The 72089-nt window shown below is 39.4% G+C and overlaps 1 protein-coding gene and 1 long non-coding RNA gene across 4 annotated transcripts; both read right to left on the reverse strand.

The window, feature by feature from the left end:
- Positions 1–17100: 17100 nt before the first annotated feature.
- Positions 17101–50561, reverse strand: LOC105060269 (methyl-CpG-binding domain-containing protein 9). The gene is made up of 10 exons (XM_019845715.3): positions 49832–50561; positions 45087–45798; positions 43550–44689; positions 42739–43410; positions 39817–40125; positions 38543–38875; positions 34613–34711; positions 32448–32879; positions 21254–23557; positions 17101–18043 (listed from the first exon to the last, which is right to left on the reverse strand). The coding sequence occupies exons 1-10, from the start codon at positions 50314–50316 to the stop codon at positions 17792–17794; spliced, it is 6738 nt and encodes a 2245-aa protein (XP_019701274.1). The 5' UTR covers positions 50317–50561; the 3' UTR covers positions 17101–17791.
- Positions 50562–63662: 13101 nt separating this feature from the next.
- Positions 63663–71052, reverse strand: LOC105060267 (uncharacterized). 3 transcript variants are annotated; one of them, XR_012136245.1, is made up of 4 exons: positions 70831–71052; positions 67564–68218; positions 67072–67194; positions 63663–64411 (listed from the first exon to the last, which is right to left on the reverse strand). It is a non-coding gene; the product is annotated as an uncharacterized lncRNA (long non-coding RNA). The 3 variants fall into 3 exon arrangements; XR_003798460.2 differs by lacking the exon at positions 67072–67194; XR_012136244.1 differs by having other exon boundaries at positions 67072–68218.
- Between the last annotated feature and the right edge of the window lie 1037 nt (positions 71053–72089).

A 72089-nucleotide genomic window follows, 5' to 3' on the forward strand; every position in this document is an offset into this window, starting at 1 on the left:
TCGGTATAGTAGTCTACATGATCGGCGAGCTAAAAAAATTTTTTTTTAATATCAAATATCGAGATCGGTAATGATCGAGCAACATGGAGAAGATCGTCACTTACCGGAAGTATGGAGTCATATGCATCATGCATATGGAATGCACCACCTTCAATGTTGAAAGCTTCGATGTCGATCGATAGGAGGATCAATTGGATCAAGGATCGGACAACTCAAAAATTATTTATGCCTATCCTGATATCCTAGGCCTCGATGCCTGAAGAAGCTCTCACTGGAGCAGAAGACCCGACCTGTACGTCGGTCGATCATGAAGACATCTTCACGAAAACTCAAGACCTGCCCGAACTCCTCTGTGATGAAGATGCAAAATGTCAGGGGGCAGGCTCCCCTGGAGCAACTGATTATAGCGGCACCACTGCCCTCGCTGGTGCCAATGACTCCCTCCTTGGAGTTTCGCTCAACCTCGAGGAGCCCCCAGCAACGAGCTGAGCAAGAACGGCCTCGATGTGGCTACGCTTTGGAGTTAGGGCCGCACTTGTCTTATTTCTCTTCATTGCCCGATGAAGAGCCTTGGCATCCTTGGGGTCCATTTCTGCATGACATATGAAGTCGGTAAAAAATGCAAAAAATGATGAGCTAAAAAAGATTATGAAAAGCAACTCACTCTTTGACTCGGCTAGACTTAACCTGATCCTGAACAAAGTGTTCTCGATAAGAAACTCAGCTAGCGAAGGGGGAGTCCGATTGAAGATCCATTTTAACACCTCCTCGATGTCAGACAAAACTGCAGCCCTAACCGCTAATCTATAGGGTCTACCCCATGACATGCAGAAGTCCCAGGGTTGCTCGGTCGAGATAAAAAAAAAATGCTCCTTTTAGTTATGAACTGAGGAAGGAGCACCTCAAAAGAGACGTCGTCCCCATCGAAGAGAAACATACCACCACCCGTTCTTTATGGGATGCTCTTTTAATGTGAAAGAGGCCCAAAGACAAAGGGAGGTTGGCTCGATCCAGAGGAGAAGGCAATGAGCGAAGAAGCCTATGATCTGGCACCATGAGTTCGATGCGATACTACAGAAACTTATTTTATATAATTTAAGAAATTTCACTACGAGATAGTGGAAGGGCAACCAAACTCCGACCTTCAGAGCTTTCTCGTATTGACCAACTCGATCTGGATGAGGAAGAGCCATTCTTTCATCCGAAACGGCCACCTCCAGCATATACTCAGAAAGAATTTGGTATTTTAATCTAAGGACTTCTAAATCCTCAGAGGTAAGGACAGAATATACTCTATATGGATTGAAGTCCGAAAGCTCAGATCTTCCTGAAGAATAAGCTATGTCAGATTCAGGGTCTATATTTCTAAGGTTATCCCACGAGCTTAACATCTCAGGGGTAACACTCCTAACGTCGTCGCCTGAGCTTGATGCCTCAGGGCCCGCACTCCTAAAAGCACGACAGAAAAATTAGAGTCACTCATGGCTGAAAGAAAGAGGGACAGACCTAAAAGTGAAATGGCCAAGCAAACGGGGGACGAGGAACAGAGGAAGACCAACTAGCTCGACTTTATCCGAGCAAGTTTGTAGAATCACCAAAGTGTCAGAGTTTTCCCTTTGAACAGTAGAAACAGTAACAAGAAAGTTACTGTGGCCCTATTTATAGAATCCTAGAACGGCTCCAATCTACTGACGATTTATCTCCCCCGATCGATGTTCGACAAGTGTCGCCTGATGATTGGTCAAAGCAGGGCTTTCGCAGATCCGAAAAATCGATGCTCCAGATTCAAAGACGGTTTGCCTTAGTCGTTCGATTCTTGACACATGTCCTCAGTGAACAGTGATCCTCTCAGCCTTAACCCCGGATTAAGTACTCTCTTCAGCCGACCTATTTGCAGCTTGATCTTCAGAGTAGGGGGTATCTGTTGTAGATCTGCACCTTGGCCTTAGCCTAAACAATCTCGTCACCACTGAGCAAGTTATAGCTAAGCTATAGGAGATGGCATTTGCTGGATTGGATAGATACAATGATCATCTAGTATAATTTATTGGATTAACAACAGGTTTTCTTCCTCATTTTGATCCCTTTTTATCTCGACGGACGACCTACTTCAAGCCGCTCAACTTCAGATAACAAGATCCTATGTTCCTCGACTTTGGTAACTTTCTAGGTCGGCTATTGCTGAGGAAGACCTACTAGATCGGTTGTTGCCTAGGAAGATCGACTAGGTCGGTCCTTATTAAACTATTACATCTATTTACAAATTTTTCTTCTCCAAATTTGAAAAGTCCAAATAAGGTAGAACTCCTCTGCGATCGAATCTCTCGTAAAAAGAAAACTCCTCCAAATCTATCCGTCTGACAAATCTGAAAATCACCAGGACTCCGAGTCGAATACGTCTCAAACTCCTCTCCTATAAATTAAAGACTCCAAGATCCTCCAAACGTATGCAATCGATCGACTCCGAATTCTCTCTTCTCATCATTCTCCATCTCCTGACTTGAGCGTTGGAAGGTCTACACCGGAGCCAACCCTTCAGTGTGGACTCGTTTTGTAGGTTTTTGAGTGAAGCTTCAGTAGCGGATCTACATCAGCCACGACTACTTCGGCGCCCGATCTTAGGTGGGGAGATTGGCAGCAACAGGATCTATTCAAACTTAGACTGGATGATGGAGATCACACATTGATGATCCAAACTACCGGATGTCATCTACTATCTCTAGATACTTACATACCAAAAATTATGTGATTGAGATATACCTATACTATACATCAAGTAGTCCAAAATAATAATGAAGTCTCCTATCATATAATTTTTGTATGTAAGTAGTTTAAGATTTGTAGATCACATCTAAAATTTGGATAATTGAAGTGGGACCTCCATTGTTTAATGTAGATATGATTGAATCTAAGTGAAGATCCCTAAGTATAACCAAGCCTGGCTCGCTCTCTCTCTCTCTCTCTCTCTCTCTCTCCTTATATATATATTTATATTTATATTTATATGCCCTTTGACAACGGATTCATTGTCCCTTTTCTTCTCGCGCTCTCCTTTCTTTCACTGGAACAATTTTATGACTTGTTTGTTCATCTACATAGTTGGACAAAAGATCGAGGGTTCGATTCCAATTAATATCTCGATAGTGAATTTCTTTAAGAGAGCGCGTTCGAGGAAGATCATGATCACTCAAAGTAAAACAATTCCCAAAATGAAGTCCAAAGTGCATTCTAGCATGTCTGATCGATGACAAAAGATTAGAACGTTTCTAAACACCAATTCACGACAAGGATTATTTCCGGGTGCATATATAATATGCAGGCGCAATGTTTGTGTATTGAAAAAGTGGTTTTCTTGTCTAAATGACTTCATGAGCATAGCTGTTTGCGACATTCCATTCTTAAATCCCAACCGTGCTTTGTCAACCATGGTTGCAATAGTTCGTGGCACAACTATAAAATGCAATATTCCTTGTAAGATTCGCATGCAGAAGTTTTGTATTTTATCACAATATTTCAGAATTAAATAAACTCTTTCGTATCATCATCAGATATTATCCAAGATGCACTTAGCTTGGTGGATTCACATTTTTTAAATTTTTATTATCATTTAAAAGTAGTTCACTTTTTTGCCGATTGCACATCTGTATTTCATAACAGACAAATGTGTGGCACATTCTAAATACAAGGTATGATTTTTGTTCTCTCTTCATTCTGTCACAGATCAATTTATAAGGCCAATTACTCTCTTGATAGAACCGAGGCAGCCAATTAACAAAGAGTTTTATATCATGACGGATATTTGCCATATCATGCATCACAAGGACGGACAGCTCTTCTTTACTTTCGAAGATGCCCACATGTTCTTTTGTGCGATAAACAATGCGCCATCGAAAGTTAAAGAGGAGGCTCTGATCTTCGAGATAGATGATATGGTTGCTATCCATAATAATATTATACTGTATGATGCAAAAGTTACACGATACACTATATATGGAGGGTATCAATTCCTTTAATTATAAAGTTATTAATGCATATATAGGTATGAATGTTCAGGTATGGATAATTATAAAGTTTTTAATACATAGGTATATATAATTTTAAAGTTATTAATGCATAGGTATAGATGTCCAGGATTTGAGTCGCTTAGTTTCTAAGAAACCATCCACGGTGCTCCGAATTTTAATCCAATCAAAAGAAATCTGAGAAATACGATCCTTAGCCACTAAGGAACCGACTACTTGTCCCAAGATTTCTATTTAATGGTCCAAAAAACCCCTGGGGCCTGCAGAGTCCTGCATCCACCATTTTTTTCCAATTAAGGTTGTGGCCGCAGTTCTCTCCTGTCTTTCTCCCTTGGAGGATCTCATCCTCTAGATCTCCTCCTATATATTTTAATACCCCGAGATAACAAATTTGATGATGGGGACCACAAAGGTGATGAACATGGTGTCGTCCTCCATGCCAATGATGGGTGAAGGAGGAGAGAGTCTTCCAGCTGAAAAGAAGGGAAAGGAAAAGAGGCGCGTACTTCCAGCCGACATGCAGAGAGAACTCCTGTCCAGAACCCCCGCAAGCTCTCTCGTGAGATTCCGACCGGCATGCAAGATGTGGTACGAACTTACGTACGATCCCGCCTTCATAGACCTGCACGTCGAGCGTGCACATCTTCGAAAAATTTTCCGGTGGTACCCCGCATCTCCTCTGCTTCTATCAACGGCCGGTGGATTGTTGCAGGCGTTTCTCCATCACTGTGCTGGACGAAACGATGACACCTATAGCTGACATACCAGCGGGAGCAAGAGATAAAAGATGTTACTTGCTATACTTCAGCAATAATTCAAGAGGATCGCCTTATAATTAATTCATACCCTATGACACCTCCTTGCAATGGCTGGGTCTGTGTTTACGCTTGGGCAGGTGATGCATCCCAATGACTCGCTCCATCTTAACCCGGAAAGCGAGCCTGTAGGAAGATATTATCGCTCCCACAAGTGCTTTCTCGGATATCAGCCGGTGACCGAGGAATACAAGGTACTCCGATCTCGGGTTTCACGAAGGGGCTCTACAGCGGAGGCGTTTTATGAGGTTGTCACATTCGGCGCCGGCATCTGGAGGCGGAGGCGGATTTACGATGGCGACAAAAACTTTTACTTCTAGCGATGGTGATGGCATCAGTGTAAATGGAGTCGTGTATATTCTGAATAAGACTGACCGAAAAATTGGATTGTTCGATCTGAAAGATGAGAAGTTCTTAACCCCAATTCCCCTCCATGATGCAATCAGTGTGCGTCAATGGCATCGACTCAAATTAGTAGAGGTCGAAGGGAACATCTGTTTGGTATCCATCCCTGAAAATGTACTGGATGTGCGGATGATCGATTCATTGGGTTACAGATCACACCCGTCTCGATCCATCAGGGTGAGCTTTTGGTAGTGGGTCAAGAGAATTTGTACTACCTTGGTCTTAGCAGCGACAAAGAAAGCTCAAGAAAAGTCACCAATTATGATCCTTTCCAGCATCGGCGTATTTTTCATGCTTACGAGGCAAGTCTGGTCTCTTTAATTAGGAGGTGAATCAATCATTCAACATCCAAATATATTTTGAACAATGCAGATACAGCTGGAAGGTACCATCACCATTGGAGCATGCCAAGCCTTATAGGAGTCAATTAAGTTGGCAGCCAAATAAGCCAGTGCATGTAATTTTCTAGAAGAGAGAGTATAAGTTTTCACCGTATTTTTGTTTTTCTTAGTTCAAAAGTACTAGCGTATTTCCTTTTATTTTTGGCCGAGTTTCCTATGTCTGATCAAATTTTGCAAGGATTATCTATATAAAGCCACCTAAAATTCTATCCATAATAGACTTACTCTCATTGATAATTAAATTTTCGTAGAGCATTTTTTTCTACTTTTCCTCTTAGTGTTCTTTATAGTTCGTTCGCAACGGCATGTGGATGCTACTTGCTTTATTATAATATTATTATAAGGTTGAAAACAAGTCCGATAAAATCCGTTTATATGTGTTTTCACGTCCGCCAAAAAAATTACCAAAATTAAATTGCAAATCCTTGAATTTGAACCATTGCGCTCAAGCTGGCCATTAACCCAGGATTCGAACCAGTGAGCTCTCACCTGAATGGCTGGCACCTAACTGCCAAGTGACTGCATGTATTTCTAGCTAGAATCTTCACATTAGTGGTGTTCCTATTGATCTAAAATATCGTGCCTGGATTAAACTTCAAGGTTTACCTTATCTGATGTGGAATTTATGGATACCAAGTGTTCACAACATAAAGATTATTATGGACATCAGTCGGTTATTTTGTGTGAAGAGTTATAAGGAGTTCTTAACTTTGTCTAGGTTATCTTTGGTGATTCTAAATTCATTATTTTGTGGTGACTGATCACTGAACGAAGAGTCCATTTGATTATATTGACGCCTAACAATGAGGTGAATATATAAAAGGAATAAATGCTCCAAAGGAGACAATTGCAAAATAGAGGAACATGATGGGAGAGAGATATTTTATATTGGTGATTTCTTGAACTTATTCAAATATATTCGAATCGCTAGAGAAGCATTTCAGATGTTGTGATATCTCTTTTTTTTAAACATTGAAATAGATCCTTTTCTCTTTGATAAAAATGAAAAAAGAAAATATTATTTATGAGTTTGTCAAAATTATATTGCTAACAATATTTAAAAATTTTAATAATTTCTATGTATTTCAAAAAATTTTTATAATTTTTTTTATCTCTAAAATTAAATAGCTCATGATTGCTTTTATTTATGACGTAACTAAAGAGCTTTTTTTAAAAAGGGAGGCTAAGCTGCCACCCATAACTTAATGATGTTTATAAAAAAATGATACGATTTACAAGGGAAAAAAATCAAGAGCACTTGACGGAGTAATGGTAGTATTTAATGCAAAAAACTTATTAATAATTTTATATTATGTGTCTATATTAAATACATTTAGTTTTAAATATTTTAACAATAGCCCAATCAAACTTGCGGCCTGGACCTTTAACCAAGTCAAGCTCTATGGGGGTTCAATAACTATGCATTAAATCTTTAGTTAACTGTCATGTGTGCAATTTGCAAAGCGAATAATATTTTCCTCTGTCATTATCTATTCTGCTAAAAATTTGATTTATATCAAAAAATATCTTATATATTCAAATTTAGAGAAAAAAATATGGATACATCTATGATTAGATTTGCATCCATATCCATCCAGGATAATGTTGATATGCTTATTATCTGATTTGTATCCATATAAAGTTAGAAGATATTATTTTAATATTCATTTAATATCTGTAACTATATTCATATTTGTTGAAAAAATATAGATACAGATATAGATATATTAGTATCTAATGCATATCTGATCTATTTTCAGGCTCAAAACATGTACCAGTAACCAAATGAGCAAGAACATCATATTTGAATTATGTGATATGCAAATTTTAAAAAGTAGAGTGTACCCTCTTAATCTTTTTCCTTGATATTGTCACCTGTTGATAGACTTATCAATAGTATAAAGCTTGATTTGCTTGGGGGGTGGACCATTTTATTCTACCGCAAACTATATTATGGAGGGAAAACAGTAATCTAAAGATGTCTGCTATTCCTGAAATTTGAATTCTTTAGATTCTTATAGTTCTTAGTTGTACTTGTTGATCTATCTCTTACTTTGTTTTTATGTATTACATTTAGTGAAACATCGATGGGATCCGCATATCCTTTTCTAATAAGAAAATAAGGAAACTTTAAGAACTCAGCATGCCCCAATATCATATATTTGGTTCTCTGTGCTAAACGAGATCTTACTGACTTAATTTTCAACTAGACAATTTTTTTCCTCTCAAACTATCACTCTCTTTCTTAGAAAAGATGTTCCTCTTATTGGGATCAAAGTTATGAAGGAGAAGATGATAACCAAAATGAAGAATATCCATATGCATGTAATTACTCAATTAGAACCTCATGTTTTAGATAACAATCAAAATCAAGACATGATCTTTTTTTTTTAGATAATCAAAATCCTCATGATTCTAAGATGAACTAGCCAGGAATATTATTAGTTACTACATTGTTTTCCTCTTCCTTTGAAAACAATAGTTTAATTATCGGCTTGTTCAAACAATTATCATATTTTCAACCTCTCTGGTTGCCTACTTGCTTTCATTGGGGTCCTTTGCTTCCCCCCTCTTTTTCCTAGAAATTGAACAGAGAAAACTTTAAATACTGTGAAATTTCACCTTTGTAAGAAAATAATGAAAGAAAGAAAGGAAAATTTTCAGCTTTTTTGATGTTTTAGAATTTATAGATGACAAATGTTCACGGTATAAAGATTATTATGAACATCAGCTGGTTATTTTGTGTGAAGATTTATAAAAAGTTCCTAACTTTGTCTTGGTTAACTTTGGTGATTCTAAATTCATTATTTTGTGGTGATTGATCAATGAACCAAGAGTGCATTTGATTCTATATTGAAGCCTAACAAGGAGGTGAATATATAAAAGGAATAAATGCTCCAAAGGAAATAATTGCAAAAGAGAGGATCATGGTGAGAGAGAGAGATACTTTATATTGGTGATTCGTTGAACTTATTGTGGTTCTAATAATATGGAGGGCACCAATAGTCCCATATCAGTTGTGAGTCAAGGAAGACTCGTGCTTATAAGGAGAAAAAAATCCTTCCCACGTGAGGCATCTTTTAAAAGGCAAAACAGTGAGACCTATGGGCCAGAGCAGACAATACCTCATGTGACGGACCGAGCCCTTGTCTGCAACAATGGCACGCCAGGAAGGGGCTGAGGTCCGCCTCGACTGACTGTGGGGCTCTTCGGACTGTACATCGGAGTCTTCCTTGACTGGGGGGCTCTTTTGTGGTTCTAACAATATGGAGGGCACCAATAGTCCTATATCGGTTATGAGTTAAGGGGGATTCGCACTTATAATGAGGAAAAAATTCTTCCCACGTGAGGTATTTTTTAAAGGGCAAAACCGTGAGGCCCATGGGCCAGAACAGACAATACCTCACGTGACGGACCGAGCTCTTATCTGCAATAGAACTTATTCAAATTATTCAAATCACTAAATAACCATTTCATATATTGTGATATTTCATACTTTAAATATTGAAACAGATCCCTTTTTCTTGGATAAAAATGAAAAATATATATTATTTATGATTTTTCAAAACTATATTGCTAATAATATCTGAAAATATCAATAATTTCTATGTATTCCAGTAGTTTTTATAATTTTTCTGACAGGCTCTCTAAAAATAAATAGCTCATCATTATTTTTATTTATGATATAATTAAAAAAACTTTTTTTTAAGGGAAAGGGAGGAGCTGCCACCTGCAATTTATTGAAATTTAAAAAAATATGATACAATTTACAAGGGGAAGAAATCAAGAGCACTTAATAGAGTAATGGTGGTATGTAATGCAAAATAATACTAATAATTGTATATTACATTTCTATGTTAAAGGTAAAAAAAGCACAATCGAACTTATGACCTAGAGCTTTAACCAAGTTAGGCTCTGTGGGGGCTTAATAACTATGCATCAAATCTTTAGTTACCTGTCATGTGTGCAATAGGCATAGCGAATTATATTTTCCTCTGTCATCATCAATTTTGCTAAAAATTTGATTTGTATCCAAATAAAATCTTATATATGTTCCTATTTGGACAAAAAGAAAAAAAAAAAAGGATATATCTACTATTAGATCTGCATCCATTTCCATTCAGGACAATATTGACGTGCTTATTATCAGATTTATATCTATAACTATTTAGAACACACTAAATTTGGTATTCATTTAATATCTGTATTTATATTCATATTCATTGAAAAAATATAGATACAAATATAGATATTCTTAGAATCTAATGTGTATACAATCCATTTTCACGCTCAGAATATTAGCAACTAAATTGAGCAAAAATATTATGTTTGAATTTTGTTATATACAAATTTTGAAAAGAAGAGTGTAATCTGTCTTTTTCTTTGATATTGTCACCCATTGAAAGACTTATTAATAGTATAAAGCTTGGTCTTCTTGCGAGGTGGACCATTCTATTCTATCAAAATCTATATTATGGTGGGAAAACAATAATCTAAACATGTCTGCTGTTCCTAAAATTTGAATTCTTTAGGTTCTTGTGTTTCTTAGTTGTACTTGTTGATCCATTTTTTTTTTTTTAATGTAGTTGAGTTAGCGAAAGCCCAACTCAAGTTGTATTAATTTATGTGTAAATTTACAATGTTGTGAATGATTTGAGGGGTAAGCTCATATGCGGGTTTCGTACAGGTAAGAATGGGTACCCTGATTAGCTTCGCTTACAGCATGGCAGGTCAACAAAATAGGTTTTCAGCAACAAAACAGGTTTTCAGAAGTACAGGTTTTCAGCAAATGGAACAGGTTTTCACCATTTTTCAGTAACCAGGATTTCAGCCTGCGGGGCATTCAATTTTCAGAGATCTATGCTCTTTTGCTGATATTGTTGGCAGCAAGATTACCAAATATCTTTTTTGGGGGTGTTTGGTTCGTAACCGAAATCAAAATGGAAATAAAAATCGGAATAGCTTGGAATCAGAATCGGAATGATCAAATCCTCCGAAACGTTTGGTTCATGTTCGAAATCGGAATTGGAATGAAAATTTGAATTCATAAAGGAAAGTGGAGATGGAGTTCTATATAGATTGAGCCATTTCTATTCCATCCTGGAATTCGAATCGGAATGGAACTCCTCCCAACCAAATGGTTGGAATGGGAGTCATCTATTCCGATTCCAATTCCAGACCCCCACTCCCCCCAACCAAATACCCCCTTAATGGATTGTGCTACTTTCGTTATGAATTCAACTTCGATATGTCGGTGGTGTTTTGTCCATGATAAAAATAGTTTTGCAGTTGCTGACCATCGGATGCAGGAGAAAAGCATGAAGTCAAAGCAACACTCATTTCTTCTCTTCCACATAGACCATAGTCCCGCTGCCAACAAAATATCCAAGTCTTTCTGTAATTTTTTTTTCCCGCAGTCTTGTAGCCCCCATGCGTTCCATAGCTCCCCTGAAGAATTTGGTAGATTGTCTGGATAAAAGTCTTCGAGGAGCACGTGCCGCATTGTCCTTGAACATGTGCATTGAATGAGTAAATGACCAGCTGCTTCATGGGTGTCACCGCATAAGAGGCATCTGTTTTTTCCTTGCCAACCTCGCTTGACAAGATTACTTTTGGTTAAAACTTTATCCTGATAAACAAAGTAAATGAAAATTTTGATCCTCTCAAGAAGCTTGATTTTCCAAGATACTGTGCTAATAAATGGTCTGACTCCTCCATTCCAGTAAAAATCTGTAGCAGGGTTCTAGTCGAGGATTTCTTCACTGAGAACCACTTCCATGCGAATGCTTAGGGAATTTCTTCATTGAGCTATCGATCGTTATCTTTGTTTCTATGCATTACATTTAGTGAAACATCGATGAAAGCCACACATCCTTTTTTAGTAAGAAAATAAAAAACTTTCAGGAACTCAGCACGCCCCAATATCACAGATTTGGTTCCCCATGCAAAATGAGATCTTCTTGACCTCATTTTCAACTAGACAAGTTTTTTTTTTTTTTAACCATCACTCTTTTACTTAAAAAAGATGTGCCTTTTATTGGGATCAAAGTTACGAAGGAGAAGATGATAGCCAAAATGAGGAACATCCATATACCGGTAATTTACTTAATTAGAACCTCAGGTTCTAGATAACAATCAAAATGAATACATGAACTTTTGATGAGATAATCAAAATCCTACCAACCTGTACCAACGTTTCTCATTCCTTTAGTTGTCCCTTATGCCCCTGACAGTGCCAGAGAGCTTCACGGGATGTCCTTGGTTCCTATAGCTGCAGCAGCCACAGCTGCTCTTCTGGTAGGAACATCATCCGCGGCTTGTCGATAATCCATCAGCTAAGCCCTTGGGCTTCCCAGAAGCTGCACCTCAACTTCACCAGCGAGCTCGAACGGCACCAATCTTCTAGCAGACACCAAGGTACAGTAGGCAAAGGGGTCAATTTACTAGCACTTATGGGCCATTTCCAGACCAGTGGAAATGAGAAGATAAGAGAACGTGAAAAAAATTTTAAAAAAAAAAAATCAAGCATTGTAGCAATAATAATAATTATAGCATTGTATCACTAAAGGTAATGATAGTATTGTTAAATTTTATTGCCTCGGTGTGTTAGGGTTTCAAAGCATGGCCACTCAGAACCATGCGACCACAAGAGTGGAACTAATTAACACTTTCCAACTCCAAAACCGATCATTTTGTTTTGGAGATCATAGACTATCTCCTTTTGAATTTGTTAATTGGCGCATAATATGACGTATGTCTTGGGAGTCTTCCTAATAAATGAAAGGTAGTAGTAGAGTTTTTTTTTTTTTTTTTTTTTGTCCTCCACTTTCGTCATTCTCCCAGCATCGATCATCCGTACAGCAACTCTTTCGAACTGTAGTTCGATGGTAAGAAAGGATGACTCGTTAACATCAGCTAGATCATAGCATGTGTCGAAATGATCTATAGAAAATACCTCATATTTTGACATTGCTGATCGATAGATGCAGGAAAAAGGCTCATTTACTTTTCTTGATTGCAGTCTGATTATGAGGGTGCCTTGGTCCATCATCATCTTTTTGGGCAGACTTATCTTCAGCTTCTGGCTTCCCACACCAATCTCGCTCAGATTAATTTGAAAATGGCCTTCATTATCAATCTTTGTGTGTGTGAACTTTATGTCCAATGACAAACTTCCTCGATCATCCAGTATGCGGTAGCCGCTGAATGATGGTGTCGTCCTAGCAATAATTTCTCATTCTACTATTGCCTGCCCATGCCATCGTCCCAGGGCTACCTCATATTGGATGATCGAGAAAGTTCGTCATCCGACATAAAGTTCACACACCTAAAGATTGATAATGAAGGTCATTTTCAAATTAGTCTGAACGAGATTAGTGTGGGAAGCCAGATGCTGAAGATAAGCCCTCCCGAAAAGATGATGATGGACTCAACCATCCTCGTAACCAAACTGCCGTCAAGAAAAGTATATGAACCCTTTGCCCGCATCTATCAATCAGCAATGTCGAAATATAAGATATTTTCTATAAATCGTTTCGACACATGCTATGATTCAACTGATGCTAACGAGTCGTCTTTTCCTACCATCGAACTACAATTCGAAGAAATTGTTGTACAGATGATCGATGCTGGGAGAATGATGAAAGTGGAGGATGAAAAAATAAAAAAGAACCCTACTACTGTCTCTCATTTATTAGGAAGACTCCCAAAGAATATGTCATATTACGTACTAACCAACAAATTCGAAAGGAGATAGTCTATGATCTCCAAAACAAAATGATCGATTTTGGAGGTGAAAAGTGTTAGTTCCACCCTTGTGGTCGCATGGTTCTGAGTGGCCGTGCTTTGAAACCCTAGTATACCGAAGCAATAAAATTTAACAATCCTATCATTACCATTAGTGCTACAAATAACCATTATTGCTGCAATGCTTTCCTTGATTTGTTTTTTTCACATTCTCTTATCTTCTCATTTCCACCGATGAAGGTCTGGAAATGGCCTATAAGTGCTAGTAAATTGACCCCTTTGCCCGCTGTACCTTGGTGTCTGCTAGAAGCTTGGTGCCGTTCGAGCTTGCTGGTGAAGTTGAGGTGCAGCTTCTGGGAAGCCCAAGGGCTTAGCCGATGGCTTATCGACGAGCCACGGATGACGTTCCTACCAGAAAAGCAGCTGTGGCTGCTCCAGCTGCAGGAACCGAGGATATCCCGTGAAGCTCCCTGGCACTGCCGGGGGCAAGGATGCGCTTTAATGTATAGAATAGATAAAGATAAAGATTTTTGTTGGTAATTAGCCGTGTGTTTTGCCAAGCTCTGGAATATAAACGCAACCAGAAACGCTGCGTTTGAGTGATATTGTCAGGATGATGCCCACCAAAATATAAAAATCCAACAACTCAAAGCTGAGCACCAGCTGACCTCTGTCCACCCGGCTGCAGGGCCCGCGGGGTCTGAAGCATGTCGCCTTTCTGAAAATCGCACCGGTTCAGAAAAGGAGACCGACCTTCTTAAGCTCCAAACATTTTAACAAAAGGTCTAAAGCATGTCAAAGATCAGAAACATCTGAAGAAAGGTTGAGCAAGTAAATTCCCATGCACGGCCAGGGGGGTGACACTGTTGTCGGGCGGAGTTATTTCCTTGACAATGGCCTGCAATTGTCTGCCTTCTAGCATCATCCAGTACTACAAATACAGAAGTGTTGACGTGACATGCATTCATGTAATCGAGACAAGCAGTGTAATTTTAAGATCAAAGCCATACTGGAAACGTAGAGATCGAACTCTTGATAGATTCTTTCTCAGTAGCTGTATGTCGTTGGGTCCAATCAGAACACACACGTTAGAGTAGGACCCGGCTCCCGGACGTGGCCGTATGCGGCTTTTAGTAACTAACTAATAATTAATCACTGCATGTGCATCCCGGAGGAGGGTTTCTTTCTTTCTACTACTTAACTACTTTACTGTATATTGACGCGGCCAAACTAGATAGTTTTTCCACAAACACGAGATCTTTAATCAATGCGTCTTGGTAACATGATTCACAAGAGGAAAAGAAAGGTCCATTTATTAGAATGGTGTATTTGAAACCCCAAGACTAGATTTCCAAGAGTTAAAAACCTTCTGCAGTTCCAACCATGGAAAATATCTACAGCTTAGGAATTAGGAGGGCTGTGATCTGTTGGATTTGGACGGACGGTTCAACAGAACATACATGCAGTGATAAATATTAATTTCAATCTACAAAAAATCAAGACCATCAGTGTGAGAACAGAAAGTTCAAACTTGAGAGATGCATATTTGATTTTTAACATTAATACACAAGAGAACATGCTATTACTTTTATTTTATTTTATTTTATTTTTGAGAAGAAAGGAAACCAGGGGAGCTGGTTCCTATTCTAACATGGGTATTCTTATCGGACAAAGTTGCGATCATTTTATTATTATTATTATTATTATTATTATTATTTGGCCTTATTCTGGGCATCCCGGAAATTGAGATAGGCCTTCACGTACAAACGTCATTCGTGGTTTGTACCCAAAAAAAAAATGCCATTCACAGTCAAACTGAGCATGGGTTGAATACGATAAAAAAATTTTATCCGATAAAATTTAATTAGATCGAATAAAATTCAATCCGTTATCGATTGTTTATCATATATAAACTGTTTGAAACTGAAGTGAATGATTTGTAATGGATTTAGATGGGTTGTGTCAGTTTAGACATCAATATTGATCCAATATTAATTTTAAATCCAATATTAACTCACTTGAATTTATTTATTTTTTTTATCAATTTAATATAAAAAAATTTAAATCTTATAAATTTTAAATTTTAAACTTATTATTTTTGAACTTATATCAAACAAAAAAAAAAATTTATCTCAAAGCAACTATATTTAAACGCTTCCACTTTAGAATTATCTCAAATTATTATATTTTCATCAATAATTTAATATTAATATTTTTATAAATTCAAATAGATAATATGATATTTTTTAGAATGAAGTATTGAAATTTAAATAACATAGTCCCAAAATAAAAGTGAGTTTGTAAAATACTACATCAATTGGATTCAATTTTATGTAGATTAAAAATGTAAGGATCGAATGCGACCATAAATAATCAATTTTTTACAAATTTCAATCTAATTTCATTCAATTTATATCTTTTAATTGATCCGAAACTAATGTTTATTAGATCGGATTGGATGAATTTCTTCAAGTTTTCATTATTTGCTCAGCCCTAGTTCATGGTGCGAGACCGCTTGAACATCCGCGTGCTTTAGTTGTTGGTAATAAATGGTGGAATATATAAAGTAACAAACACAGAACCATTCACGGGTTTGTTTGCGTTCCTCTCGAAATGGAGCGTACAAAGAGACAGATGTTCATCGGCGCCAAGAAATATCTGGAAAATATCTTAACATTCAACCATTTATTCTTGCACTGTAATTATCGTATGGATTTGTATATCAAAAGTTTCTAGTTTAAAGTCATTGTAAGACTTCATTCACATGCACCCTTTTTAGAAGGTCAAGATGCGCTGCTTGTTACAAACGTCTAACAGAAAAGGAGGGACAGAGATCAACCCCACCCCATGTGCTCTTCTATGCATCTCGAGACGTTTAACCACAGGTCAGGCCGTACTGCATAGGCCTCTTACACGGGCCACGGCCGTGTCCTAACTAACAAGGTTCGTTTACCAAAATTAGTAACAAAATGCTTTGGATTCTGCAGGTTGCCGGTGCTTGATTACTTTCTATAAAGCTCGTCTTACCGACACAAGCAAGCTAGAACACTTCAGTGAGTCAATGACCCTAAGAAAACATATATTTTTCTTCTATTTTGAGAGCACAAATAAATCTCTTTTATCGAAAATGTTTTAATAATTTCTCAAAACATAAAACCTGCATCGATAGAATCACTTTTGGAACTATTTGTTTCGTCGTGCACTGCTATATTCTAGCGATGCATCATTTTCCTGCGACCTGCAAGGAAAGAATCATTCAGACCACCAAAGCAAGATAAGTTGATTGCAAAAAGCTGAGGTTCCACTTCGGCAGTTCGCTTTTTGATGTGTTTGCCGACGGACACAAGGAATAAACCATCTGCGACTTAAAAAACCGAAAAGATAAACCAACCATCCACACCGTGGTTAAAGAAAAGCCCCTGTTGACCAGAAGAGCCAAGCAAGAGTAGATCAGACGAATGTTCAATTCACCCTCTTATATAAGAGATTTTCAATTAGTGAGTAATATCCAAATATTTATTTTCTCATCAAGCGTTGTTATTTTAAAGGTATCAGCAGGATACTTTCTACTCCAAGTTGCTACAGAAATTCTAATAATAATTAGCCAAGTTAACATGTTCTCTGCTGTATGACTGGTCTTGCTTGACATCATGATGATGCAACTCCATCTGGCTGCCCCCTTGCTCGGCCCAGGGCACCACCCCAACCATATAAATGAAAACTTAAGTAATAATTAACAGAAGCCTGTTTCCGACCTTGCAGAACCACAGCCATAACCTTGACTAGAAGGCACAATTGCATTTACATATGATGGAAAGAAATAAAAGATGAATAAAGAAGCACAATTGAATGTAAAAAATGTTGCCCATCTCCATGTGCACATGCATACACGCGAGCACATGCACAACACACGCACGCACGCACGCGCACAGAGAGAGAGAGAGAGATGACCAAATTATATTTGGCACTTTGATTAAGCTTGGGTACAGCAACAGCTTCTTTTACATTGGTTGCATTCTGTATGTTGTATGAATTTTTGCCACTTGCAGGTCACTTCCCCTGCAAACAGCTTGCTGCTGAGTTGAATCATTCTGGAAGAAACTTGTGCACTATCACAGACAGCCCAACCTGATTCCATCCAACCAAAATTGATAAACCCCCGGTAGGTCTCTGGCTCTCAACCAGGCAACCTTTCTATTCTGTCAGTGCTGTCAGTTGAAGAATTTAAACATATGTACACAGGCAGCAACAGCAATAAAACTGAAATCTTCTCCTTTTTCCTGGTTCACCATGAGTATCATGACTCATGAGGCAGAGTGGAAGACAATACATATTATCAAAGGCTGCCACCACACAAGCCCTGCAGGAATGAAAATTTGGTTCCAGTAAATTAACCACATCATTAAGATCCTGCTTCAATATCTTTTCTCTTCTTCCCTAGCTTGCTTGTCATCTTCAAACCATCCATTGGGTCTGGACCAGGAAGCAGGTCCTTGGTATAGATGACAGAGTCATCAAGAGTGTATATTCGGAGAGCAAGGGATGAAATTGTTGGTGTCTTCGCTGCAGCTGTGAGGGAGGACCAGAACCACCAACTGTTTTTCAGGTACTCTGTCTTGATCATGCCCTCAAACAAGATTGTTGCTTGAACCATCTACATGTAATACAGTAAGAACACAGTCAGACCAAGTTTCTGGGTGGTGATCTCATTTCATAACAACTTACTCCTACTTGACCACTTTGCAACCCTTTAGCTAATATTGGTCAAGAAAAAAATCAGAAAATTCTGAGTGCCAAAAAGTTACAGCTTACTTTATGAAAAATCTTCATGTAATAAGCTCCTGAGCTTACTACTTTGGATAAGATTAGCCTTATCTATGCCAAGAAAAGATATTATTATTCTATCGAAACCACTCAGGTATAGGATCTCTGGACTACATTAGCTAAATGAGCTGTTTTGTGCCAAACCTGATGAAACCAAGCTAAGCAGGGAAAATTTTTTCCGGCGTTAAAACATTCCATCACCTAATGACTTTATTCTAAATTTTCTTCTTTTTTTTTCCTTCTTACAGACACTAGCAATCCCTGCAATGCATGTTTAAAAAAGAACTAATAAAAATAAAAAGGACTACAAGTTATTAAATTATATTAAATTATAAATAAATATACATAAAAACTATAACAGTAATAAATAAAAAATTAGGGCACATGAAATACACACCTTCCGGAAAAAATTGAAACTAAAATAAAGATAATATTTCAAGTGCTTGAATTTATTAAAAAATAAATAAAAAAATAGATGAATTGAATGCACGAGAGGTTAGAATGGTACAGGTGGAGAGTGGACAGGCAGGGGGTTGGTACATATATACATATGCATATATGCATGCATGTGTGAGTGCGTGCATGCATACCGTTTTTCCGCAACATGTAAAGGAGGTGGGATAGAGAAGGCAAGTGAGAGAGTTTTTTTTGAGACCTACCAATTTAAGTCCCTAATCTGATAAACAGTGTTAAGATAAGGAATTGGAAATTAATTTTGGTTTTTCAAATGCACATGTAAAAAAGAAGTATTTGAGAACTTGTCGTATTTTCCCTAGATGATTCCTAAGGGTATTTTAGTCACAGAATTTGATAGATGGAATCTATCAGAGAATATGTCAAAATTTGAAAATCCCCTTTTTATATATAGTATAGACAAGATAGAACATTATATAGGGAAAACTGTAATTAATGTTCTAAATGACATTCGTCACACAATGAACACAAGTCTATAACATCTTCTTGCTCATGGATGCTTAAAGTTTAATGCTTACCTATAGTTTGAATCTTGAACTGCAGAATGTATCAGTATAGTCATGAACCAGAAATGTTGTGCCAATCAATACCAGTACATACCAACTGTACCATATCGTACAGGTATCGAACTGATATACGGTACAGGTGGCATACCGAGTGCCAGTATGCCCAACCTGTCCACTGACAAACGTATCGCCATAGTAATAGATGGGTACCGGTATGGGGTTCAATACCAAGAATGCATACCTTGATCATGAGTTACATCAATGACATTTTGCTTATATCAGTTCTACGCAAAAATACAGGCAGCAATCCTGATTGGCATGGAAGCTTTATAGTGAATGTTTTTTCTTCTAAGGAAAGAAGTTGTGAAGCAAGTTGACAAACTGGCTTTGATAATATCTGGCTTAGGAGCGACCTTGCCGTCACCACCTTAAACAAGTAAAGCTGCTTAACTAGATGCTCATTGATCTTACTGCTGACTGCTAACTATTTCGTGGTGCTTCACCAACTATCTAACTATAAGGTCATGCTTACTCTACAAGTCAAAAACATAACAACGATATGGAGATGATAATTTCCTAAAGAGTATTCATACAACAATGGAAACCCAATTATCATGAACTCCCCATTTAGGTTTTAATTAAAGTATCATGCCTTTCTGCTGCTGAAGTGCAAGAGAAGGGAAAGTCTCTTGCTCGTTTTAACACATTAGAGCAAGGTTTGCCATCTCAATTCTGGATCCCATACCAGTAAAATCCAATTATAGTGTCAGTACGTAGTTCGGTATGGTGTGGTAATGTCGATATAGGATGGTATGGCACACCGGTATGGTATGGTACGCCCCATACCAGATGGTATACGGGGTGGTACAACAAACCATGGAGTAGAGGATAGTGCCTCACAAAATTAGAAATCACATTGCAAAAATTAGAGGACAGGACTTGGCGCATTAGTAGGATTGCTTTACTGTGACTTAGGTATCGCAAGCTTGAAATACAAAAATAGCCTCTCCATACATGAGGGTAAGAATGTATGCATTTGATTCTTCCCATACCCTGTAGAGGCAAGAATCTCATGCATTGGGATCCCCTTATAAAGATACTCAAGTTAGCAGGTCATGATGAGAAGAAGAGGCAACACATTACATAAATCCAAAATTATATGTATAGTTAGTAATTGATACGTTATAGTTTCAAGCAAGATTCCCTGTCTCAGTAACAGACCCTCTATATCGGTACCATCCTTTTAGAGAGTTGACACACAATATACACCAATATGATAGTGTCAGTACGGTACGATATGATACGCCCCATATCAGATGGTATGACAAACACTAGTTTCAAGAGATCAGGGAGATCAAAAACTTGGCATTCTAAAGGGAGATTAAAATTTATACCCTCTTTTGGAAACTTTTTATATGATCGGGATTTTCCATTTACAAAAGTTCTTGAATTACATAACATTAATATTTAACATAATAACTCCTCTAGGAATGAAGTTGTTTAAAGTGTCTTGCTCAAGATATGCCATCTCGGTACTAAGCCCCGTACCAGTGCCCCTCTGTTACTATATCGGTACGGAGCTGGTTCAACAAACTGAGCGTCGGAATGTTCCTTATACCACGTACTGGTACCAAAACCGATACAATACGGTACACTCCATGCCCGGTCAAGTACGATATGGCAAACCTTGGTCTTGCTATTCAGAGTCATACTCCCCAACTCATATATTAGGATACATCAATGCACATCTCTACCTTGGTTCTCTAACATTATTTCATATCCATATATTTATAAACTAGCTGCTTCATTAGTGACATCTAGGCTTGACCCAAGCCAGCAATTAATCAAGACAGCATTTTTTATGCATCCAACCTTTTGATGTTAATTTACTTCCTGCACTTCATCTAATACAAGTGCGAGAGAAGTGCCAGACAGCAATTTTGTACCTGGTAAACTAAACAGCAATCTGACTGGGAAAAAAAAAAATCAAATCTATATCCAACTACAAACAGCTGCAAAGTAAGATGCCATAGAAAGAGTAACACAAGGGGATAACTTGCCTCAAATATTGACTCTGCAGACTTGACAAATGCACGCCAAGCACATCTTTTCATCGAGTGAGATTTAGAAGGTCTCAGTGCTTCCTCGGGCAGGGCTGCATCCATATCAAGTAAGTTGATCTTGAGCTGCTTTAATATTTGAGAAATTTTCCCCACAAGAGGCCTCAAAGATGACTCAGGAATTGTGCAGCTGCGAGAAACTTCCAGTCCTTGTGTGTTAGTAATGGAGGGTGTGCCTTCTCCATCACCCATATAATCTGATGTGGAGCCCTTTGATTTTACCAACTGGTCATCAGACCCATTGCCAGCACAATTTTGAGCCAGCTTAGCGGCTCGTTCAGTGCCATTTCTTATGTCATCTCGGGATGCATTTGCGCCAGCTTCTTCCCTTAGTGTGGACATCGGCAACCATTCTTCACTTTGGTTCAGCACTAATACAGGATCAAGAAAAAATACAGGTGAAGGGACAAAAGATGGGACCCCATTTGAACCAAGAAGCCCGACATCCTGCACCATCTCCTTATTAGAATTTTTGGTGATGAATTTCTTACTTATCTCATCAAGGTCGTAAGGGCAAACTTTCCTCGGAAATTTAACCAACCCCGAGCAGATGTCTAACTTTTGTTTCTTTGATGTCTCAACAATATCTACACCACTAGAGTGCTCCTTTTCTTTGATGCTCTCAGATCTTGCTCCCTTTCCTTTTAATTGATCATCACTTTCTTTGCTTTCATCCGAAGCTGGATTGCTTGGAGTGCACTTTCCATCACTATGCCCTTCAAGTTCAGTTACAGCGCAAAAAGTCTGGTGACACGAAAGACAGTGGTGTCGAGAAGACCATACAGGTTCTAAGCACTCACATCTATACATTCTCTCCTCATGACTTATCTTTGCCTTCCTCCCCCGTTTTTTGGGGATTTCACTTACTTCTGGCTCTAAGAAAGGACCATACCTGCTCTCAAGAATCATTGCAGCCTTCATACTTAAACAGTGTGGAGCTGCAGAATTTTCACAGACGGATGACTTTGATATTTGTTGAAAATCATCAGGTGCATGGTTCATGTCCTGGTACATAAGAAGTCTTAGCCACTGCAAGATGCATTCCTTCAATTCTCTTTCTCTAGGATCAGTATCCCTCAACCAACAAACAAGTTCTTGAATTTCATGATCAGATTCAAACAAATCCCAGCATTTATGCAGATCAGAATCAGAAGGGCTACAAGAATGAGGCCCACTTGGATACATATCGCTTCTTTCATGTGGCGCTGGCATGCTTCCATCAGCCACAAGCAATGGATGTTTACCAGGCCTACCTACAACCCAGTACAATCGGCCAGATGAATCCCTACCCAGATATTCTCTTCTTACAGAAGTCATCATAAGTTGTGACTCCAAACTGGCGATTGAATCCTGCAGATGTGAAATTTCATTTTTTAAAGAGTCCATCTCAAGGTTAATGCCTTCAGGCTCAGTTACATTGGCATCAATATTGTCATGACTTCGTTGGAGTGTTCTATCTTGATTGGAAGCAGACAGTTCTCCAGCTAAGGTATTGACTACAGAACCCATCGGCACTGAACGAGTACTCTCTTCAATATCAGTTTTCCCACCATCAGAAAATAGATGAGGTCCATGAGTAATATCTGCTTTGGATGGCACAAGGGTATTCCTTTCAACACTTACAATGTTCGTCACCACTTCTCTCCCAGCTTCATCACTTTCTCTTTGTGAGGAAAATACTAATGATTTTTCATCTTGTCCATTGAATTGATCTCCTTTACTGACATCCATACTAGAACATGAATTTCCAGGAACCGATGTTGTATTCAAAGCAGGGCCATCACTGATAAGCTTTTGGGGTTTCTTAGCATGGGCATTTGTATCCATTATGCTCCTCAGAAAGTGGTCTGTATTCTTGCTGACAGCTCCCTGTCCATTCTCCTCAAGGCAGTCCTCCATGGTTATAGATGCCCCCTTCGGAGGATTTGCTGAACCTGTTGCATTATAGTTCATTTTGTTGCTGAAATTTTGTTGCTGCCCCATCAGGCTACCATGGCTAGCATGCATAGCAGTTGTATCCTCTTCTACTGGAACATCACCAATTCCACTAAATTTGCTTGTACTTTCCTTTACAGCTCTCATTGCCAGCAATTCTTCTCTGGATTTCAAGTTTCTCAATTCTACACCTAGATTACGCAATTTCTGCTGCAGATCATTTGATTTATCAGCACACTGTTCTAGGTGTTCTCGAATAAGTGCAGTGTTTAGCACTTCATCACATAGAAATTTCAGCAAAAATATCCTCTGCAATCAACAGATTTTAGCAGAAAATATCAGAATAATATAGATGGCAAGTAAATTTTCTGTCATAGGAAAGCCAAGCAAGCAAAGTGCTTGGGATAACATTTCAATAATCACATTCACAATATAATAAGAGACCACATACTAAAAAATAAAACCGGTACAACTTAAGATTTCATATAATTTATTAGCTTAGATTCAAGATAGAATTCTAGAAAGTCACAAAAAGCATCCACAAACTTGTTATAATGCAAGCAGAAATTCCCCATGCATGCGAATTCAAGGGCATACATGCATAAATGTACTTCTCTGTTTCCTTCATCAAGTCCAAATTACTACCAAAAGAACACAAGGACATTGATAAAATTAAACCTGGAATGGTCTACTCTGTAAATTGATAATTACTAAATGGGTTGGACCACCAGCTTACAAGAAATACAAACACCATTCCATAAAATTTTAAAGAAACAACGGATCATATACAAAACTATAGCACAAGAGACAGAATGGAGAGAATGATATTGTTTGGCATGCAAAATAAGGACTGAAACTATCTTAGTTTGTTAGCCTCCTTGCCATTTTTAAATATCACATTCCAATATGAAGATGGAACGGGCCCATGCATCAGAGGTTTCACGGGTTTCATGAGTGGGGCACAGTAATTTATGAACCAAACAGCACCAAATCATATTTTTACAGGCAGGCCAGACATCCTAGAGTTTATAACCGTTAATCCATATGATGTAACCTGTGTTGTGCAATTCAAACAAGTCAGACTGCATATTTCATACTACATAAGGATTGAACACATATCATACTGTTCCTTACTTTTTCCCTTCTCTAGCCAAATTTAAACAAAGACAGATAGCGTCAATATGTTACATACCTATTACTGGTGGTGGTAATAATAGGACCACAGCTAATCTACAACTTGTCATACTAATATTACAACGAAAAGCATGACGCTGTCAACAGGTGAATTGTTCTTTTATATAACAAGAATAGCACATATCACACAATTTTGTTGCAAGCTACTGTTCTTTCATAATTGAATTGCATGTTCATTGATATCAAGATAACTGAGAGAGAAAATTGATACCATGGTATAAAAAAGAAACATGATCGATGCAATGCTAAAAAAGTGGCCATAGTGGCCAATATGACAGGGGTAATGGCAACTGGCAAGTAAGATGAAACACGAAGCTGTCAAGGCTTCAAGCATGAATAAAGAAGAATGGCACATTAATAGATTTCCACAGAGTTAACTCACCAAAGGCAAGCAAGCAAAGAAGCATTTCAACCATACAGTTCAATGAAAAAAAGGGACTAAACAAATGCAAAAAAATTACTCCTATAAAATTTCAATATGCCCTAACCTGAATTAAGTATACTAGAGGATTACCTGAAAATGTCAGGTCCTCATGTTGGAAAATGAATGTTGTGCCACACAACAGGGTTATTTGTATTGGATGGAACGGACCAAGAAAAAAAAAGGATCATCTAATTGACTGCCCTAAACAACATAATATAGAAATAATTGTGCCCTGAATCCTGTTCTGTCGATCGAAAAGAAAACATATGCTTGGAGAAACACCTTAGAGTTCTGTAGTACCATCATCTCATCACTTATATCTGTTCGTATACAACAAAAGTGAAAGAAAATTCTTCAAATATAAAGACCACTGTTACAGATTTTACATCCATTATATGCCATTTGTTTATGTTTGACAAAGCTGCAGCCATGGCCTGGAAAGACTCTGCCACAAACTGCACAGTTCTGGAAATAAACATTTCTGCAGCATGTCTCACCTGCATCACAAATAGGGACTATGGCCTGAAACTGCGACCAATGGACTGTGAAGGCAAACATTTTCTTTTTGGGGAGTATTTCAACTGTATGGTATCAGTAGAAATATATTTAGCAATCAGCAGGAATCTAAATATAGCAAAATCCAAGAATACCTTATCAGCAGGGATCTAAATATATATGCAAAATCCAAGAATACCTTATCAACAGGGATCTAAATATAGCAATCAGTAAGAATATATTTAGCAATCAGCAGGAATCTAAATATAGGCTGTATTTTTATAGGTTGTATTACTATCTTCGGGGCTGTAGAATATTATTGATTATCCTGTTTTGTATAGTTGTTGGTATAGACTGTATTAATATATTTTTCTCTATTGAAGATCTATATAAGGAAGCTCTCTGATCCCAAGGAGGACAGGGCAAATTTGGCATTCCAAACCATCTCTCTATTCTTGTTCTTGTGTTTTTGTCATGGTATCAGAGCCAAGGGCTTCTGAAACTGCCGCCCTCATCTAGAGGGCTTTCTGGAGTCCGCTGCCCTCATTCAAGGATTCTTCTGCAGCATCTTGAGATCGTGGGAATCTAAGGTCTGGTATTTTTTTCTGAGAAACTTCTGTCAGGTTTGTTGACTATTTCTGTTTTGATCTCTCTAGCTTTCGAAATCTCTGTTCCTAATGGATACCAACACCAAAACTGCTGCAATTCCTGTATGCTTTAATGGAAAAAACTATTTTTTGTGCGAGTTTCATTTAAGATGTTTCATTATGGGTCAAGAACTTTGAGGTTTTGTTGATGGAAGTGAAGGCCAACCTAGGGAAGATAAAGGAAATGAAAAAGAAGTAAAACAATGGCAGAAAAACAATGCAAAAGTGATGAGTTGGATTGTGAGTTCTGTTGAACCTCAAATTGGAATAAATCTATGGGCCCACACCACTGCTGCAAGCATGTGGAGTTTTTTGAAGAAGTTATATCACCAAGACAATGATTCTAGGAAATACAATATTGTAATTGAGATTGGTGAATATACTCAAGGAACAAAGACTATTCAGGAATACTATTCTGGTTTTATGAACTTGTGGTTGGAATACAACTCTATCATATATGAAACTGTTCCTACGGAAGCTTTGGTGACGATTCAAACTTTGCAAGCCAAAAATATGAGAGATCATTTCCTCATGAAGTTAAGATCTAATTCTGAGACTGTTAGAAGGACTTTGATGAATCGAAAACCTGTACCTGATCTAGATGAGTGCTTTCAGGAGGTTCTTCGTGAAGAACAACGGCTTCTCTCACAAGGAACTGCCAATAATTCTAAGACTGTAAATAATTCAAATCTTGCTTTTCTTTTTAGGGAGCAACCTAGAACTAAAGATACCCAGCAGTTAACAATGCTATTCATACCAGAAATATGGACATATTGCTCGAGATTGTAAGGAAAAATTCTGCAGGTATTGTAGGAAGGGAGGCCACATCTTGACTGAATGCAGGCGGAGACCTCAGAACAAAGGAGGAAAGGCATACCACACGGTTGGTTTAGCTGAAGAATCTTCTCCTCTTGCCACACCTGCTGGTAATCACTCAATCACTACTGAATCAATTCAAGCTATGATTCAGTCTGCCTTGTCTGCCATGAGAATTTTAGGTAAAAATACTTCTAAACCCTGGTTGTTAGATTCTGGAACCTCCAATCATATGACATCCTCTTCACAAACCCTTTGTTCAATATCTCCTTACCATGGTCAATCTAAAGTTCACATTGCTGATGGAAAAAATCTGCCTATTATGGTAATGGGTAGAATTCAATCCAAAAACTTTAATGTTTCTGATGTTTTTCTTGTTCCACAATTGCCACTAACCTTCTTTCAGTTGGACAGCTTGTAGACAATCATTGCAATGTAACCTTCTCTCCTTCTGGCTGCATTATTCAGGACCTGAACTCAGGGACAGTGATCGGGAAAAGGAGTAAGCATGGACATCTCTTCACTGTGGATCACATATTCCCGCAACCCTCTGGTTTGTCTGCATCTCATGAAGTTGTGTCCAATAAATGGCTACTTTGGCATCGTAGATTAGGACATCCAAATTCAAATAAATTATTGTTAATGTTCAAGAAATATTTGATTCATAATAAATCTGAAATTCCAAAGCAATGTCCTTGTTTTAGTTGTTGCCAAGGGAAGAGCAAAACTCTTCCATTTTCTTTGAGCAATCGTGTATCGCAATCATCCTTTGAACTTATACATTCTGATGTCTGGGGTTTGGCTCCAATTATATCCTCTTCGGGTTACAAATATTTTGTCACATTCATCGATGACTTTAGTAGGTTCACTTAGATCTACTTCTTGCGTGCAAAATCTGATGTGTTGTCTTGTTTCAAAGCCTTTATGTCGATGGTTGAAACTCATTTTGACAAACGTATACAGACCCTACGATCAGATTCAGGGTAAGAGTATATATCAAATCAATTTCAATTATTTCTTCAAGACAAAGGAATAACCTCTCAACGATCTTGCCCCTATACTCAGCAAAATGGTGTTGCTGAGAGAAAATATAGACACATCCTTAATGTCGCTCGCACTCTGCTTCTTGATGCTGCAATTCCTCCAATGTTTTGGGATGAGGCTGTGAGGACTGCTGTGTTTTTAATCAATCGTCAGATCTCGAAAAAATTAGAGAATGTCAGTCCCTATTTAAAATTTTTTAAAGAACAACCAAATTATAGAAGTCTTCATCCCTTTGGTTGTCTTTGTTTTGTTCACCTTCCTCCACTTGAACGTCATAAAATTTCCGCTCAAGCTGTTCGCTGTGTATTCTTGGGTTATGCAGTGAATCAAAAGGGGTTCCGATGTTATGATCCTCACAGTCAACGCATTCGAGTGTCTCAAAAAATCATATTCTTTGATAAATATTTCTTCTATTCCCACCACCCATCATTATCTCCCCAAGTCTCTTCCTCCATTGTACATTTATTTGACACAACTCATGAGGCAGATTCCTCCAGCAAATTCAAACAAAGGATGGTCTACAAACGAAGGGATACACCCACAGCACCAGGTGCTGGTCAAGCTGAACCTCTTAACCCTGCTGTTGACCCTGATCCTGAACCTGCACCGGTCTCTAGATTTCCTTCACTTCCCAATATTAGGAGATCCACTCGCCCACCTGACCGATATGGCTTTCCATCCACTTCCACAGAAACATCCTTTCTCTACCTTGTCCACAATTCCCATCCCCAATACATACTCTCAGACTGTGAAGCATGAGTGTTGGCAACAGGCTATGGCAGAGGAGTTAGATGCTTTGGTCAAAACCAACACATGGGATCTCATTTCCTGTCCTTCAGGCATCAAGCCCATAGGATGTAAATGGATTTACACTGTCAAAATGAAATCCGATGGATCCTTGGAGCACTACAAGGCTCGATTGGTCGCCTTGGGGAATCATCAAGAATATGGAATTAATTATCAAGATATTTTTGCCCCTGTGGCTAAAATGACAACTGTTCGAACTCTTGTTGCATTGGCTGTATCAAAATCTTGGCCTATATTTCAAATAGACGTCAAAAATGCTTTCTTGAATGGAGATTTATATGAGGAAGCTTTTATGAAACCTCCTCCAGGATTGTCTTTGCCATCACAAGACTTGATTTGTCGATTGAGAAGATCACTCTATGGGCTCAAACAAGCATCACGGGCATGGTTTACTAAGCTGCGACATACCATTCAGAAGGCGGGATTTCAGCAGAGCAAACAAGATTCCTTTTCTTGCAAAGGTCCCCTCATGGTCTTACTCTTATTGTAGTGTATATTGATGATATATTGATCTCAGGTGATGATACTCTTGGAATACAGCACATCAAAGATACGCTGCATCGGTCATTTCAGATGAAAGACCTTGGGTATTTTAATTACTTTTTAGGTGTTGAAGCCCATCGCACCAAAAAAGACATACATTTGACTCAACAGAAATATTTGCATGATCTAATATCTCTTGCTCAGCTTCAAAACAGTCCCACTATTGCCACACCTATGGAAGTAAATCTCAAACTTCGGAGTGATGCTGGCAATCTACTTGATGATCGTACCTATTATCGCAAACTTGTTGGGACCCTCATTTATCTCAATTTTACTCGCCCAGACATTGCCTATGCTATGAATACTGAGAGTCAATTTATGACTGCTCCTAGACATACACATCTTGCTGCTGTTCATCGTATTTTCCGCTACCTCAAGGGTACTCCTAACCGAGGACAGTAGTTTTCTTCTGAGACCTCTCTGTCCTTGTCTGCATATGCTAATGCCGATTGAGGAGTTTGCCCCAACACTAGGAGATCTATTACTGGTTGGTGTGTCTTTTTAGGACAGTGCTTGTTTTCATGGAAATGCAAGAAGCAAGATCGGGTTTCTAGGTCATCCACTTAAGCTGAATATCGTGCAATGTCCTCATGTTGGAAAATGAATGTTATGCCACACAACAGGGTTATTTGTATTGGATGGAACGGACCAAGAAAAAAAAAGGATCATCTAATTGACTGCCCTAAACAACATAATATAGAAATAATTGTGCCCTGAATCCTGTTCTGTCGATCGAAAAGAAAACATATGCTTGGAGAAACACCTTAGAGTTCTGTAGTACCATCATCTCATCACTTATATCTGTTCGTTTACAACAAAAGTGAAAGAAAATTCTTCAAATATAAAGACCACTGTTACAGATTTTACATCCATTATATGCCATTTGTTTATGTTTGACAAAGCTGCAGCCATGGCCTGGAAAGACTCTGCCACAAACTGCACAGTTCTGGGAATAAACATTTCTGCAGCATGTCTCACGTGCATCACAAACAGGGACTATGGCCTGAAACTGCGACCAATGGACTGTGAAGGCAAACATTTTCTTTTGGGGGAGCATTTCAACTGTATGGTTCAATAAAAAAAAAAGGGACTAACCAAGGTGACAAATGCAATAAATTGCTTCTATAAAATTTCAATATGCCCTAACCTGAATTAAGTATAGTACAGCATTAGCTGAAAATGTCAGGTCCTCATGTTGGAAAATGAATGTTATGCCACACAACTAACAGGGTTATTTGTATTGGATGGAACAGACCCAAAAAAAAGAAAAAAAAAATCATCTGACTGCTCTAAACCTTGTAATATAGAAATAATTGTGCCCTGAATCCTGTTCTGCCAATCGAAAAGAAAACATGTTATTGGAGAAACACCTTAGAGTTCTGTAGTACCATCATCTCATCACTTATATCTGTTTGTTTACACAAAAAGTGAAAGAAACTTCTTCGAATATGAAGACCACTGTTACAGATTTTACATCCATCATATGCATTTGTTTATATTTGACATAGCTGCAGCCATGGCCTTGAAACACTCTGGCACAAACTGCACAGTTCTGGAAATAAAAATTTCCACAGCATGTCTCACATGCATCACGAACAGGGACTATAGCCCGAAACTGTGACCAACGGACCATGAAGGCAAACATTTTCTTTTGGGAAAAGCATTACTATCCTGTCGTTTGCACACAAGTTGACTGAAGCTAAACAAATAATATTTTGATAAGCAATCAATTGATCTAGCAGCTACAAGCTCTTTTGCAACAACATCCTCACCCGATTGACAATATACTGGGAATATGAATTTAAAATACATGCAATTACAGGCTGCTTTTGAAGCAATGTAAGGCCACTGCTCAAGGAGCATGTTATAACTTTGCAAGCTCACTTGATAAGATGCACAATTGAAGGCACGGAGAGAGTAAGTGTAACATACTGTCGGGTGATGGGAAGAATAGGTTCGCAGGCATATGTGCCAAAACACCGGGGAGTAAATGAACCGAACTAAGTTGCTTATAATACAAATAGTTGCATATTAGCTTCCCCAATATGAAAAAGCAAGGTACTAATTTTCAAGCTACTTGCAAGGATGCAAAAGTCACATGGTTTTTGACGGATTTACCTAGAGTAATTATGACCACACAGCATGCATCTATTATATCTACCGAATATAAGACTTCAGAAAACGGATCTCTCTTAGAGAGATCAGGAGCAGTAAGTCTAAAATTTATTATTCACTTCACAAAGCGAAATTATACCTTGAATTTGGAGGTCTATAATGGAAAAGCCCATGCAAGAAGTGCACAAGGGTCGAATCACAAGGCCGATCGTATTGGACAGAACCTTAGTAACAGAGTTACTCTCCATTTTGTAGAGAAGATAATTAGCAAAACAGTAAAGCTAAGTCTGGCTTTAATAGGCAACAAAGAATATCAAGTCCCATCATGCTTCAAACCCTTGAACTAAACCTAAAATATGATTCTAAATGACCAGGAATATTTAAAGCCACAATCCATATTCCAAATGATGCTTCTATATTTTACAATGTTGTGTTTTGGACCCATACAAACTTGAATACAACATACAAGGAGCAGAACAAAACCTTAAACTAAACATAAGACAGGATTCTCCATGACCAAGAATATTTAAGGTCACAGTCCATATTCCAAATGTTGCCTCTTTATCAGGAATGTTGTATTTTGGCCCCATAAAAAATTGAATATTACATAAGTTGGAAGCAAATTTTAATCCAATGGGAAACAACTTGTTAGATTTGTGGACTTTGTACTTTTTACTCGCAACATAAAAAAATCAATTATGAAGTTTTTTTCTCTTTTTTGAGGAAAAGTTAGACATGAAGTGTCTAACAAGTTCTCGTTAAGGTGATGAAAAACAAAATACAAAGTCCAAGGCTCTACCGCTAAATACCAGATCTGGGCTCTACATTAAAGCAAAGGACAGAAGTTTCTGTTCCCCTTTTAAAAAAAATGTCAGGAATGCGAGTAATATAGTCAATTTTTGTGGAACCATCTAACTGCAAAGTTCATACGTTCAATTTTTGAAACCATATTCAACAAACAAATGCATAATGTAAGTGATCCCATCAAAATTGTTAGATGCTAGACATTAGTGAACCTAATGACACAGGATCACAGAATAAAAGAAAGCATAGCATAGTCATGCATTGTTTGCAGACCAAAAAGAAAGAGAGGGGGGGGCGTGTGGCGGCGAACCTCTTCTATGCTGAACTCCCAGTATTCTCTTTCTTCTATTGTGATTGCTAGCTGATTTAGAGCATCTTGGAAAGCACGAGATTCCTCTCCCAGATGTCTCCTCGGATGGCGTTTAATAAATTGAGAATGTGTCCGTGAATCTTGCATCTTAGACTGACTGTGAACACAAGATGGACAGTACCAATTCCCTTCTGGAATTCGAGCTAGTGGAGGGTTCAAACAATACATATGATATTCAGAATCACACTTATCACAGAGTAGAACACTGTCATCATCTTTATCGATGCCACAGACTTTGCAGACTCCTTCTTCCCAAGGAGCTTTAGGGAGTTCATTTGCTGTGAGAAGAACATCATGCAGCTCCTTCCATGTTTCAGAGTCAAAATGCTCAGCTCCAGCATGATCTAAAAACTTCTGAGCCAGGTTTAGCACCTGTATCCAGAGAAAAAGTTTTTAGTGAATTACAAAAGCAGTGGTCATGCATGTGGAAATGCACACACTAGACAAACATGTACACACATGAGGAGAAAAAGAAAATAAATAGAAAATTTTCTGCAGAATGATCAAGTATGTGTTGATAATATATTACCTGCATATGATTACGTTCTTATGCATCATTTCTTCCCCCCCTACCAAGGAATTATAGAAGCCAAATACCAGACACAAAAAGGAATTTCAGACTCATGAATCATTAGACACATACATCCACTTAATTTCAATTAGACTTGTCCATGGGCCAAACAGCCTGCCTGGCCCGCTCAAGCCCCAAGCTTTTTGGATGGGCCTGGACCAAAATTTTAAGTCCAGCAGGCAGGGCCAGTCCTGCAAAATAAGCCCATACATTTAATGGGCCAAACTCAGGTTTAGACATTAAAACCCGACCCGAGCCTGGTCCGACCCAATTCATTCATTCATTCATTCAATCAATCAACTAATCTATCTAGCTATCTACCTATCTCTCTATTTGTCAATCTTTATCTGTCTGTATATAAACCTAGGTTAGCTTAGAGCCAGCTCACTTGGCCGGTTCACCTATCACTGCTTATTGGAGATTGGGAAGGAGAATGCTGGTTCTCCTCTCCTCCTCCTCGAGAAGAATCCATCCTCTTCCTCTTCCTCTCTGATCATGCTGGCGGCTGCCCATCTCTTCTTCACTCATCACAATCATGGCAAACACCCTTCTCCTCTTCTTATTCTTCTCCCATTCAACACCTCCCACTTATCCAACCCTAACTCCAGCAGATCAATTGCTGCTGTGATGCCATCATTCATTCACAGCACCAACACCCCTTAATGCGGCAAGGATCTCCTTCCAGACCCCATTTGATGGCAGTTTTTGTAGTTGTTCCCATCATCTAAAGAAGATGGACAAGTGGAATTCCACAACAAGGCCTCCTTCTCTCCCCCTGAACCACATCATGGCCTTCCTCTCCTCCAATCATTGTCAGTAGCTGTCCTTCAATGGTGAGACCCCCTCAACTACAGCCCCATCAATCCCTATCAAATACTTAATTTTTTAACATTTTTTTAAAACTAAAGAAAAGGGTCGAGGAAGCCCAAGGCCCAATTCGAAGCTCGAAGCCCGAGTAAGTGGCGGGCTTAGCCTGAGAAGTAGGCCCAAAGGCCAGATCGAGGCTCAAGCCTAACTAAATCAAGTGACACCTTGGGCTAAACTCAGCCTGGCCCTCCCTTTGAACAGTCTAATTTCAATGTTGAAATCAAAATCTGATCATAATATATGCTTTTAGTTGAAGATTTTGTCATAACATGACAAAGAACAAGATATTGCATTGCCACATAAGCATCACAAGAGAATAAAAATTTAGGTTTGACTTCCTTGATTTAAAGAGGACTAGTCTTGGCGCAATGGTAACGTTGCTCCACTGTGACCTGGTTGTTAGAGCAAAACAAGGAAACAATCTTTCTGCATGCAAGGTAAGGCTGCATTACCAGGCCCCACAGTAGCTGGACTGGGCTGACCTTTTTCTTCACACTTCCATAAACTGATAATCCACACACTCCAACCTTATCTTTGTTCATCATACTCTATTATCTACCTGATTGTGTAACAATTATAGAAAACTACCATAGACTTCATTAGCAGGTAATTTGGCGAGTGCAAATCTAAGATAAGAAATTATGAAGTCAGGAGATTACATACAGACCTCCTCCTCATACAATGACTCAAAATTCTGTGATAATGTTTTAGCTAATTGCATCAAATCAGGTCGATCCCCATATGCTGTGCATATATTATGCCAAACCTGCCATCAAAAGCAAGATTTAGTAGCGTCATAAGGTTGAACACTTGTATTTTGACTTAAATATGCCATTATTTACATGGATACATGAAAGTGTACATACATGCATATACATGTGTATGTATATGTCCAGGTGTATATTGTAGACCATCTTGAAAAAAACAGTTCTACAAACCAATAATGCCTTAATATTAAAACATGTAGGTTACATGGTTTTGAAAATAAACACACAAATATACATCAACCGTAAGTAAATATACCCAAAACATATAAAATGCAGTTATAGTAATTAATAATAATCACGCCTATAGACTAACTTTGAAGAATGTGAAAGATCATTTTACTAGGACTGCATGTCCAGTTGAATATTACAAATATAACCAGCTAACAAAACAGAATGAACAAACAAATGAATACATGAACACAGCAACAATAAAATGTGTATATATTGTACACCATGATAGGCACTACACTTCCCAAAGAATAAAATCCTAAAGTTCAAATTATGTAGCATCCCAAACCTTCTCTGTTGTTTTGGCTACCTCTAGTTATTGAATTACTAAGATATGTTTATGATGAAACATACCTAAGAAGCAATAAGAACATGGACGTACGACATAGGTACCCTTAAATCCCATCCACAAAATAAAGTTCTAGTTGAGCTTCGAGAATATATCAGCACATAAATATCTTGGAGAATGGATATAAATTGGGTGGCTCAAATTTCATATGCACATGCATATCCACACTGTTAGAAGCAAGGAATCCAAAGAAAGTTTTAAATAGAGAAAAGGGAAGAAAACAAGAAGTTGGTATGGAAATTGAGGTGGTTTGTGATATATACCTTGGACTAGAGGAGGGATCCATTTAGAAGAGGGACAAATAGCAATAGAAGGGACAGAGGCAAAGGATAGGCCTAATTGAACTTTATGAAGGTGGTCCAGAAAGTTAAAAAAGGGATAATCCAAGTCCCAAACCAGATTTTGATGGCAGACAAGGATCCTAAGGCCGGGGCCTTGAATAATTGCAAGATAACAGTGAATTGGATGGCCTTCTAGTCATTTAAGTTTGGACCCAGGTTAAACTGCAAGAGATATCAAAATTTTGTTTGATTTGCAACAAGTTATTTTGTTCTGGAGGCCTTTTGCGTCCTAGAGTTTTTCCCTAAAACTGATGTTAAAAGCAATCAGCCAAGAAATTGTTCGTAGAGAATGTAACAGCCACAGACCTTACTCAAAAAGGCTATCCAAAAAATATTATTAGGACTCCTTGGTCCTATATAAGTATCTAAGATCTCCCTAGTGCAATATTAATGTGGAACCAAACACATGCCTACACAAGCTCTTGAATACTTTCCTCGTTTAAGTCCTGGCATCCTCGTCAAGCTAACGATCCAAATCTAATGATAAACACCTCGATTGGCTTGTGGTCAGGCCCAAAAGAGCCCGTGTTGCAATGTGTTGAGTCCCACATCCACCATGCACTTGGGAGATCTTGAGTGCTAACATAAGACAAGGAGTCCAAAAAAATACTTTTTGGTTAGCCCTTTTAGGTAAGGTCTAGGGTTGTTATGAATGATATCAAAGCTAACTTGGCCGACAACCCATCCGGACCAAGGGATACTAAAACACGGGTCAATTGTGGTGTTTGTGGTTGGATGTAGATCCTTGGCCTAATGAGGATGACATGACTTAAAACAAGAGTATGTAAGAGCCAATGTGGGCACGTATTTAGCCCCACATCAGTTGTGCACTAATAAGATCTTGGATACTTATACAAGATTAAAAAACACAAATAATATCTTGTGGCTAGCTTTTTGGGCAAGGCCTAGATCGTACAGAGAACGTAAGGATGAGAAAGAAAAAGCAAAACCTTAGTGAGATTTTGTCGAAAATATATTGTCACATCCAAAGCACCCGGACTCGATATCGAAACCCGTACCGATTGCCGGCCGGTACGACACCATACCGTACCGAACTGTACCCTATCGATAATAAAAAAATCAAAAAAAAATCCCACCCAACAGTATTAAAAAAAAAATCGAGCTGAACAGGTACCATACCGTACCAAACCATCCAGTATTGGACGGTTCGGACCGATACCGTACCGAACCAACCAGTTCGGTCCGATTCAAGCCCTTTTCCAAAAATCCGGCCTGAACCGGATCGGTTCTCCACCAATACAGTATAGTACAAGGTGTACCGGCCGATTCGGACCGGTACGGAATACCATGATTACACCTCTTAATTTATACCCTATAGTTGAAAGAGAGAACTATTTTAAAAATGCCAGTATTTTCCAACAATAATGATTGCAAATAAAAGAGAAGGATATAATAGAGCAGTGACATGAGGGGAAAAGGAGAAAGGGGATGTGTGCAACCAGCCCCACCTTTTTCCCCTTTATTGTCTTTCTCCTCTTTCTTTTCTCTCCCTAGTCCTTCCTATCTTTGCTTTACTCTTTTTTCCCAGTGCCCAAAAGCCATACCTGCAAACCTTCTTGGCTGCAGCCTACAGAAGTCATACAGATCCCTCACGCCTAAAACTTGCAGAAGAGACACACTACAAACAAGCAGATGGCCATGGACTGGCTGGAACGATAAGTTATGGCCCTCAAAACTGAAAAGGCTGTGTAAACAAACCAAGAAGAACTGCATCTGACCTGTGACCTTAATCATCAGACCAAAAATACATAAAAACTTGTCAACTAAAAAATTTCATTGGACAAATTAAAACACTCCTAAGATTAAACAGTTCAAAACTGGACGTTTTAGTGCCCAGGTTGGTGTGTTGTCTGGGATGCATGATCTTCTCCCCAAGTTATAACATGTCAATATATATAAGAGGAACCCAGCTCTTGCATATTAGCTCAAGTAGCACCAGAAACTGCTCTTATCTATTTGTCTTGATTTAACAGGAATGCAGCATGGAATTTTCAACCAACTTTCTTCTTTGGCTTTGAAAAAATGTGACTTGGAATTATCTACAGGCAACATTGAAGCTGTTTCACTCACATTAACTATACACCTCCCTTCTCAATTTTTTGGCACATACATCATGCCAAGAACAAACAGCAACAAGCACTGCAATTTTAGAACTATGTTGCTCATTTTCACACCAACATACACTAACTCTTGATTTAAATCCTTTATGAGTGTCAAGGGAGAGGTCAGAGATAATGTTAAATGCTGGGCTGTCATAGATAATACTAAACTATGTCCTTATTCTAAAAAGAGATGTCATAGATAATGGAGGATATTTATAGTGTGAAAAAAATGCAATAGCATGCACTGTTAAGTGAATAGCCTAATATAAGTGCATACATTGGGTTATTGCCTCCAATAGCAGATTATTTCAGATTTCATTCATGCACTTACTCTATAGTTAAAAATATATTTTGTGCAAAACTAGAAAGGAAAAAACCAATTTGAATTTTCTTGATAACTAGCAATACAAATTCCATATGAATAACCTACAATTTTGCAGCAGTTATGATAGCAATACAACATGTCAATCAAATTATCTAAGCTCATGGTTATGTTAATATGTTTAAAACTACAATTTCCCATGTGCAAACGACTTGAATAGAAAACAAAAACATGCAAAAGGGTTAAAGATATAAATAATAACCATGCAGCTGAAAATTTTACAGCACCACTCCAGCGACTAATATGAGCTGCATCACAGCTATTTATGCATGATCAGGGAAAACTTATATACAGCCTTAAAGCAATAGACACTCCGGAAGACATGTTGAGAAGGCCACAAAATGGTCGATCAAAAAATAAAATTTTCTTTGTTATCTAAAACAAAAGGAAATAGGTAAAAGACATACCTCCCGAACATCCTCAAGAAAAGCCTCATGTGATCCACCATAAGCCCCAACAGCTAGCCTTAGATCGATTGCACGGAAGTCCAAAGGGCGAGAAACCATAGCTGGAAATCCAAGAATACCCTCATCCTCATTATCATTTGAATTCGTTAGGGCAGCTCCAAGCAAATTGGAGAAAACTTTTGCTTCATCAGCAGAAACAGCATGACGTAACACGATACGACATTTTTTCATAATGACATCTGATAGAGAAATAGGACTTCTCTCTTTCTGACCCTTGGGTTTCTGCTGCAGACCTCCACCAGATGCCTCAGCCAGCACAGATAGAACCGCTTTCTGTACCCAACCAACAAGAAATGACAACAGATTGATCGCATGGTTCACCAAGTAGTAGTCATATTAGTAATAGCATACAAGACAATACAGTCTCTTACAGGTTGCGGTAAAAGATTAAAGGATGTCTCAGACACTGGGAAAGAAAGAATGATGGTTCAACAACAGCAGATACATGAAAGAAAATTTAGAACGCGCAGAGTTTAAGCTTTTTCATATGCAATTCTGGAAAACATACAAAGATCAGAAGGGTCTGAAACATGTCAAAATATGGGAATTCATTATTCAACTAATTTAGGTAGAGTGAACTAAGAAATAACTAACATTAGCAATAATAAGACAGCAACCTTTACAGGCCAAGGGTAGAGATAGTTAAGTGCATCTTAAATTTGAGATGAATTCTCTAATAACATCTTGCTGCCATGGAGTTGATGATGGTGCTCAATACTGTTTTAGACATCTAAAATAGGCAATGTTAGAGAATAGATAATGACTCTACCATACTAATATCTAATAACATCTTGCTGCCATGGAGGAGTTGATGATGGTGCTCAATACTGTTTTAGACAGCTAAAATAGGCAATGTTAAAGAATAGATAATAACTCTACCATGCTAATCCAAGAATGACAGCATTGGAGAATCCACATTAAATGTTTATATCATATCCATTCACATCATTATGTAATCCATAGATAAGATAGATGGCTCATTAATGAAAAAGAAAGATAAACAAAGTCAACTTAAAACATGAACAAACAAAGTGTAATATGTGCATATGCAATTCCAAAACATTCCCATAAAAAAAAAAATCTAAAACCAAATAGCGAAAATTATAAGTGAAGTGCCTCACACAATGAGGAATTTCGAATCTTTGTAAAAAGCTAATCATAATTTTGATGTTGGACAATTAAAGCACTACATACTAAAAGACTGAAGAATTTACCTTGGTGGGCCCTGATGCATTTCCCCTATAAACTTCTTTACTGATTGAATGCTCCAAAATTTTCTTTGCCCATTCTGGAGGGTTTTTCTCCAAAGAATCATAAATGCACTTCCTAATTCTTGTTCCCACATTAGTTGGTAACTTTTTCACAGGCTCCAAAGGTTGTGCCCACTCGGGAAGCCCGTTGCTATTCACAACAGCTGGCTCAGAAGCAATTATTGCTCGATCAGAATCCTTGTAGTCCACAGGAAAAACTTCATTATCTTGCTTCATATTACCAGACATTTGCCTCTCAGCCTCTGCAAGCAGCTGAGAATCGAATAATTTAGTTTCAACAAGTTCAGTCTGATCTGCCAAATATCCTTAACCATAAATAATAAAACATGGAGGATCAAACAATTCAGTTTGAACAAGTTTAGTCTAACCTGCCAAAGATTCTTAACTATATTCACTGGCAAAGATTTAAACAGATGGATATTCATCTGCTATCCCAGATTTATTGCATATACATCGAACATAAATTTAAAAATTTGTGACAGGTCGCAGGTTCAAGCCCGAGACCTTATAAGCTGTTCAAAGAAAATATATGGTGATCCATAGATGACGTCATATATGGGGCCAATTCTCAACAATGGACTATACAATCTGAGGTTCCATACTAGCAAATTTAGCCTATAAGTTGTTTCATATATATGCCACATGAGTACGCATAGTGGAGTTACTCAAAAAGTCTTAGAGATGAAACTAAATTATGTGACATGCATGCACATGCATCCATGTACATATAAACATAATATCAACCTATATGTGTTATGAATTCTCTTCTTGCCTTGGTCATGCATGTTCTTCAGCTCTCTTGTTCCCCTACCCAAAACATTAGATGGGGTGTCACCAAGACACTTCAGTTTTTTAGGAATCACAGAGTGCCAGTGCTTTTAGACACATGATAAATAAGGACTCCTTGGCACTCTAAAAAGAATATGAAAAATAAGGCACTCCTTGGCACTCCAAAAGGAATAAATATCATGCTACATCAGCCAAAAGTGTCAACACTTGGCATGGTCTTTAGGAATGTCCAGCGAAGGGGCACTTTAACTCCAAACTACATCAAGTACTAAATTAAGATTAAAGTTTAAACTACCAAGGTATGATTTGGACCAAAGTAGGACACCACAATGACACAGGATACCGGCTGGCATGGCAGGGACCCCCGTATGATATGAACTGAACAGTATGCCCTTGTATCGCCTGGTGAGTAAATCCATGCATTAGGTTATGCTGCCTACAATGTTAAATGCAACTTCAACATAAAGGGGTGTTTGGTTCGCAACCGAAATCAAAATGGGAATGAAAATCGGAATGGCCAAATCCCTCGAAGCATTTGGTTCGTAACCGGAATCGGAATCGGAATTGGAATGAAAATTTGAATCCATAGAGGAGAGTAGAGATTGAGTTCTATATAGATTAAGCCATTCCCATTCCACCCCGAAATCGGAATCAGAATGGGACTCCTCCCAACCAAACGGCTGAAATAGGAGTCGCCCATTCTGATTCCGATTCCAGACCCCCACTCCCCCCAACCAAACACCCCCAAAGTGTCTATGATAGCTAAGTAGTCTTATAGTTAACATGTTGTCAAACAAGTACATATGTAATATATACTGTATTGAAGTGCCCCCCTGCACACCCTCCCCCTCCCAATTTTTTTCTGAGGTTGAGGTGTAGAGTAACTGGACATTTGGACATGTGCCAAGTGTCTTTATGTAATTGGACATGTGAATCTTCAACTTGGTGAATACAGCATACATCTTTGCTACAGTATCCAAAATTGACCAGTCAAAAATTGAAAATAACAATCCATATGAGGATATACCCTAAGGACATGAGGGATCTGCAACCGATCATTGATGTTTTTGACATTTGAGCACAGATATGTGAAGTTTGATCTCAAGTCTTATAAACGGCTAGATGACTAATATATTGGGCCTTGGTACTTGATATGATGGCAATCATAATTCAAAGTTCAAACCCCTGTGCAGCTGTATGTTTATCCGTTTAACTCTTCCAGTTATTTACTAAGTTATGCTTTAGATAGTTCGATTGTTATTCTTTCAAAAAAAGATAGTCCGATTGTGATCATAACAGAACAACATGTTACCATTTTTCACTCGTGTCATATGATTCCTTGATATCTTCATTGGTTTTTCACATAATAATAGAATTATACAAATACGTCAATATCTAAAACTAACATTAAACCATTGATTATCACTCAGCAATTCAATGCTCAATTGTTCCGCAGACGGTCATAGTTGATAGTCTAAGTCAAATAAGGCTTACCCTGATACAAGGGTAGATTAATGTTCTAATCAATGTTACTTGAGAACTTTTCGAATACCAACTATCCAAGTCAGAAGCATTCAACACAACCTCCAAACGTTTCACAATACAAGAAAATATTGTGACTTATATTTCTCATGTCTATAGTGTTCAAAGCATCAAAGGGCAATATATAAAAATACTGAAAATTTAAATGGAGAGTCATTAAGCAATGCACGAGATATATATGAAAGCAACCTTTGTTCATAATGTTTGTTGTGGGAAAATATTGATGAACAAATCAATAAACATCAAAGTTTCAATGAAAAAACTATCAAACAATAAGAATGTATGTTAAAGTTCTTCTAGTATTAAATATAGTGTAAGCATACCAATGCATCTAGGCTCTCACGGTCTCACCTAATAATGCATAAGGTAATGTGAGTTTTAATTGAAAATAGAATTCATAGAACCTGAGTCAGTGAGTCATGAATCTTGTACATTTTGGCACTAACCAAATTTTCAAAATATAGCTTCAATTGAAAATTAATGTGACAATACAGATCATATAAGGATGGATAAAATGGAAATGTGCATTCTTACCAATGCATCTGCTTCCATTCCGGCTACTCCATAAAGTGAACCACAGAGAACGCCACCATCACCTTGCAAGCAGCGGTACAACCTCATACCTTCGCGACTATAGACATCTGGTGAATCCATGCAACCATTCATAGATGAGACAGCTAAAATATATCTCCTTGCTAATTCTGGCCATGTCAGTTCATTAATAGTTAGCATCTCGATCTTTGCTTCTTTTGCAGGAAGGGAGTTATCCATATCCTTCTTTCTTCCACGTCTAGGTTTTGATTCTCTAGCGTCAAAATTTGGATCTACAAAACCTGCAACTTTGCAAAGTAGCTCACCAACCAACACTTTCAATAATGCAATGTGACTGTTTGTTAAAACGACTCCAGTACATCTGTCATAAGTACGTGATGCCAATCTAGCTTGAGCAGCTTCCCTCGCAGAAGCTGTTTCAATTGGCATGAATATGAATGGACTCTGTTCATGAGCTGTTGGACCAGATTCACCAGTTGGAAATGAAGTTGGACCATTTGCACTGTTATTACTATTCTGAATTTCTTTTTCTAGATTCTCCAAATTATATGACCCCATAGGCCATGGATCGATAAGTTCTTCTTCAAGTTCCTCAAATGATGGAGGTTCTTTCAGGCCCAAGATTTCATAAAAACGCCACAGAAATTCCCATATCTAATAAAATTTTGAAAAAAGGAGAAATGTGAAAATGCAGCAACATAAGATATAGAGCTTGAAACTTTGATATAATAAAATGTTCTTGAATCAAGAGAAATTTTTTTTTCAAAAAAAAATGCAATGTGAATAACAGTACCTGAAGAACATCCCCAACCAACTCAGCAGGAAGCCTACTGCTTACTGGTTTCCCAGGTGGAGTCTGGTGATCTCTTGATTGGCTGTCTTCAGCAATGTCCTGTAGCCTGGATTTTTTGTGCCCTCTATATAAACCACATGATGCAACTTCTTCACCTTGTTCTCCATTCTTTTCAATGGCTAAGAGCAACCCACTTGCCACAGTCCATGAGGTCGAAAAATCAGTCCTATCATTTAAAAATTGGTAGTGTGAACAAGCATGAGATCCAGGAAGGCTTTCAATAATTTCCTGTACAAAGCCCACATCCAATCCAAATCTATCCTGGCTTAACCATTCTGCAAGTGATTTGCATGTAGCTTCTAGTTCACTGTCATTCTGGATTATTTGTGGTATAGAAATCGGTCCACGGAAACAGCAAAATTTAGCTAGGGGATTAAGATGATCTAGATCTTCTAGAGTTCTATCGCCTGAGTATGATGAAAGCTTTCTACTATTGTGCCTGCAGCAAAATTGCAAATGGCCTGACTGCTTGTACACTTCACGGCAAGCATCAAGAAGAGTATGAGAAACCATCTTCCATACCGACTGTGATGATCTTCCTTCTACATAGAATTCCCCTATTTCATCTCTCATTCTTGAAGCCTCAGAAGACCTTTCCGAATGGCAATTCAGATCAGGTGTTAAAACAGCTGGCTTCTGCATATTAATTTGTACAGAGGATTCATATGATGTTTCACCAAGATTGCTGCTAAAACATGATAACAAGTCCTGCTGTGACTGATCTGGAACTGATAGCAGCATTAGAATGTCATCATCGTTATCCCAATCTGCATCACCAGTCATTCTAGTACTTTCCATCCTTTCTGGCATATCATCTTTGTTAAAATTTTTATGTACTAGAACAGTTGCACCACTGAGTACAGGTGAAATCAAACATGGGCGCCTACGCACCCTGAAAACAGGCCCAGCATTACCACCATCTGACACCTCACACTCAAAAAGTGAACCTGTAACTTTATCATGCCAATGGGATTTATATCCTACAGGCCAAATCTGATAGTTGTCATGGTATGTCATTCGTAAATCAATCTTCCCCAGACTGACCACAAAGAAATCTTCATATTGAACTGGAAGCCCAACCTAGACGCAGAGTTTTGAAGATGATAAAAAATCAAGCATGAGCAATCATAGTCTAATTAACCAAAAAAAAAGGTATAGATATATGATGTATGCATTTATCCATACAAATAATACACATATGCATCAATGGAACACTCAATCACCTCATATATACATATATGCATGCATGCATAGTGTATGTTTATATGTATAATTTGTATGAAATACACATGCACGTGTATGTGTAGGTATTATATGTGATTATGTATAGCCAGGTAGGTGGGCAAGTAGGTAAGCAGATATGCACATATCTATGCACAGAATAAGCAATAACATTCTAAACTCAGAATGACAAAATGAACGAAAGCAGAACCAGAATACGTAAAGCTAACATTTAGTAAAATGTGTGGCTACTTACAGACGCGTCTTGAGATCCATGGCCACAATTTTCCTCCATGAAAGTTTTTGCAACTCTTGAAGCACTTCTAACATCAGACAACTGAGGTTCCATGACCTCCGTATCAGATGAGGGCTCCATGACACAGCTGACCCGCACACTGTCTTGATTTTCATTGAAACTTGTTATCATCAAATTTCTGGCAAGATCTTTCTTCCTTCTGCCTAGAGTCAATGACCTCTGTGCAATGCCAGAACCATCACTTATTTCATCAATGTCCATAGAAGGGAAGCTTGATTTTATCCCGAGATATTGGGCAACATCAGACATTGACTCAAACCTTTTTTCATCTGGGGCACAATATACAGCATATGGAGCAGACCTGTCTGCAAATTCTTTGAACTCCACAGACCAACCTTCACCCAGAAAACCTCCTCTTTCCATAATAAAGTTTCTTAACAGCTGCAGAAACATCTCTCCCTGCGACTGGCCTGATACTGTTGCATTATTGACTGCAGACCTTCCTATAAGGGAAGAGCCCGAAACTGGATTTTCAAAACCTCTACTTGCAAATAGTCCATGGTACGGTATGATTTCGGAACTTATTTTCATATCATCATTTACTGTTTCAATATCCTTAACTAAATCAAAAGCATTTCTATTGTGACCAACATTTAGGTGTGGAAATGATACACCAAACCCACTAAATGAAGCTCCATCAGGATTGTTCTTTCTGCACATAATATAGAATATAACCAGTCACTTGTATCAGTAAGTTCAAAAGGAAAGACCACAGACTAAGCAGCACTAAAAGTAATAATTGTATGTCAGCAAAAAGTTTAAGAAATATGAGCATGTTATATGGAATTTTTACATCAAAAATGCCTTAAATGAAATTTAAAATCTTGCTATTAAAGATGGTCTACTGCTTCATAGTAGGTCTTTTAGATTGAAAAACCATTGAGGTGACTCAGCCATCAGTAGAAAAGACGATGTAGATTTCATTTTGAGGAAGCTTGTAAACAAGATTTTATGACCCTTGGATAAACATGATGGACAAACAAAGGCATAAAGTTGACATGGTTAGCACGAAAGGTCGCAAGCACAATCATGTAAATGATTACATAGATGAGATAATCATGTGGAAATCATATAGCATTACAACAACCATAAGTAACAAGCTGAATCCCAGCAGTTCAGGTTGGTTTTAGAAAAATACTCCTTTGCTAATTTGTTCCTTTTAAGAGCTACATCCTTTTTGCACTGCATACTATTCAAAATCCTTTGTCCCAACCTCAATCCAAGCTTTCCAAATTCTTTACTTTCTCTTTATTATAACTTTCAACACAAATCTGAGCCACCCTCCTTAGTAGAGCTTCAGCATTTCTCATTGAAGACGCAAGCTTCCTACCAAGCAAGTCAATTCTCCACTGCAGAATTCTGGATTACTGCAGCTTTAATGTTTCCTCAATTATCTTTCTCAAGTCCTATCACCTAAACATTCATCTCTGTTCTCTACCATGCTTATCTATGCGCCTAAGCCCCTTGTTGCCCAGAATTGCGGTCCATAATGGGTGAGATTGAGGCACACCTTACTCTTTATCCTTCTGCCTCCCTTCATTAGTGCTCAACGGCAAGAGAAGAAAGGAAGAAGGATGGGATGGTAGAAGAGAATAAAGTGAAAGAGATGAAAGAAATGAAGGCAAAGGTACATGGCACACGAATAGTATTCAGTTTTTTTCTTCCTCCACCACCTATATATTTCCTTCACTCCCTCTCTCACAGTCTCACCTTCTTCATTTTTCCCCTCTAATAGTTGCCTCTAGATCATGTAGCAATGGTTACTCCTACCACTGAAGGCAGCAATAACAACTCCCATCAGCAGTACGGCAGTTGTAGCTCCAAGCTACATGGGAAAAAAGGGACCAAGGGAATAGTGAGAAAGAGCATGGAAAAAATGGAAAATAGACTATAAGTCAGGTCAATTCAAGCTATATTTGTAAATTGGGAGAATTGCAAGCTTATGACAGTTAACTCTTTTTCCATGCCATGTGTATTAAGCCCCTTGCCATTTTGGCACGTGTTTCATTCCCCTCACTTGCACAGACATCCCTTTGCCTCTTCTCCCTCTTTATGATATCATGGACACGACTATGTCCTATTTCTATCCTCTTCTTGAGGTGTATTCCACCCTTCTAAACTTTTTGGATCTTTATGCGTCTTAAACCCAAGGCCTTCGGCTGGCACTAGGTAACCCAAGGCTGCATACTGTCTCTAATAATTTCAGAAACATAATAAATGCTTTTTATTCTTCTGCTTATGGCATATTTAAAATCCTACCGTCCTACATTAGGATGAATTTTAAGAAAAGCTGAAAGTCCATGGATCCCTTGTTTGGGTCAAAGTTAATATTTTGAAGCCATGTGTATTTAACAAGAGAAATAGAATTCATTCTCAAGTCAAAATATATTTAAAGAAGCCTAGTGTAAAGATAGCATTCGATCTGCCTTTAAGAATACTGTTTTGTTAGGGTAGTGTTGGTATCTTCAAATAGGATGATCATCATTGTGATTTGTGAGTATCTGACCACATGTTGCATCAATGCATTGACAGTGTGAAATGCAACCCAAGTTTCAACAGCACGACGATTAGTTGGATAGCTCTCATCATCATATTTCTGCTTGCAACAAATAATATATAATCTATAAATGCAATCCAATGAATTAGTGATTCTCATGAAGGAAACGGATATGGCACAGGCAGATAAAGTTGATGAACCTCAAAAATTTATTGCTTATAGATATCATAGTCAAAAATCTATAAGTCGATTGACCCTTCAGCTTGTGATATGACTATGAAAACTTTGATAACAAAAAGGAATGGTGATTATCAAGGATCCAGAATTAAAGAGATCATCCGAGACTATTTGCTAATAACGACTGAATCTCAGTAAAATAATCATGTGTTCCTTAGTGATTCTACGCAACCCTTGGTTTGCTCCATCTCTCGATTGATCCAAAGTGAGACAGGTGATGATCAATAGCATTCACTTGAACAACTCCACAATCCAATCATCATCCAAGCATAGTAGGACAAAACATCGTATAGTTGCATCAAGAACACCTCATGATGTCACGTAAGTGAGAAAAATAATTTACATATTCATGCAGCATATATTAATGTTTGTTTTCTGAGTCCCTAAACTTTCTTTCTTAAATTTAGAGTTATATCCACAGTTTTGAGCCTAAAGTCATGGTGAGTCAAAAGGCAAACTCACGATGAAGCTTCTACACAATAGAAGCATATGGTGTAGAGGAAAATACTATAGTTTTTAATTTGATCCCGTTTTTGGATTTTTGCTCAGGCGAATTTTAAACAGAAGTTTTCATATTCGTTTTTCATAAATATTCGATGAAACTCCTTAGCTACTCTAATGTTTCAAAAGTTTTGTGAACCATAGCCAATCCAATTAATTGACCATGCAGCTGACTACTTTCATGGCACATATTCATCTTACAGGATGCAACATAAGATCTATATGTTTCTCACCTTATGGCCAAAGAAGCAACAATGCTTCTTGAGCACAGAATAACATTGTAGAGGAAACGTAGGAATTGGGAATAATCACTTAGTTTGGGCTTCACAGAGTGTGGTACTGTTAGCTTTGCTGCATGCCACCATGTACAGTAATGTCTGACCTGAAACACTCTGATGCATGATAGTAAGATTCCAAGAAGCCCAAAGACCAGTGTAAACTGGAGAGCAGACTATAGCCAAAACTAGAAAACTATTATACTCAGAAAAGCAAAGCTAGGAAACTCCCATAAGACTTATCAAAACCTCTTTCTTCCTTAACCAAAGCCTAAATGCTACAGCTACCCATTATTCCTAGCTTTTAGGGTTCCTCCAATAATTTGAGAACTCACTATAACCACTCTTTTTCCTCATCTGTAACATATGTTGTTAATCTTCCCATAACAAGATTATGAGAGGACAAGCATCAAAATCAAATACAGCTATCAGATTTCAAAATTCTAGCATTCCCAGCATGTTAGGCATGATCCAGTAACCTAAGAATTACATCAATAGTGATCCAAAGGATAGAAGCATCAAAGCACAGAAGTTCCTAAAGTTCCTTATCAAACCGACCTTACTCTCCTAGTCATGATCTTTGTAACACCTCAAATCATAACAGACAAAAAGATTATGTTCCTTTCACTTATCATATTTTCACCCCTAAGTTCTCAGCAAAGGAGCTCAAGCCACAGCATGTCATTAAGTTATTTGATGAAAGAGCATAAATTTTGATGTAGTATCACTGACATTGTCCTTCATCCTTATGCTCCATCATAAACCTTCGCTTGCCCCAACTTCTTTGGATGGAAAAACTAATATGAATACTACATGATTCCTCATGTATCCTGCATGACTAGAGGCTTGTCTACATACATCATGAGTTGCACAGCTGCAAGTTCCACTGATTTCATTTTTTTCCGTTCGTTACATTAGAAAATTCTCCGGATTTTTTTTGGTTCTGTCATTTGGGAGCAAAGAATTTCACATGGTTTAACTTTATTAGCACTCATGAAGCACTTTCAGACCTTCATCGGTGGAAATGAGAAGAAGAAAGAGAATGTGAAAATAATCGAAGAAAGCATTGCAGCAATATATGAGATATCTGCTCTGCAGTCATATAAATCAACAAGTACCAAAAAAAAAAAAATGGAAACTTTAGAACAAAAAGGAAGAGCGAAGAGATGAAATGCCTGCTAAGCCCAGCGTTCCTGCCGATGTGCAACTCCTCCGGGGTGCTGGCTTCCCCATCTCCCTCACTCGGCGGCAGGGCGTTGATATCAAGAAGCCTGGCAGCCCCGAGAGCCCACCTCTTATTAGGCACCCCACTCATGGTGCAGTCGGTGCAGACCCAGTCCTCGAACGAAACATGCTGCCGCGCCCGAACCCGGGCGCAGCTAAGGTGGAACCCCCTCTCGCAGCCGTCGCAAACCACGGTGCCACACCGCGTCTCCGGGCGGCCGCAGAGACCGCACGGGAGGGGCCGGCCGATGCCGGCCTCCCCGGGGAACTCCGCCGGGAGGCCGGTGGCGGGGGTGAGATTCCCATGGAACCTGCAAGCCAGGGCGTAGGCATCGTAGGGTAGGAAAGGTGGGGCGGGGGCCGCGGGAGGGGTGTCGCAGGGTGGAGGAGGGAACTCGTTGAGGTCGATGGAGAGTGGCGCGGGGCGGGGATCCATCAGGAAAGAGGTTTTCGGGCCATCGCCCGGGAGGGGACAGGAGAGGATCTAGGGATCTGGCGAATGGGAGGCGAGGATAGAAAGAGACCGGTCGGGTCCAGTGGATTTCAGTGAGATTGGGGGAAGAACGGGGAGGACGGCCGGCCGAAACGGGTGTCGGGTTGCGACGGAGGAAAAGAGGCTCGGGACTCAGGAATGACCTGAGACGCGTGGAGATGAGTGGTGGGATGGGAGTTGGGCAGTTTGGTGTGTGGGGGGAGTAGGTGATCTGGAGCTCTGAAGTTATCGGTGGGAGTGAAAAGCGGCAGGGCGTGCGGGATACATGCGAGTGAACGGGACGGCTGGGAGCTTGGGGAGGGAGGGGGGTTGGGATCGGCTGTTTCGCTTGGGAGTTGAGACAGCAGTTTGAACTTGTTTGCGGGCAAGGATTCGACACGTACTTGGAGTTGAGACGCATGCAAGGGGGCGACAAAATCCGGCCATAGTAACCAAACAAGCAACGCTCAAAAGAAGTTGTTCCCCATGGAGGTAGATGGTTTGGACCACCAGACTTCCTGATGCTAATGCGTTACCTTTAAAAGAACGTCAGAGGATGAGATGTAGCCAGAGGAAACGGACATTATCCACCAATAAAGCATGAGCAGAAACAATGGCTACAACAAGGTTATGCATGCACTCAGAGAAACTAATTATGTGGTAGACAATCTTCTTCTTCTTCTTCTTCTTTTCAATTTCTTGCCTCTTGGTTTCTATTAGTCATGCATGCAGTGTTGATGGGCACTACAATTTTTTAATTTTAATTGTTTTCAATAATTCCGCTTGTTATAGTCTTATTGAATACAGGGCTACGTGTTCTATTGCATCGTCTAATAGCATGTAAAAAAGTGAACGAATTATGAAAATATGAGATCATTACATGGTTTATGCAATGCTATGCATTGTATGATCAAGTTGCTGGAATGAACAAACATTCACTGATCACATGGTTTTTGCAATCCATTGAACTGTATGACCAAGTTGCTGGAATGAACAACTCTATTCACAACTCCTAAATATACTTTTCTTATATAATGATGTTTTTGTCTCTTAGTAAGAGCTTGGAAAGCTAAATGTCCTAAAAAATCCAGTATTCCTAATGGTTTGATGAGGAAGAAAATATGGGAACATGGATTTCCAAAACCTAAAACACTTATACAGTTTGTTTCCCACCAAAAATGGTAGAAATGAGAAGTTTAGGCTCTCAAAGTGTAAAATTAATTTATCCTTGTTCAAATAACAAATTTTCCACTAAATCAAATTGTGAAAGACATCTTTGTTTGCAACCAAAAGGAAATTTTTTTCCTTTTTTTCTAGACGCACATGCTTCATCTCAAATCATCAGGGAAAAGTATGATTTGTTTAAGAGTCTGAGAAGAAAGACATGATTATATTATATGTCTGAAGAACATGATAGCTAACCTTACCTCTAAGCTTCTTCTATTTAGCATTTTGTCTGTCACCTTAAGTATCAAGTTAAACACTTACAGATATGTGCTTATTGCATTTTATGTTTAGATTAACATAGACTTTGTCAGGCCTTTGTTTGGCTATAAAACTTCCTAACATACTAGGACAGTAATTTTGTTATTCACACAACAGAAAAAAAAAAAGAAACATCTCATGTTGCAAAGATATATCTAGTACCCAATTTGCATGCAAATAACAATTGTAGCTCTTGTTAAGAAAAAAGAATGATAGCACCGATAGCAATACCAACTACTTCCTATCAAAATGTGTGTGTATGTGTGTGTGTGTATATCATCATCATCTGCAAAGCCCAATTTTTGCTTTAGACTACATATTGGTTCTTCTGATAAGAGTAGCAAATTAAGGAACAAAGTAAGAATTTGAGGGTAGAGTTGTTTGATAGATTTGGTAAATATGGTTTCTCATTTATGGGTAAAGTAGATAAGGAGTTTGATAGGATAGTTGAAGGAACTTAGCACATATATCGAATTTCTCGAGTTCCATTTGTAAAAATATTATCTAAATAGGACAGTTATATATTACTAAATGGACACATTGTTCAGTGAATTCAGATCGATATAGAATTTGTGTAGATGTAGAGATATTAAGAAAAAAATTGAACAAAACAAAATAAAGTATCCATTGTTTTAGTGCACATGCTTCCTTTATATATAATAACAATTATACTTCATAAGTAAAGGCACAAACATTAGGTCAAAACAAGCTAAATATATTGCATTGCATACAATTAGTTATTAGATAAGTAGAATAAATACATGTATTAGCTAATCATAAATCTACTATCTTAAGATGTACATTTATCACTCTAGGAGCTTGATGTGTAAATAAATCTACTTAAGATTATAAATATACTATTTTTGTGTTCCATAGATCTCATGTCTGAGATATTATTTTAAAGATATTAAAATTTAGATCCTCCAATCAATCTTATTTGTCATCGATAATTAAAATCTAGAAACAATTAAACAATTAAAATTGACATGGAACAAAAACATGTAGTTTTGCACCTTCTTATGATGATTTTATATATAAACCAAACTATTTCATAGGATTCACGATCATAAAAATCTCAAAAAGAAAATATTAATAAGACCAATCTAAACAACAGGATATCCAAAACTAGGTAAACTGTTAGGTTATGCCGAATATATGCATGAAAATTATTTTTTCTTTAAAACTATATATATATATATATATATATATATATATATATATATATATATATATATATATATATATATCTATGCAAGCTATTTGGCTCTTAAGGTGAAATTGATGCTTACCTTCTTAGTAAACGTTCTCTTCCAACCATATATATCAACAACAATCAAACTTTGTTATTGATGAAAAGTTGCAATTTTCTCACTATAAACAAGGTAAATATATACACAAGGGTGGTTTCTCTGCCGCATGGAGAAGATTGGGATGGGATATTAAAGAATAGGGGTAGGATTAGGTTTTATGCTTTTACTTAAATCAACATATGCCATAATATTTGAGCTGCAACCTTTCAATATACTACTTTAATAGTTAAAGAAAGAAAATATATATTACTAAAAATAAGAGTATAAAATTTGAATTATCATAAAAAAGTTAGAAAAAAAAGAGGTAGGCGTGCCACCTGGAGCATGTCAAAAAACAAAATTAATACACTTTCCAGCCATACTCAATTACCTCAAGTGGTTTATGATATTTTCAAGAAAATCAATTCAACTAGAATTACAAAACTGTCGGAATTCACAGTTTTTATTAAAGTCCAAATTAGATCCACTGATTGAACCCAATACTATTAAATTGGCTGCTTGTTTAAATATAGTTCTTGGCACAACTTTATCAACATCTTTTAATTCTCCCAACCCAAGCCCCACCTATTTGCAATTGCATTCCGAATTATAAGTCCTATATTTAACCTAAATTCTAGCAATCCTCCCCCACAAAATTGACAATCTTGGCTTTTATTATTCAATTGCCAGTGGGAAAGATTCTCAAAACTCATGAATTTGCAAACCAGGGGTCTAGAAGATAGCATATAGAATTTTAGAAACAAAGATAAAGCCTATAATTTTTCTTTCTACAGTTATATTTACAAAAAAAAAAAATAGAAGGCAAAAAAGAATACCATAGCAAAGAATCACAAACAATACTACTTTATAATTAACACCCTGTTTGAATGATTAGATTCAAAATTTTATGAAATTTATGGATTGGAACTTGTACAACTAGAAAAAAGAAATATATGCTAGGCTTCTATTCCTAGTACCCAAGGGTCTTTGGAGTGACTAGTCCGAATCCTATATGGAGAAAAAAAGATATTCTGAGATCAATTTTTTCTCCCATATAAAAAATAGTTTTGGATAGTTGTAGACATAAGGCTTAAGCCAACCTTTAATTTAATATTTTTTAATGATTATACCGATCGAACCTGTGAAATCTATAAAATTTTAGATCCAACTATCCAAGTAGGCCCTCGATCAATTAGCTCACTAATAAGAAATTCCTAAAATCGTCTAGTCGAGATCAAAATTCTTAAGAGTTTTTGCATGAATATGCTTTCCAATATACAAAATTACATAAATACCCTCATAATGTTATTGTTTGGATGTATCCCTATAAAATTCTATTTCTATATATACTCTTATAATTTTTTTACATGTCTACCATATCGTCTAAAGCCATAAAAAATGAGCTGTTTAGAGTGAAATGATTAAAATACCCTTAACATGTAGGTGTATATGTAAAATGAATAACTTGTAATATGCAAGCAAATGATAAACTTTAGATGGTATACACATACAAGAAGAAATGATTTGCAAGTGTATACATGCAAATAATGAATTTGTCTGGATATATATGCAATTTTAAATATTTATAAAGGATATATATATATATATATATATATATAGTTGGGCTTGGACTGCAGGCAAAGCTCAAGTCGGGCTAAGCATCAATTTGTGCTGGGCCCACAATTTATTCAAATTCTATTTTAGGTCCAAGCCCGATTCAGAAAACTTGGGTCTGGTTAAGGTCCAAACCGAAGCCAGCCCGACCCGACGGATCCATCTCCAGCCGTACGCTCATTTGATTTTGTTAAAATTAGACTTAAACCAATGTCCAGCTTCGGCATTTATTGGTACCAAATGCCAAGTAGACTTGATATGGAATAATATCGTCAATAAGCTAAATTTAGCTCGGTCCAAGTTTTTCAAAAAAATTGATAATTATTTTCATCTATTTGGTTTAAAATTCAGATCTCTTACGTCATGCTGCTGACAACTGTTAGTGGCCCTGAATATTTTCTCCACCGGGGGGGGGCAGGAACCTTCCGTCTACCTAATTCGTAGCACGCCATGCTCTCGGGCATTAATAGTCGGTCCCAGGAAGACAAGGTACCCTGGAGCAAAAGGTAGCTAGGTTGATCCGTAAATCTCCTTCATTGCTATCACATCCCTAATCCCTTCCCACTTTCCCCTTCACCAACCTCGCCTCTCACCATCCCCACCCACCCCCAAAAAGCTCGTCTCCATTCACCATTCCTTGCAGTCTCCGCTCTCCTCAGGAAATCCCAATCTTCCATCTCTGCTAGCCTTCCAGGTATTCGAGACTTGATCTTCTTTCCTTTTTTTCTTTCTTTTTTTCCTTTTTTTTTTTTTTCCTTTTTCTTTGCGAGCAAATATTGAATTGGATAAGTTTTCCTGTTATTTATCGATTCTGTTTTGAAATCTATAGGTTGTCTATATTTAACAAAAGAATTCGGAACGAAGGTACGAGAAATTAAAACTCGGGTTTGATGATAAGAGAGGCGGCTCCAATGACAAACAGGCTGTTGGTCGTTGCCACCCAGCTCATGCTGATAGCCATCATAGTCTCAATCACGCTGCTCTTCATCGGCATCGGTGTTTTGGTGGCGCTTCATGTGTGTATCGTAGGCAGAGCCTTCCAGAGATGGTTCATCACCATCTCCAGGGGCGGGAGGTCCGGCGCGAGCAACGGCTTGTCGCCCGATGAATTGGAGAAGCTCCCTTGCTACGATTTCCATACCGCCGGAGAGAAGGGGGGTGGCGACTGCGCCGTCTGCTTGGAGATCTTTCAGATGGGTGATAGGTGCAGATTACTCCCACCGTGCAAGCACAGCTTCCACGCACGATGTGTGGATTCTTGGTTGCTCACCTCTCCACGTTGCCCAATTTGTCGGACTCCGGCCGATCACCGCTTTGCCAGTGGCGTCATCATGGGATGGACAGCGAGTTCTGATCCATCTTCTTTCTAAGCGACGCCATGGAATGGCTATTAAACCTTTTTTTTTTGGTAAAATGGCTATTAAACTAGTTGCTGCAAGTCGGTACAACTGAATCTGCGGTCGATAAAACGCAACCCCCTTACTTTTATTTTATAAAATGTTGACTTAGCAACCGGTAACGTAGTTAACAGACTGCAAAATATCCAGCTTCTTAAAAGATTTGGCTGCTACGGCCACATGATAAATGACGTACTATTGGAAATGGATGCCATAGTTAATGCTTGAGGTTGTGAGTTTGGTGGAGCTCTCTAAAGGATCTCCTCCTATTGCGGTCAATTTTCTCATCGTCTGATCATCGGAGATGCACACATGTAAGAAAAGTCCTCACTGATCGGAGATATCTCCGGTGGGGACCTTTCGATGCTTAAATTAGAGAGGAGACTAGACAACAATAGAAAAACAAGGGGCTCAACGAGAGAGAAAGCTTACCAAAACCGTTGCCTTATCACGTTTTATAGTAGAATGTGATATGGTCCCGCCATTAATGGTGTAGACAACTGGAGAGTTGTCAAATCGTCGGAGGCTATCAAATCATCGTGGGTCGTCAGGTCATTAGAATTAATCCATGTCCTTCACAGGACAACGTCCCATGACGATCGTACAGCATGTCCTTGGCAGGACAACAGTCCATGACGGTTGTACGGCGTTTGGACGGACTGACCGACTATATGTCAGTATTTGATTATCGGGACGTCGGGTGATGATTTGGAAACACCGTCGGCTGATCTGGTGCTTTATGGAAGTCGGATGTCGGCTACCACCTCAGACAGTGAGTCGGTGATATGGATTTGGCCGCTCGGTCGGTTGGAAACGGTATTGGCCTGTTTGGCCGGCATATTTTTGATCGGATATTGTCGGCAGTCATTGTCGGAGTCATCTGTCCGTCCGGTGGGTAGAGTCGGGCGTCGGTCGGACCATTTCGAAGATAAGTCGGCGTATAGGGATCAGCCGGTATATCCCAACAGTTGCCCCTCCCCCACTCCTGAGTCTGATGTCGTGTTGGCCCGCGTTACCATGTGGGCGACGATCTCGGGCGAAAGGAGTGATTTTCCATCACGTCATGCCCCGACTCTACTGACCGTACCAACGGATGATCCGATGTCAGACGTCTCATCGGGAACGCAAACCGCCGTCGGTTAATTAATTTCGAGATACGATTTTTCTGCCATGCGTCGGGGGGACTATTGGGCCGGAACCATTCGCGCGGATGGAGGCGACGTGGATGGAGGCGATGTGGCTCGATCTGGGACAGGTGCGTCGACCCGTCGAACTGAGGAAGGACCCAGACGCTGCCACGTGTCAACGTCCGGGAAACCCTCGTTCGGCGCACTTTCAACTCAACCGTCGAAGGGCCTTATATATATATACGGCCACTCGTATCCAAAGCTTCACTTTTTACTACCTTGTTTCTGGTGCTGAGGACCTGTCGAGTTGTCCTCCATTCCCAGGTAGCTGTTTCCGTCCTCCTTCTTTGAAAGCTCTTCTCGAAGCTTTTCATTCTTGTCCCTTTGCATCTTCGCTCCCTTTGTATTTTCTTTTTTAGTCTCTTTTCTTGGGGCTAGCGTTATGGCTAGAACCTCTCTTCGAGGAAGTCAGTCGGGGAACCCGACCGATGATTCCCGATCGACCCCGGAGGTGAAGCTTCTTCACTTTCGGGGCCGAACGTCGAACGGCTTAGGGAACAATATGGTATCCCGTAGCAGTTTCTACTTTTCGCCCCTAGAGCTGAGGGTCGGGTTAACAATCTGCCTCCGGGCCAGGTGGCCTTTTATGTTGAGGACCTTCAGGTTGGACTTCGCTTCCCGATTTCGGAGTTCGTTCGGAATGTCCTGGATTATTACGGGCTTTGCCCGGCGCAACTGGCGCCGAACTCAGTCTGATTAATAATCAGCTTCGCTTTGTCGTGCCAGCTCTTGCCGACCTTTCCCCACATCTCTCTCTTTCGGACATTCTTCGTCCTCCGACCCCACCCAAAAGTCCGAGGGTGGTGGTTCTTCAATCCCCAAAAGGGCCTTTCATTCATTACCGATCTTTCATCGTCGATCCACGAATGAAAAAATTAATTTTTCTTCGCTTCTTCTTCGCTACCCTGGGGGTTTCCTTCTCGCTAGGGCAACCCCCGAACTCAGTCGAACGAAAATAGTCGAGTGGAGGTAGAAGATCGAGAGGACTTTCACCGACTGAAAGATATGTCGGTGCCGAAGCAGAGAGAGCTCATCACCGAGCAAGCTCTCTATGATGCCAGTCTAAGTTCGGATCCCCACTTAGGTACAGTTCGGTCTGTTGGTCATCTTTTGACTTTTTCGTCTGTCTTCGGATTTGTGCTAATCTTTCGTTGAAATTACAGGCATGCCATCGAGAGTAAGACTAACAGATGCCGACATTCGGAAGTATGCGGTGAGGAAGAGACCGGCGCCCAAGGTTGGACCTTCGCGGCCACCCAAGAGGCCCCAGACATTATCCTCGACTGCCATTGCGATGGTGGCTGCGCAGCCTGACACCGAACGAGCGTTGGGCTTTGAACCAGTCATCGCCTTATCGATGCCAGCGGTGCCACCCGAGGCACCATCCGAGGAAGGGGCGGTGGAGGGGGTAGCTGAAGGAGTATCGATGGCCTCGCTTATGGAAGAGGTTCGGGTCGAAGCACGAGAGCCCGAATGACCTGCGACGACTCCCGTCATGCCCTCGGGAGGAACTCAGTCGAGTTCAAGCTTTCCATCTTTCTCCGATCTTCGGGCCTGGGCGACTGATCAGGGGAAGGCTCCGATGGGGCCGGCGGATGACTCAAGGTCGACGGACCGCATCGCATCGTCCAACGCTCAAGTTTTCGAGGGAGCATCGGCCTTGGCCAACCATAATTTGGCCAGGAGGTTGTGTCAGGCAACCATTCTCCCGACCGATCTGGAGCTCTTGAAGAGTCGACAGGTGATCGAGATGCTCTCTTCATTCTATCCAATCATGATCGAAGTGAGTTCTTCTTTTTCTTTTCTCTCCATTATTATTTTCATCATTTTATTTTTCTGACCACTGGCCTTCTACTTGCAGCTGATCTACAACATGTCTGAGTTGGAGGCCGGGTACCGGAGGTTTGGCGACATCCGGGCCCTTGGAAGGATAGGGCGAAAACCACTGAAGCCGAGAAGGCGACGCTGGTGGAACAGCTGAAGCCGTCGGTCGACCGCGAGGCCAGGCTCGAGGAGATTTTCTGACTCACCGACGGCCTGGCTGCCTCGAAAGTCGAACTTCAGTCGGCCCACGAGCAGGCCAAGCGCAAGACCCGTTCCGTTCATCGGCTGCGGCGTGAGCGGGATGGTTGCATTAGTGAGCTCGAGGCCGAACGCGAACAACTTCGGATCAGAGTGAAAAATCTGGCAAAGGTCGAGGAGAACCTGTCCTCCACCCAAGCCGACGCCGACATAGTGAAGGCGGAGGCGGAGTCGGCTAAAGAGGCGTTGAGCCGGACGGTGGAGGACTTCTGCGGCTCGGACGAGTACCGGGAGGAGCTTCTCGAGAGTGGCTTCGCCTCCTACCGAGTAGGGTATGAGGATGCCCGGGATGCAATTCAGAGGCTATACCCAGAACTCGACCTGAGCAGCGTCGTCCCTCCAGGATCGGAGAACCAAGCCGCAGAGGAGGACATGGCCTTGTGTTCCCCGAGGGGACGACGCAGCTCAGGTCGAGTTCTGAGTATAGCTTCTGAATTGCATCCCGAGCATCCTCATACCCCACTCGGTAGAAGACGAAGCCACTCTCGAAAAGCTCCTCCCGATACTCGTCCGAGCCGCAGAAGTCCTCCACCGCCTGGCTCAACGCCTCTTTAGCTGACTCCGCCTTCGCCTTCGCTATGTCGGCGTCGGCTTGGGCGGAGGACAGGTTCTCCTCGGCCTTAGCCAGATTTTTCACTCTGATCCGAAGTTGTTCGCGTTCGACCTCGAGCTCACTAATGCAACCGTCTTGCTCACGCCGTAGTCGATGAACGGAACGGGTCTTGCGCTTGGCCTGCTTGCAGGTCGACTGAAGTTCGGCTTTCGAGGCAGCCAAGCCATCGGTGAGTCGGAAAATCTCCTCCTTGAGCTTGACCTTGCGGTCGACCGACGGCTTCAGTTGTTCCACCAGCATCGCCTTCTCGACTTCGACGATTTTCGCCCTATCCTTCTAGGGGCTCAGATGTCGCCAAACCTCTGGTACCCGATCTCCAACTCAGACATGTTGTAGATCAGCTGCAAGTAGAAGGTCGGTCGTCAGAAAAATAAAATGATGAAAATAATAATGGAGAGGAAAGAAAAAGAAGAACTCACTTCGATCATGGTTGGGTAGAATGAAGAGAGCATCTCGGTCACCTATCGACTCTTCAAGAGCTCCCGATCGGTCGGAAGAATGGTTGCTTGACACAACCTCCTGACCAAATTATGGTTGGCCAAGGCCGATGTTCTCTCGGGAACCCGAACGTCGGACGATGCAACGCGGTCCGCCGACCTTGAGTCGTCTGCCGGCCCCATCGGAGCCTTCCCCCGATCAGTCGTCCAGGCTCGGAGATCAGAGAAAGATGGAAAGCTTGAACTCGACGAGTTCCTCCCGAGGGTGCGACGGTAGCCACCGCAGGTCGTTCGGGCTCTCATGCTTCGACCCGAACCTCTTCCACAGGCGAGGCCATCGATACTCCTTCGGCTATCCCTTCCACCGTCCCTTCCTCGGACGGTGCCTCGGGTGGCACCATCAGCGTCGATAAGGCGATGACTGGTTCAAAGCCCGACGCTCGTTCGGTGTCAGGCTGCGTAGCCGCCATCGCAACGGCAGTTGGAGATCATGTCTGGGGCCTCTTGGATGGCCGTGAAGGTCCGGCCCCGGACACCGGTCTTTTCCTCGCCGCGTATTGCCGAATGTCGGCATCTGTTAGTCTTACTCTCGGCGGCATGCCTGCAATTTCAACGAAAGATTAGCACAAGTCCGAAGATAAACGAAAAAGTCAAAAGACGATCGACAGACCGAACTGTACCTAAGTGGAGAATCGAACTTAGGCCGGCGTCATAGAGAGCTTGCTCGGTGACGAGCTCTCTCTGCTTCGGCACCGACATATCCTTCAATCGGTGAAAGTCCTCTCGGTCTTCTGCCTCCACTCGATCGTTTTTGTTCGACTAAGTTCGGGGATCGCTCCAGCGAGAAGGAAACCCCCCAGGGTAGCGAAGAAGAAGTGAAGAAAAATTGATTCTTTCACCCGTGGATCGACGATGGAATACTGGTAATGAATGAAAGGCCCTTCCGAGGATTGAAGAACCACCACCCTCGGGCTTTTGGGTGGGGTCGAAGGATGAAGAACGCCCGGAAGAGAGAGATGCGGAGAAAGGTCGACAAGAGCCGACACAACAAAGCGAAGCTGATTATTAATCGGACTGAGTTTGGCGCCAGTTGCGCCGGGCAAAGCCCGTAATAATCTAGGACATTTTGGATGAACTCCAAAATCGAAAAGCGAAGACCAGCCCAAAAGTCCTCAACATAAAAGGCCACCTGGTCCGGAGGCGGGTTGTTAACCCGACCCTCAGTCCCAAGGGCGAAAAGTCGAAACTGCTCCGGGATACCATATTGTTTCCTAAGCCGTTCGACGTTCGGCCCCGAAAGTGAAGAAACCTCCATCTCCGGGGTCGATCGAAAATCATCGGTCAGGTTCCCCGACTGACTTCCTCGAAGAGAGGTTCTAACCATAATGCTAGCCCCAAAAAAAGAGACTAAAAAGAAAAATGCAAAGGGAGCGAAGATGTAAAGGAAGAAGAATGAAAAGCTTCGAGAAGAGCTTTCAAAGAAGGAGGACGGAAACAGCTACTTGAGACTGGGGGACAACTCGACAGGACCTCAGCGCCAAAAACATGGCAGTAAAAAGTGAAGCTTTGGATACGAGTGGCCGTATATATATAAGGCCCTTCGACGGTCGAGTTGAAAGCGCGTCGAACGAGAATTTCCCGGATGTTGACACGTGGCAGCGTCTGGGCCCTTCCTCGGTCCGACGGCTCGACGCACCTATCCCAGATCGAGCCACGTCGCCTCCATCCGCACGAACGGTTCCAGCCCAATAGCCCCCCGACGCGTGGCGGAAAAACCGTGTCTCAGAATTAATTAACCGACGGTGGTTTGCGTTCCCGATGAGATGTCTGATGCTGGATCGTCAGTTGGTACGGTCGGCAGAGTCAGGGCATGACGTGATGAAAAATAACTCCTTTCGCCCGAGACCGTCGCCCACATGGTAACGCGGGCCAACACGACATCAGACTCAGGAGTGGGGGGGGTTAACTGTTGGGATATACCGGCTGACCCCTATACGCCGACTTATCCTCGAAACGTTCCGACCGACGCCCGACTCTACCCACCAGACGGACAGACGACTCCGACAATAACTACCAACAATATCCGGCCAAAGGTATGCCGGCCAAACAGGCCAATACTATTTCCAACCGGCCGAACCCATATCACCGACTCACTGTCGGGGGTGGCAGCCGACATTCGACTTCCATAAGGCATCAAATCAGCCGACGGTGTTTCCAAGTCATTACCCGACGTCCCGGCAATCAAATACCGATATATAGTCGGTCAGCCCGTCCAAACGCCGTACAACCGTCACGGACTGTTGTCCTGCCAAGGACATGCTGTATGACCTCCATAGGACGTTGTCTTGCCAAGAACATGGGTTAATTCTAATGACCTGACAACCCACGACGATTTGACAACTCTCTAGTTGTCTACATCATTAATGGCAGGATCATACCGCATTCTACTATAAAATAGGGTAAGGCAACGGTTTTGATAAGCGGTCTCTCTCTCACTGAGTCCCTGATTTTTCCACTGTTGCCTAGTCTCCTCTCTGACTTAAGCATCGAAGGGTCTCCATTGGAGACATCTCCAATCAGTGAGGACTTTTTTTGTAGGTATGTGTCTCCGATGATCAAACGATGAGGGATTGGCCACAACAATGGGATATAGTAAAGAAATGAAATTTTCCCTGCATCGTTGCAAGATGCTTGTCCTTTGAAATATCTGTGTTAAATTAATCTCCCTTCTCTCGTCCACGACATTTCCTGATGGCAACGCTGTTGATGGAACGCATACTGAACATAGACGGCTCCCTCGGTTAATGTTTGGGACGCAGCAACACCCTCGAAATTTCTCAGACTCCTCTGTTAATGTTTGGGACACAGCAACACCCTCGAAATTTCTCTGACATTACGTTTTAACGTTGCTACAATTTTTTTTTTTTTTTTGGAATTTTGAATTGGTTCAAGGATGCTAAGCGTCTCTGCAGCCCACATCATCCACATGCCAGACCATGTAACCCTCTTACCCAAAAATAAAAAATAAAAATAAAAAATAAAAAATCCAGCAACACAAGGAGAATCAAGAGAACATTTAGTTGGAAGGAATTGAAGCCTGAAATAGGAATATAAATAAATAACCCCTGCTTCAATTGTTTGATCATTTCGATTTTAAGATGGAATAGAAATAATTCAATCAACCTAAAACTCAAAACTCTACTCTCTCTCCTAAAATTTAAATTTTTATTTCGATTTTGATTCAGACTCCGTTCATGAACCAAATACTTCAACAGATTTGACCCCTCCGATTTCGATTCCAATCCAGTTCGATTTCCTTTCCAGACCCCCCCCCCCCCCCAAATAAAATATACAAATAGTCTATAATTCAGTACAATCAAAGTATACCATTCCCTTCCCCACGCAGCTTTGAGATGCAGTATCACCAGATCCACGAATATCCATGATTCATCACTACCGTGTCAATCAACATATGGACGTGCACGCTCGTATTTCTTTTGATTCTCCCCACCGTACATAATCAGGCTCTTGTAAACAGCGAGCGGCATCCTACAGCTATCTGTGGTTATGTAGTCCTGTAAATGAATGAAGGAAAATTTAAAAATTTTGGGTGGCCGAAACGTGGGAATTGAGAGGTTCTGCTTCAGTTGCTCTTCAAAAGAACTAGATTTGGAGCAACGAAACAGTGGAGGTCCGTATTAACAAGTTCACTTCGAGGAGGAGATTGGCCATCTTCTATGACCGGACACGAGCAGAGGCAATTAGTGTTTTGGGGAAAACAAAAGGTGATGATATTAGTTCTTAGATCTGGGTTTGTCTGTCTTCGGTCATTTATGGAGGATGACTTGTGTAGGTTTACAATGTGATAGATATGAGTTCTTGACCGGTACCGTCACACATTCCGTGTCCACTCGTTACCAGCACGATTTAGAAACTCTTATGCCAGGTTGAGCACCTGTATTCGGAGAAGAAATTGTAAGCAAAGCACAAAAGCGCTAGTCATACACACATACACATGCAAGAAAAGAAAATAAGAAGAATAATTAAATGTGAAGATACGTTAGTTGCAGATGATAGTACATTCTTGTTACATCCTATAATTCCCCTTACCATGGAACTATACAACTGGAACACTAGGCACCAAAACGATTTTAGGAAAAGATGAATTATCAGCCATGTAGGATTATTGAAACTCTCTGTAGTTTATAATGATCTAAAGATTTGGTATCCTGCCCAAAGCAGAATGAAAATAAACATGTGACTGGGAAGCAACTTCTTCACAGAACAATCTCTCTAAGTGATATATATACTAAAATGCTAGACCTAAAGTAAAAAAGCAAAGTTTAATATCTATGTAAAAATAATGAAAGAGCACACCAAATATTGATGCCCTAGAAAAGCATGATACAAGTTTTGGAGAGGTGAAGGATGCAGGGATATTTAATAAGAGAGAGATTATCTGTGCCTCAATAAGTTGAAGTGGGAACTGAAATGCTGGTATTCAACTTCCACATTCCGGTTAAATTGCACTTGTTCCAAAATGGGAACAGCTGGGTCAGAACTAGAAAAACTGGACCTAGTCCAAGTTAGTTCTGGTTTGAGAACCTCCAAGGAAAACTAAAGATTTTCTTGTTACAAAAATGAAGAATATCATGCTAAAGTACCAATTCCCATGCTATCATGGTTATACCCTAGTCTAAATATGCACGGTCCCCAATAGATCAAAAATACCATCGCTCAAATCTGTATTTTTCAAAGCTTCCTACCTCGGCTTTTTGAAGTTTCTACCCTCTTCTTCAACCGGAAGTCCCATATTGCTATCATGGAACTAATAATTTTAACACCAAATAAGTCAATATTTCTTATTGTTTTATAAATTTTGAAGTAACGATGACAGTTCCCAGGCACTTCACCACCAGATCCTTCCCTATATTCCTGATTTTGGCAGTTGATCCTAATTTACAATGCTTGGATCTGAAATATGTGAAATATATGTATTTGAGTGTATGGTGTGTGCATGCTTGCGTGTGTGTATAGCATGGAGGCTCCTCACTCAATTCCTCACAGCAAAGACATTTTTCTACGACATGATAGAAGCTAAGAACTGATTCAAGATAGCTAAGTTTTAGTCAAACTTGGTGTTAATATATATGAACTTTGTTCAGAGTTCGGAGACATTCACAATTTATGCATAATAATATGCATCTGCATGGTTCATTTATGCATACCTTAATGATCTGAAGCTTAATTTATGATGTCAGGATCAAAGTCTGATCTGTCAAAGTTTTGAGAAATTATTAGTTGCCCTTCAACATGGCATCAACATTATAAATCTGGTGTTGAATTCGTGGAAAAGCTTACATTGCAAAGAAAAGACTGCAACTAAACAATGCATGTTTAGTCATTCATATGTATGTATGTAAATTTTTCTCATGTTACAACATCTGCAACCAATGTTTATGACGAACATACACTAACACCTCCACCCCCCCCCCCCCCCCACACCAAACCCCCCCCAAAAAAAAAAAAAAAAAAAACTCATGAACTTGCATATATCACTCTCCAAACCTGTACCAAGCCATCATTTATAGATGACCTATGCAACACATCTAGAAATTAAAGTTATCCTCTATAAATTATAAATGCTATGTTAGGTACTGCTGTTTTCCACCAACCTACCCATAATCCCTTCATTCCCCTCCTTGCTTGATTTCAAATCTCATTATTTTCCTGTTACAAAAAAATATGGTGGACTAACTGATCTTTACATCAGTTGATGAAAGAACCCCATACAATAAAATGCATCTGTCTTTGAAACAGTTCGAATCATTACGACAATAATCAGTTTGATTTATTTTACTGGGAAGGTCTATGGTTCAAATTCATGTAGCCTAATACATTCTATTTCAGTTTAGTATCATTTTCATTTCCTCATTCACATGTTCATGTAAATACATAGGGACAAGAAAATAAAAACAATAAAACTAGGTACACCATACTGTACTAAATCGGATGATATGGGGCATATACCAAACTATACCAGTTCAATACCGATACATAGTATAGAGGGCGTATTGATACTCAGTACGCCGAACTGGCCCCTATACCAACATAGTGACTGGGAGTGGATCCTCGACATGGTGATATTTGGGTTCTATGAGCAGTAACATGCCTTAAGAAGATTGATTCTGAACCTAGTAGCAAGACCTGGTAGCCTCTCCAACACATCTCATAATACAATTTGCTCATCTTATGCAAGAAGAGTGATCAAGCCTAGTAGAATAATACTTGGATGATGTCAATAATTTCTAAGTTACAAACATAAAATGTATATTGTTCTCCTCTAATTTAAAGCAGATTTATAGGCAAATATTAAATTATATGAAGACCCCATATATAGAAATTGTTGTGTTAAATATTTTAAAAAAAATAAAGAAAGAGAACGGCAAGCTGGAAAAAGTAATTCAAAGGAAAGCACATGAAGGCTTAATCATATACAAAAACTAATCATATATTGTTTGTTCTGGAGAGCAGCAAGGACTTAAAGAAAGCCTCAGAAATTGATCCAAAAAAAAAAAAAAGAGGAGGGATAGGAATCAAAGGAAGGGTGAATACCATTTTTGAACAAAAGGAACTTGTGGTTGGAGGAAGTCCAAACTCCAAAGTAAACACATATGATCATGAGAAACCTAAGTAATCTATCTGCAGATCCAAAATGCTCCTCAAGGGAGTTTAGATCTGCAAAATATTCAATAAATACGATACAGCACAAAAAGAGAAGATTTAAACATCTAAAACAATACCCGCTCTTCTTCAGCAGATCTACCAAAACCTTTGACAAATATAGTATTGCTCACACAATTCCTGCCCTTTGTTAAGAATTACTTTACTTCCGGCAAAACTCATAAAAATGATACAATTTGGCATCTACAATGATATAAAATGGGGACTATTGACGTCTGATTATTCACTTTGAAATCTTTCTTCCAAGCCTCAAGCTAAGCAGAATGGAGACAAAAAAATGAACTTCTATACCATGCTTTGGAAAAAAAAGAAAAAAAAGGATGGGCAAACCATTGTTAAACGAAACTGATTTGAGGCCCAAACCTGGTACAAAGAAAAAGCGTCGGGCCACATGTTGGAAAGGGATTGGTTCCTTGCATCAGGGACCTGCTGCGTATGGCACTGACATCCCAAACTACACAATCTCATTATGTCACATGGTGCCTCCTTTCTGGGTACCATGCTTGGGTCTGTAGCATTCCTCATTGTAAAATAGTCAAAGAGCAGTGAATAGTATCTATATGCATACACATGCATATGCATAGACATAAACACACACATGTGTATGATTTACTTTTTATCGAACTAATAGATAGGATGATAAATCATCTCAATAAGCATCGATACGTTTGGAAGCAAACACATCATCAGCTAGCATGAGAGGAGAAACAAACCAAGAACATGTTTGAATAGGTTAATTAAAGTAAGCATGCCCCAATCAGCACCCATGATTTAAAACATGCAGCTGCTAACAATAATGTTTCCCTGCTTTGTGTTTACAAGGTTAGCTTATATGTATCAAGAAGCGGGTTTGTCTTTTCATGAATATACAATATTAGCAATACAAGAACAGAAGTCTATTTTAATGTGCGACAAAAAGGGAGACAATATAAGCTCTAAAGGGTATATGCCCCTGTCGCATGGCCAAATCAAGTGTTCCTCCACGTCCCCACAGTTCTAGAAGACTCATTTCAGGTACCTGCAAACAATTGGAGGTGAATGTACAACAGAATGGACAAACTTCATTACTCAAAATGACCTTGTTCAATGAGAAAATTCATGAAACGTCATAATCACAATTTTTTCAGAAGAAAGCTCAAGATTTCTGTGAAAGGAAGGGAAAAGAGAACAAAGTTTCTGCTAGCTGAAAATTTTTGAACTAAGGTGTCTGTTTTACAAGGGGGAAAGAGGATTGAGTGTTTCAAGCTGCAAATTTTGAGAAAGAAATTTTTTTAAAGCAATTATTGTAAGAAAAAAAGGTGAAAGTTTTACAAGTTACATATCAAAGAAGACAACATTATGTAGGGAAGAATTAGTCCGTACACAAAAGAACCATTTTTTCAAAAAAATACTTCTTGAGTTCCTCCTTCACCGGCAAATTCAACAAAATCCAAATGCATGATTTTGATTACTAGCAGAAGTTTCAGGTTACATCAGACAAAACTAACTTCAGTTTCATACATCTAGAAAACCAAAACACCATCATGTTACTAGGACCCTCTTCTTTTCAGATTGTGTAGCATTGTGTTCTGAAGCTGCACTAGCATCTTTCATCTTCAATTCTGAATCTTGCATGTTTTAACATTTGAAAATTAGTATGAAAAGAAAGATAAAGTCAAAATATTTTAAAATAAAGAAATACAAGATGGATTTTTAAAAAATATGCACAAAAAATTACAATGTCAAAACAGAATTATTGGAAAAACACTTGCTGATTCTAAATCTAGGTTCATATTGATTCAACCAATAAAGAGAATGGTTTGTTAAATTAGCAGTAAGACACATGCATGTAGATAAGGGAAAAAAAGATCAAATGTAATTTCTCTCAGCTAGATATTATATATTGATATTGATAAGAAAAAGGCATGCCCAATCAAAATATATTAGGCCAAATAGGTGGGAGCAAAACCCTGCTTCCACAACTACGATATTACTGCATCGAGATAGTCCAGACACATCATATTGCCTATTCAAAAAACTAGAATAGGAACTATTTATAAGGTAGAACAACTAAAACATTTAACATGAATGATTGACATCTATAGATTTAAACAGCAAGCAAGGATTTTGGGTTGTTTGGCATAAAAAGATGGAATGGAATAGCCATATCCTAATGTCAACAATCCAACAATAACAACACTCTAAAAAAGTACTAGCCAACATTCTATTTGCCAAGGAGTCTGAGTTTTATCCAACAGTGGCACAATTAGATTTCCTGCTCTTTATACAATGGTTCTCAATAGAATGTTAACAACTCAACTCAAATAAGACTTAATCCCAAACTAGTTGGGGTTGGCTACCTGAATCTCTTTTCTCCATTTCACTTTGTTTAGGATCATACCTTCTGAAAAATATAGCGATATCAAGTCCTTCCTTACAACTCCATCCCAGGTGATTTTTGATCTGCCTCTATCCTTATTTCCTTCGACATGTATCCAATTGCTCTTTCATATCAGTGCATCCCTCAGCTTAAATTCTAAAAATCCAAAACCATCTAAGTCATTCTACTCTCAATCCATCCTCGATTCGTGCTACCTCCACATTTACTAATGACTTCATTTCTTATTTTATCTTTTCTCCTATTTAATAATTATTTCAGCAACACTCATCTTGTGCACAAACAGAAGAATTATATGATTGCAATATTATCACACGCAAGAGAATTAATGAGCCAAGTGGAATAAGTTGTCAAACATACAATTTATTCTGATTGCTTCAGCTTCGAACCTGATCGACAACCAAGTTATAACTGTTAAAGATTCGGCATGCTGATTTACAAATAGAACCTTGGTAGAGAGAGGGAAAAAACCATACAGGTGGGGTAATACTTGTTGCCTCCTATATTCATCAAGAAAAAAGTCAATAACAATATATCAGAAGAACACGGAAACAGGCAATAAACAAAATCAAGAAAACAGACTGATGAAAGAAAAAAGAAGACCCAAGGTAACTTAAGATTCACAGAATTCAAGACCAAGATAGAGAACATTAAATCCGGCCCAGATAACAAAGACGTCAGATAAACCTAAATCAGATATTCAGAAAAAAGAAAAAGAAAAAGAAGATCAAAATGGAGATTAAAAAAAAAAAAGAAAAAGAAAAAGTGAATTAGAGGAACACACATGAACCTCATATGTAACAGATGACCCGGGCCCTGCAAATGTCTCTACTTTCTTGCTAGCAAAGAAGAGAAGAAACAATCCGGCGTCAAGAAAAGAGAAAACAAAGAACCGAAGAAACAAAAGGGGGAAGAGAAAAACTTGCAATATCTCTTTTGAACAGAAAAGGGTGAGAATGCCGTTAAGAGCTTCGTTGGCCGGCTGATATTGCGAATGACGCCGAGAAAAGGAACGAATCTTGACCCAACAAATCACTAAAAATATGGGAAACGAACCAAGATTGATGAAAAAGGAATCGTTAAAAGTAGGGGGAAGGAAAAAGGAGAGATGATTACGTTGACAAAAGGATACCCATGCCAAAGCTTTTCTTGGGAGAGGACGATTAGTCGCCTGGAGGGACTTCGAGGGTTTAAAGAAGGGATCGGAAATAGTTTAAGAAACAAAAAAAGAGGTAGAAGAGGAGGGTGGATACCGTCGCGAAAGAGAAAACTTAGGTTCGGCGACGCGGGGAGAGGCGCCGGAGGCACGATAGCCGAAAGGAAAGGATGCCTCCGAGGTCGTCGACGGCATCGAGTGCCACGTCGAGCACAGCGCACGGCGGAACGAGCGACGGCCGTCGCCACCTCGGTTGGCAACTCCATTGTTGTAGCCCTTGCTCGAAGACTCTGGAGCACTGTGGTGGGGACGATAACGAATTAACGATCAAGGCGGCCGTGGCCCACCCTTTTATAAGGTGTAGAGGCGGTTTAGAGAAGTGCGTAGAATCCACGCAGATCTACACCGCTCGCCTTGATTACGCGGATTCATCGTATCCGTTAAAATATAGACTCTTGATGTATGCAGATTGTTGCGCTGTGATGCAGCGGTAAGAGGAGAAATAATTGCATGGGCCCGGGCAAATCTCCGAGCATACGCACTCTGGATAACGCGCAATTGGGAATTGGCGAACTACAAGGGGTACCGTGGCGTGTTATCCGTGGGATTTGGCGTGGTGTATTGGACTTGGTCCAAGTAATAATTAGACCCACTTTAAGAGGGATACGCTTTAATGATGAAATAGATCGGATTACGGGATGGACAGATACAGGATGAAATGGAGGTATATATATCGGCAGAACCTTCATTTGATACGTATATGAATCTTTAAAGGCCACGTATTTTTTGCCGTCTCAGAAAGCCTTGAAACCCTTCTTTCTGAGCTAAAATCTCAATAGCAAGAGAAACACAGAGCATGATGGCGAGCAAGAAACCCCTCTCACACCATTCCATCAGGGTCTGACTATCGTGAGGCCGATCGCGAGCTGGGCCGTCATGAGAGCCGCAACAGAGAAAAAGACTGCGACAATGATGTCCGATGGAAGTATGTCGAAGAGGGCTTGATTGCTGCTTTACGAAACTCCAATAGTTATCATTCAAAATATAATCTAAGATTCTTTTGAAGTCTCTATCTTCGTATAATATAAATTGTTAGTCATCTCCAACAACTACCCTCTTTTGGTGGTTTCTTATTTTGATAGTTCCCTCCTTGATGGTTGCCGATGATTTCCTACATAAATAACTTTCTCTTAGCATGATAATTTTCTTTAAAAAGTTGAGTTCAGTAATTAGCTATCCAAATATGGCTTCTTTTGGTAACAGTGTAAGTGGCAAATGGCCAAACATATTTCCTCCAAGTATTATGCACAAATAATGAACCAATAAAAGGTTGACCAATGATCGATTGATTTTTAA

The sequence above is a fragment of the Elaeis guineensis genome, chromosome 1 (assembly GCF_000442705.2).
Source record: "Elaeis guineensis isolate ETL-2024a chromosome 1, EG11, whole genome shotgun sequence".
Classification (NCBI taxonomy): domain Eukaryota; kingdom Viridiplantae; phylum Streptophyta; class Magnoliopsida; order Arecales; family Arecaceae; genus Elaeis; species Elaeis guineensis.

Bases quoted from the DNA above. Each gene is read 5' to 3' on its own strand.
- LOC105060269 (XM_019845715.3), bottom strand. From the start codon at position 50,316: ATGGATCCCCGCCCCGCGCCACTCTCCATCGACCTCAACGAGTTCCCT. The intron at 43,411-43,549 runs GTACTGTTATTC...AAATTTTATTAG, and splicing joins TGGTTGGGGATGTTCTTCAG to ATATGGGAATTTCTGTGGCG. The intron at 32,880-34,612 runs GTCTGTATGTAA...CTCTGGATACAG, and splicing joins AGTCATTGTATGAGGAGGAG to GTGCTAAACCTGGCTCAGAA.